Below are 71268 nucleotides of genomic sequence, written 5' to 3'. Positions count from 1 at the left end.
CCATGCAGCAGATGTAACATGACCAGGGGGTAAAAAGCAACACGGGGCTGTGTCAGGGGTTATAGTGAGGGTAGAATGGATGTCACACGGGGCTGCGTCAGGGGTTACAGTGAGGGTAGAATGGATGTCACACGGGGCTGTGTCAGGGGTTATAGTGAGGGTAGAATGGATGTCACATGGGGCTGTGTCAGGGGGTTATAGTGAGGGTAGAATGGATGTCACACGGGGCTGTGTCAGGGGTTATAGTGAGGGTAGAATGGATGTCACACGGGGCTGTGTCAGGGGTTACAGTGAGGGTAGAATGGATGTCACACGGGGCTGTGTCAGGGGGTTATAGTGAGGGTAGAATGGATGTCACATGGGGCTGTGTCAGGGGGTTATAGTGAGGGTAGAATGGATGTCACACGGGGCTGTGTCAGGGGTTACAGTGAGGGTAGAATGGATGTCACACGGGGCTGTGTCAGGGGTTATAGTGAGGGTAGAATGGATGTCACACGGGGCTGTGTCAGGGGTTATAGTGAGGGTAGAATGGATGTCACACGGGGCTGTGTCAGGGGTTATAGTGAGGGTAGAATGGATGTCACACGGGGCTGTGTCAGGGGGTTACAGTGAGGGTAGAATGGATGTCACACGGGGCTGTGTCAGGGGGTTACAGTGAGGGTAGAATGGATGTCACACGGGGCTGTGTCGGGGGTTATAGTGAGGGTAGAATGGATGTCACACGGGGCTGAGTCAGGGGTTATAGTGAGGGTAGAATAGATGTCACACGGGGCTGTGTCAGGGGGTTATAGTGAGGGTGGAATGGATGTCACACGGGGCTGTGTCAGGGGTTATAGTGAGGGTGGAATGGATGTCACACGGGGCTGTGTCAGGGGTTATAGTGAGGGTAGAATGGATGTCACACGGGCTGTGTCAGGGGTTATAGTGAGGGTAGAATGGATGTCACACGGGGCTGTGTCGGGGGTTATAGTGAGGGTAGAATGGATGTCACACGGGGCTGAGTCAGGGGTTATAGTGAGGGTAGAATAGATGTCACACGGGGCTGTGTCAGGGGGTTATAGTGAGGGTGGAATGGATGTCACACGGGCTGTGTCAGGGGTTATAGTGAGGGTGGAATGGATGTCACACGGGGCTGTGTCAGGGGTTATAGTGAGGGTAGAATGGATGTCACACGGGGCTGTGTCAGGGGTTATAGTGAGGGTAGAATGGATGTCACATGGGGCTGTGTCAGGGGTTATAGTGAGGGTAGAATGGATGTCACACGAGGCTGTGTCAGGGGTTACAGTGAGGGTAGAATGGATGTCACACGGGGCTGTGTCAGGGGGTTATAGTGAGGGTAGAATGGATGTCACACGGGGCTGTGTCAGGGGTTATAGTGAGGGTAGAATGGATGTCACACGGGGCTGTGTCAGGGGTTATAGTGAGGGTAGAATGGATGTCACACGGGGCTGTGTCAGGGGTTATAGTGAGGGTAGAATGGATGTCACACGGGGCTGTGTCAGGGGTTATAGTGAGGGTAGAATGGATGTCACACGGGGCTGTGTCAGGGGTTACAGTGAGGGTAGAATGGATGTCACACGGGGCTGTGTCAGGGGTTACAGTGAGGGTAGAATGGATGTCACACGGGGCTGTGTCAGGGGTTACAGTGAGGGTAGAATGGATGTCACATGGGGCTGTGTCAGGGGGTTATAGTGAGGGTAGAATGGATGTCACACGGGGCTGTGTCAGGGGTTTACAGTGAGGGTAGAATGGATGTCACATGGGGCTGTGTCAGGGGTTATAGTGAGGGTAGAATGGATGTCACACGGGGCTGTGTCAGGGGGTTATAGTGAGGGTAGAATGGATGTCACACGGGGCTGTGTCAGGGTTACAGGTGAGGGTAGAAGGATGTCACACGGGGCGTGTCAGGGGTTACAGTGAGGGTAGAATGGATTGCACACGGGGCTGTGTCAGGGGTTACAGTGAGGGTAGAATGGATGTCACACGGGGCTGTGTCAGGGGTTACAGTGAGGGTAGAATGGATGTCACACGGGGCTGTTTCAGGGTGTTATAGTGAGGGTAGAATGGATGTCACACGGGGCTGTGTCAGGGGTTATAGTGAGGGTAGAATGGATGTCACACGGGGCTGTGTCAGGGGTTATAGTGAGGGTAGTAAATGGATGTCACACGGGGCTGGTCAGGGTTTATAGGAGGGTAGAATGGAATGTCACACGGGGCTGTGTCAGGGGTTATAGTGAGGGTAGAATGGATGTCACACGGGGGCTGTGTCAGGGGGTTATAGTGAGGGTAGAATGGATGTCACACGGGGCTGTGTCAGGGGGTTATAGTGAGGGTAGAATGGATGTCACACGGGGCTGTGTCAGGGGTTACAGTGAGGGTAGAATGGATGTCACACGGGGCTGTGTCAGGGGTTACAGTGAGGGTAGAATGGATGTCACACGGGGCTGTGTCAGGGGTTACAGTGAGGGTAGAATGGATGTCACACGGGGCTGTGTCAGGGGTTACAGTGAGGGTAGAATGGATGTCACACGGGGCTGTGTCAGGGGTTACAGTGAGGGTAGAATGGATGTCACACGGGGCTGTGTCAGGGGTTACAGTGAGGGTAGAATGGATGTCACACGGGGCTGTGTCAGGGGTTACAGTGAGGGTAGAATGGATGTCACACGGGGCTGTGTCAGGGGTTACAGTGAGGGTAGAATGGATGTCACACGGGGCTGTGTCAGGGGTTATCAGTGAGGGTAGAATGGATGTCACACGGGGCTGTGTCAGGGGTTATAGTGAGGGTAGAATGGATGTCACACGGGGCTGTGTCAGGGGGTTATAGTGAGGGTAGAATGGATGTCACACGGGGCTGTGTCAGGGGTTATAGTGAGGGTAGAATGGATGTCACACGGGGCTGTGTCAGGGGTTATAGTGAGGGTAGAATGGATGTCACACGGGGCTGTGTCAGGGGTTATAGTGAGGGTAGAATGGATGTCACACGGGGCTGTGTCAGGGGGTTATAGTGAGGGTAGAATGGATGTCACACGGGGCTGTGTCAGTGGTTATAGTGAGGGTAGAATGGATGTCACACGGGGCTGTGTCAGGGGGTTATAGTGAGGGTAGAATGGATGTCACATGGGGCTGTGTCAGGGGTTATAGTGAGGGTAGAATGGATGTCACACGGGGCTGTGTCAGGGGGTTATAGTGAGGGTAGAATGGATGTCACACGGGGCTGTGTCAGGGGTTACAGTGAGGGTAGAATGGATGTCACACGGGCTGTGTCAGGGGTTATAGTGAGGGTAGAATGGATGTCACACGGGGCTGTGTCGGGTTATAATGAGGGTAGAATGGATGTCACACGGGGCTGTGTCAGGGGGTTATAGTGAGGGTAGAATGGATGTCACACGGGGCTGTGTCAGGGGTTACAGTGAGGGTAGAATGGATGTCACACGGGGCTGTGTCAGGGGTTATAGTGAGGGTAGAATGGATGTCACACGGGGCTGTGTCGGGTTATAATGAGGGTAGAATGGATGTCACACGGGGCTGTGTCAGGGGTTATAGTGAGGGTAGAATGGATGTCACACGGGGCTGTGTCAGGGGGTTATAGTGAGGGTAGAATGGATGTCACACGGGGCTGTGTCAGGGGGTTATAGTGAGGGTAGAATGGATGTCGCACGGGGCTGTGTCAGGGGGTTATAGTGAGGGTAGAATGGATGTCGCACGGGGCTGTGTCAGGGGTTATAGTGAGGGTAGAATGGATGTCACACGGGGCTGTGTCAGGGGTTATAGTGAGGGTAGAATGGATGTCACACGGGGCTGTGTCAGGGGTTATAGTGAGGGTAGAATGGATGTCACACGGGGCTGTGTCAGGGGGTTATAGTGAGGGTAGAATGGATGTCGCACGGGGCTGTGTCAGGGGGTTATAGTGAGGGTAGAATGGATGTCGCACGGGGCTGTGTCAGGGGTTATAGTGAGGGTAGAATGGATGTCACACGGGGCTGTGTCAGGGGTTATAGTGAGGGTAGAATGGATGTCACACGGGGCTGTGTCAGGGGTTATAGTGAGGGTAGAATGGATGTCACACGGGGCTGTGTCAGGGGTTATAGTGAGGGTAGAATGGATGTCACACGGGGCTGTGTCAGGGGTTATAGTGAGGGTAGAATGGATGTCACACGGGGCTGTGTCAGGGGTTATAGTGAGGGTAGAATGGATGTCACACGGGGCTGTGTCAGGGGTTATACTGAGGGTAGAATGGATGTCACATGGGGCTGTGTCAGGGGGTTATAGTGAGGGTAGAATGGATGTCACAAGGGGCTGTGTCAGGGGTTATAGTGAGGGTAGAATGGATGTCACATGGGGCTGTGTCAGGGGTTATACTGAGGGTAGAATGGATGTCACACGGGGCTGTGTCAGGGGTTATACTGAGGGTAGAATGGATGTCACATGGGGCTGTGTCAGGGATTATAGTGAGGGTAGAATGGATGTCACACGGGGCTGTGTCAGGGGTTACAGTGAGGGTAGAATGGATGTCACACGGGGCTGTGTCAGGGGTTTATAGTGAGGGTAGAATGGATGTCACACGGGGCTGTGTCAGGGGTTATAGTGAGGGTAGAATGGATGTCACACGGAGCTGTGTCAGGGGTTTATAGTGAGGGTAGAATGGATGTCACACGGGGCTGTGTCAGGGGTTACAGTGAGGGTAGAATGGATGTCACACGGGGCTGTGTCAGGGGTTATAGTGAGGGTAGAATGGATGTCACACGGGGCTGTGTCAGGGGTTATAGTGAGGGTAGAATGGATGTCACACGGGGCTGTGTCAGGGGTTATAGTGAGGGTAGAATGGATGTCACACGGGGCTGTGTCAGGGGTTATAGTGAGGGTAGAATGGATGTCACACGGGGCTGTGTCAGGGGTTATAGTGAGGGTAGAATGGATGTCACACGGGGTATAAATATGGTTTACATGATTTCTGCCAGTGTTGGAATAATATTGTCATTCAGATCAGTGAATATTTCTGTACTGCAGATGTTTCTAAGTCTGAATCTGTGCTAATCACAGCCAGGGTAATAATGCACTTATCTCATCCCTGGAACAGGCTCTGTGACTGTCACCCCGGATATTATATCCCACATTGAGCGAGGGGAGGAGCCGTACATCAGGAAGGAGTCGGGATCAGAGGAAGGAGAAGGAGGAGAAAGCAGCTGCTCAGGTGAGTCCAGGAATAAGAGGGACGGGAGCTGCAGAGACCCCTTCACAAGCCCCTCTGGGGATCTCTTTAATCACTGAGCTGGTTCTGATCTCCCTGCGTATCTTGTACAAGCCTCACTGCTTACACTGCTCTCGCTGTGGCCTTCACCCTTCCTTACACTCCCCTCACTCCCAGCTGTCAGCCTTACAAGCTGTGACCCCCTGTGAGCTATTACTTCTCTTTTACCCCAACCCCCCCGACCCGTTATATCACAACCTTCCCTTCCTATTATTTTTCCCGTCGATAGCAGGGCTGAATTATCCATGCTGTCATGGGAACTGTCCATCAGGCCCGGGAGGCGGAGCTTCACTAGTGATGTCAGAGCTTTGCCCTGAGGCTGCGCGTGGTGTCCCGCGCTGGAAAACGACGCTCCTCAGTCTGTTTTTCCGCGCGCGGGATCGCACGCGGAGCTTCAGACCTCCTCAGCATCACAGCTTAAAAAAGAAGCAAAAAAACCCGGAGATTTCGTCCCTAATGTTGGACCGCGGCAGGAAGGAAGGTCCCCCCGACCATCGGGCTTCCAGCCCTGCAAATGTGGAAAGGTAATGTTGATTACCGACGGGCCCGACTGCTGCTATCGGTGTCTGGGCCCAGACCACCCGATGCAGTCCTGTCACCATTGCGGACGGATGTCCCCGAGAGCCCGGAGGCAACGCGCTGAGAAGATGGAGGCTCTAAAAGCAGCCCGAGGAGGTTCGTACACACCCCTCTCCGAGGCCCGCTCTTCCCTGGGACCTGCCGCTCCTACACCTCCACCAAAGCATCGAACGTCCTCAGTCGAACCCACGACTGCGAGGTCGAGCCTGGAGAAGAAGAAGAAAAGTAAGGCCGACTTGCTTCGAGGCCGCGATCCGGTCCGTTCCAGGCATCGAGCCCACGCTGCGTCGGAAGTGTCGGAGTCCCGATCCCATCCGCGCCCGAAAGCACCGAGAGGAACAAAGGGCAGCGTCGCCATGGCACCTGGCGCCCCACTTGATCGAGGCGACTCGACGCAGATGGCGCCGGTCTTGACGCACTCACGGTGGCCACAAGATTCGGCGCCGAATAAGAAGAAAGCGCCGAGCGAGCCGGCCGGGAAGCATCACTCGACGCATGGGTCGACGGTGGCGCAAGCATTGATGCAATTGGTGCAAGCGTCGACAGCGCACTCGACACAGTCGAACAAAGGAGAAGACCGGCCACATAAGGGTCTTTCCTCCCAAAAGTCTTCGCATACGTCCCATCGATCAATGATGGAGCCAACCTCAGGCCTCCTAGTGCCGCACTCGTGGCCTCCTCAGGCACCGGAGAAGCGGACTGCTGAACGAACACAGTCCCATCCACAGAAGCGGAGACACGCCTCTGGAGCTTCGGAAGGAGAGGGAGCTCCAACACTCTCCTCCCACTCGCCATCATCCTCTTCCTCTTCAGTCAGAGTGTATTCCGACTTATCCTTGGCCTCTCATCGCCGCTCGGAAGTTAGTCCCTTGCAGGAACTGCTCTTGAAAAAACAGCGGTTACCAGACAAAACCCGTACTCCTTGTTCTCCCGGTAGGAGCCCAGATGCCGACATTCTCTTAGCGGTGGTTCCTGTCAAATCTCCACCCACAGGTCAGAAACCCGTTATGCCTCCGCAGGCGAAGGATGCATTTGTTAACCTTTCCCTGGCACTGTCCGGCTTTTTTGAGGTTATGCAGGTGTCCTTCCAATTGCCTGCCTCCAACCCTCCCAGTGGGGCGGCGTCCCCTCAGCCATTGGTACACTCATCACCGATGCAGCACCGATCTCCTTCACCTCCGGCTCTGCTACCAGATCCCATCCCGGTGTCGCAACCAAAGGAGGCCCCGCCTCGACTGGTTTCGCCGGAGTTTCACGATACCTCTCCGGACTCCTCCATGGGGTATCCATCCAACCCTGCATAACCTCAACCCGGCGGAGGAACCAGCAGAGCCTTATTCCCCGCCGGAGGACCTCACATATCCAAAATTTTTGGAAAAGATTGGAAAAGTCCTAAACCTTCCCATTCAAAAGGTTCCGGACCCCAGATCCGACACTCTGGATTTATTAAAAATCTTCGACCTCCCAGCCGAACCCACTGCTCTGCCATTGCACGCCATCTTGGATTCAGTCCTCGAAAAATCTTGGGACACCCCCTTCACACTCCCAGCAGTGTCTTGGAAGATTGATTTAAAATATAAAATGCAAAAATCTCCAAACTACACAACCCTTCAACTGCCACATGCGTCCTTGGTTGTGGAGTCCGCAATGGGGAAAGCGAAGAAAGCTAAACTACATTCCGCTTCACCCCCCGGGGAAAGACCTTCGTGCTCTGGATGAGTTTGCTAAGCGAGCCTATCAGGCGTCCATGCTTGGCGCCCGGATTAACCATCACCAGTTCTATATGGTGCAATACATGTTTGAGTGCGTGCAACGCCTCAAGGACAATCCCCATTCTCTTCACGACTCCCATCCACTACAAGACATCGAAGAGGCCATCAGACACTTACTACATACCATCTACGAAGGATTTGGAACTTCTTCCAGAGTCTCAGCGAACGCAATTGCGGCACACAGACTAGCATGTCTCAGAGCTAGTTCCATAAGGGATGATGTCCATGATAAATTGGCCAACCTGCTCTGCCGGGGAGACAATTCTTTCGGCTCTAAGTTACAGGAAACAGTGGCTAAGCTCAAGGAACAATCGGTGGTGGTGCAGTCACTCACCACGCCCACTCTTATGCTTCTTCGCGTAGGTTCTATGCTCCATATAAACGACAACCTTTCCAACGTAGGTCATTCTGTCCTTATGCGTCCTACTGTCCGCCACTGTACCAACCTTCAGCACGGCAACAAACAACGCAAAACCAAAACCGGCATGGCCGGCCGCGCCCACAGCGTCCTCACAACCAACAACCACAATCCTCTAACAAACAGAGTCAGTCTTTTTAGGGATGCCTATGCCACCATTACCACAGGTATTTGCGGGGGAATCACATCCCACCTCCACCAATGGGAGTCCATCACATCAGACCAATGGGTCTTGGAAATGGTTCGCCGGGGATACCGAATTCCGTTCCGGAGCCCCCCACCCCTCCCTCACTTACCAGTCAGGGGAACCCGATCCAACCCTGCCCGATTGGTCGAGGAAGTGACCGCCTTATTACAACAACAAGCGGTCCGCCACCTCCCCTCGTCCTCTCAGAACACAGGCTTTTTCTCCCCATATTTCCTAATTCCCAAGAACTCTGGGGACCTCCGCTTAATCTTGGACCTCCGGGACCTCAACAAATTTATAATCAAGGAAAAATTTAAGATGGTATCCCTCAAATCCATATTGCCTCTAATCCAACACAAAGCCTGGATGTGCTCCATAGATCTCAAGGATGCATACACTCATATTCCAATGCATCCTTCCTCCTGGCAATACCTCTCTTTTCAAGTCAACGGCCGGCACTTTCAGTACAAAGTACTTCCCTTTGGACTCTCGACAGCACCCAGAGTGTTCACCAAGTGCATGGCAGTGGTGGTGGCATTCCTCCGTCAACGGGGGATCATCCTATTTCCCTATCTGGACGATTGGCTACTGGTAGCGTCCAATCCCACGACCCTATGGCAACATCTCAACGACACAATCAATTGTCTCAATCACTTGGGTCTGATAGTCAACTACCAAAAATCCCAACTGCAACCCACGCAAGTAATTCAATTCATAGGGGCCTTACTGGACACTACAAAACACAGTCTTCCTTCCATAGGACAGATGTTACGGTCCCAGAGCATGGCCCGGGACCTGCACCTACCGGGCGGCCCGGCCGCAGGAACGCTGTCGCTTTGGCCTCCTCGGCCCGAGGAGCGGCCCTCCGCGGCATTCTCCCTCACAGGGAGATGCCAACGTCGATCCGCGGCTGGCCCTGCCCCTAGGCGCGCACGCACCAGGGCTGCAGATTTAAAGGGGCCAGTGCGGGAATCCTGGACAGATCTCCTGCTGACGTCAGACGCTGCCGGGCTATTTAAACTCGGCAGCTGCAGCAATACCTCGCCTTGCAACGAGGTTCCTCAGCTTGTCTGAGTGCTAGTTGCCGCTGTATCCTTGGCTTGCTTTTGTCTTCGACCCGGCTTGCTTCCTGACTTGTCTCCTGCTTCCACCCCTTGGTTTTGGTATCGAAGCCTGGCTTCTGACCTGGCTCCGTTCCACGACTTCGTCTTCTGTTCCTGGCTTGGTATTGACTTCTGACCTTTTGGCTTCCGACCCGGCTCCGTCCACGACTCCTTCTTCTGCTTCGTCCCTGGCTTTGGTGTGGATCTCTGACTCCTGGCTTCTGACCCGGCTTTGCTCCTGGACTCCAACTTCGGCTTCTTCCTCATCTCAGGTATCCGGTACTTGCTGGCCCAGCGGATTCTCCTAAGTCCCAGCGGCTCGGGCTCACGGGCTCCTCCCGGGGGAGCCGCGGGCTTCCGAGGGTGAAGACTCTTCATCTACCTGGGTCCAGTCCTCGTCCATCTCTTCAGCCGCTGCCTGGGTCCTTGGTCACATAGGACTCCACCTAAGTCCAAGAGGTCTGGGTCCCTACAGGCTCCTCCTGGGGGGACATAGAAACAGAAATGATGGCAGAAGAAGACCAAACGGCCCATCCAGTCTGCCCAGCAAGCTTCGCACTTTTTTTTTCTTCTCATACTTATCTGTTACTCTTGGCTCTTAGTAACTTTTTGGTTCTATTTCCCTTCCACCCCCACCATTAATGCAGAGAGCAGTGTTGGAGCTGCATCTAAGTGAACTATCTAGCTTAATTGGTATGGGGTAGTAACTGCCACAATAAGCAAGCTACACACATGCTTATTTGTTTACCCAGACTTTGTAATTCAGTCCTTGTTGGTTGTTGTCTGTATAAGATTCACTTTTCCTCATTCCCCCTGCCGTTGAAGCAGAGAGTTATGCTGGATATGCATTGAAAGTGAAGTATCAGTCTTTCTCCCCTGCCGTTGAAGCAGACAGCTATGCTGGACATGCATTGAAATTGAAGTATCAGGCTTATATGGTTTGGGGTAGTAACCGCCGTAACAAGCAAGCTACTCCCTGCTTTTTTGTGAATGCAAATCCTTTTTTCCATATTCATTCATGTCCTCTAGACTTTATGGATCCACAGTGTTTATCCCACGCCCCTTTGAAGTCCTTCACAGTTCTGGTCTTCACCACTTCCTCCGGAAGGGCATTCCAGGCATCCACCACCCTCTCCGTGAAGAAATACTTCCTGACATTGCTTCTGAGTCTTCCTTCCTGGAGCTTCAAATCGTGACCCCTGGTTCTGCTGATTTTTTTCAGACGTAAAAGGTTTGTCGCTGTCTTTGGATCATTAAAACCTTTCAAGTATCTGAAAGTCTGTATCATATCACCTCTGCTCCTCCTTTCCTCCAGGGTGTACATATTTAGATTCTTCAATCTCTCCTCATAAGGCATTTGATGAAGACCTTATGAGGAGAGATTGAAGAACCTCAGACTACCAGTGGTGAAGCCCCCTCTGAGTCTCTTCCGAGCTGCCTCCCAGCTGGGATGCTTGCTGTGGTCTTCCATAGCATACCATCCACTGTCCCAACCGGCTCAAGGGTCCACAATTGTAACAACAGAAGACAAACCATGCGCCAAATCTTCCGCCACTTACAGGCGACCCGAGCTCCCTCCGCCCGCCAAGTCTTGAAGGCTCTGGGTCACATGGCGGCCTCCATCCATGCAGTCTCACACACGCGCCTACACATGCGGACCCTGCAGTGGAACCTGAAATGCCAGTGGAAACAACATACACAACCACTCACCTGGAAGGTCTCGCTAACAAAAGCCATGACCTCAGAACTCGACTAGTGGTTAAGAGGACGCACCCTGACAAAAGGGGCACCTTTCACACTCCTACCGCACAATGCAGTCCTCACCATGGACACCTCCCGCAAAGGATGGGGGGCTCACCTTGATCACTTTCAGACCCAAGGTCTATGGACTCAACAGGAGCAATCCTTCCAAATCAATCTCCTAGAGTTACGGGCGATACGTTATGCGCTACGCACCTTTCTACCCCATCTTCAAGGTCACAGGATGATGGTTTACACCGACCACCAAGTGGACATGTTTTACATCAACAAACAAGGGGGGTCGGGATCCTGGGCCCTGTGCCAAGAAGCCCTCACCATCTGGACGTGGGCATGCAGTCACTCCATTCACTTGCAAGCCACATACGTTCCAGGGATTGCCAACACTCGAGCAGACAGGTTGAGTCGCGTGTTTCATCCACACGAGTGAGCTCTTCAGCCAGAAGTGGCGGAAACCATATTCCTCAAATGGGGGCGACCGACAATCGACCTTTTTGCCACCGAATACAACAGGAAGGTGACTCGTTTTTGCTCAGTGTGGCCCAGCCCACTGCGCTAAGCCCAGGGATGCATTCCTCATACCATGGACGGAGCCATTAATGTACGCCTTCCCTCCCATTCCACTGATCACACGCACGCTGCAAAAATGCATGCTGGACGCGACACAGCTTATACTGATAGCACCGGCATGGCCCCGTCAACCGTGGTACACATATCTCCTCCAGTTGTCCACGGAACCGCCCTTTTCGATTGCCGCCTCGTGCAGATCTTCTTTCACAAGAACACGGCACCCTACTTCATCCGCTGCACTCCTCCCTACATCTAACAGCTTGGAGGTTGAACGGCTTCTTCTCTCAGAGCAGGGACTCTCCCTCACAGTTCAGGAAGTGATCCTTGCATCACGGAAACCATCTACACGCCGTAACTATCAATTCAAATGGAAACGCTACGCGTCCTGGTGTGCATCCATAGGTGTTGACCCATTGTCGTGTCCCCCGACACGTCTCCTTGATTATCTTCATACCTTATACCAGGCGGGGCTGGCCACGGCTTCTGTTCGCGTCCATCTGAGTGCGATTGCTGCCTTCCACAGGCTACAGGACGGACAGCCCATTTCCCTCCACCCGATGGTTTCCTCCAGGGCCTCTCACATCTTCGCCCTCCGATTTCTAATCCTCCGGTTCCTTGGAACCTAAATTTGGTTTTGGAGCAACTGATGAAGTCACCGTTTGAACCTCTAGATTCGGCTCACGCTAAGTACCTTACATGGAAGGTAGTCTTCCTGACTGCCATCACGTCAGCTCGTCGAGTCAGTGAACTACAGGCGCTGGTACACTACAGCCCGTACCTCCAATTTTACCATCACAAAGTGCTGTTGCAAACGCATCCTTCCTTTTTTCCAAAGGTGGTCTCTCCATTCCACCTGAATCAATCCATCGAATTACCGACGTTCTGCCCAAAACCTCATGCCACGGAAAGAGAAAAACTCCTTCACACGTTGGACTGCAAACGAGCATTAGCGTATTACAAGCAGCGAACCCAGTCACCTACAAGACCGTTTCAACTCTTTGTTTCTTTCAACTCGAATGCTCCGGGTCTTCCAGTGGCGAAAAGGACTATATCTAGTTGGATCACTCAATGCATACAATTTTGCTATGAAAAGCAACAAGAAAAGTTGCCTACACACCCCACGGTGCATCAAACAAGATCGGTGGCTGCCTCTCTAGCTCACCTCCAGCAGGTTCCACCTTTGGACATTTGTAAAGCGGCTACATGGGACTCTCTTCATACATTTACAGCCCATTATTGCTTAAATCAGCAAACAACGAACGATGCCAAATTGGGACGTTCCCTTTTACAGGCATTCACTACAGATGCTTCTAAGTTGACTGGCACTTAAGGTCATCACGCTTCACTCACTCCAGAGACATACTTACTACTCCAGCCTGATGGGGAGCTTAGGACTCCCATGACAGCATGGCTAATTCAGCCCTGCTATCGATGGGAAAAAACAAGTTTGCTTACCGTAAACGGTGTTTCTGTAGATAGCAGGATGAATTAGCCATGCTGACCCACCCACCTCCCTGTCCAGTTGACCTTATGTCTTCACGACCACGCTTGCTTTATTACAGACTGAGAAGAGTTGTTTTCCAGCGCGGGAAACCACGCGCAGTCTCAGAGCAAAGCTCTGACATCACTATTGAAGCTCCGCCTCCCGGGCCTGATGGACAGTTCCCATGACAGCATGCCTAATTCATCCTGCTATCTACGGAAACACCGTTTACGGTAAGCAAACTTACTTTTACCTAAGGAACCACCTCCTGCTTTTACCACTGCCTTCTCTTTAGAGTCAGCTTGATGCAGTCCTGGTTTTATCCCATTGCATGCCTGCTCAGTATAAAGCTCCATGTGTTACTATTTTACTCTGCACAGGAACAGGAAGTGCTTTAGCTGCCTCTCCTGGTCACTGTTTTAGGTCATGTCCCAGGATCAGAGGTTCTGTGCTGGAGTCAGGAATCTCCCAGTGGGGAATTCTCTCCATCATTAATTGAAAATCCTTTCTTCCCTGCTCACCCTGACCTCCCCTTACATCAGAACCCTTCACGTCTCTGGAGAGTCTCCAGTATACAGAATAATGACTTTGTGTTTTCTTTTTTTTAAAATTTATTTATTTATTGAATGTTTAACAACGTTTACAAAGCAATCATAAAATCTTTGTACAGAAATACTTAGAGATCTTTTCCAAATAATGAGATATTGAAAATATCCAGAGTAAAGAAAAATATTAAAACAAACCAAAATTCCATCTTTCAATATGGACACACAATTATAATATATCAAGGGGTTTCTTAGAATAAGAGGAGAATAAGAAATGTCCCCTATCATTTTAAAAAAAATATAGGTTAAACTACTCTTCTATTAAGGATTTATCTAAAGTTGTTAATGAAACAAACGAAACAGTTAAGAGTAATTCAACAGCCCTGATTAATTTGCAAAAGCAGAATAATATTTTTGATCAACGCCTATTGAAGGTGGAAAAAATACAAGTTCAACAAATTAAGGCTGAACTTGAAATGCAGAGGAAAATTGAAAATATTGAGAATTATGCACGTGTTCTAAATCTGAGAATTGTCAATTTTCCTTTTATAAACAAGATCTCTCCTATAGAATTGTTTAGGATGTATATTGGGAAAATTTTGAATATATCAGGTCAGAGTATGCCCACTATTGTTAGGGTCATTTGACACAAGATGGTAATGCAGTAAAAGATCGTAGAGAAAATATTGAATCCACTATAGATTTGTCTGATTTCTTAGAAAAATCCCACGATGAAGTTGTGGTTGAAAAAACAGGTACTATGCTGGTAACGTTTGCATTTATTTCGGATAGGGATACTATCTTAAAAAAATGTTTCTGCAATAGGTTAAAAACCTTTTACGGGAATAAAGTATGGATCTATCCTGATTTAGTAAAGGTCACGCAAGCTAGAAGGAAGCAGTTTCTCGAATTAAGAGCTAAAGTAATTGGGAAGGGCAGTCATTTTATTCTCCGTTACCCGTGTAAATGTGCAATAAAACTGAATGGAAAGAATTATCAATTCACTGGCCCTGAGCATCTCAGAACCCTCCTGGGAGATTGAAGGAATGTTAGTATAAACAAAGGGGCTTAGGAACCTACATTTCCTGTACGTATTACTTAAATAACTGGTCATAAGTTTAAATGCTTCTCTAAACTTTTCTTTAAAATCTCAGATGGATGTATGAAATATGTTTCTTTTGAATTAAGTAGTATGGATTTGAAAATATGTATAAAGTATTCCATCTGTAAAAGTCATCATAGCAAGAAATGTTTTGTATTACATGTTAAAACCATAAATAAAGAATTAAAAAAAAAAGTTTTAATATACCTAAGATATCCAGGGATTACCATTAACCTTGAGGACCTTTGTGACTTTCCAAGAAGCGACTCAGTTGGTCCGGATTGAAGAACAACACACCGGCACGGATAGCTTCTTTTTGCATATTTAAGAAGGCCTTCCGGCGATCTTGTGTCATTTTTGCAAAATCGTGGCACATTCTAACTTGACCACCATAAAAAGAAATTTTATAGTTTTGAAAATAGTGCCGCATTACTAGCTTTAGGTCTTGAAGAAAACTAAACATCAAGAGAAGAGTTGCTCTCTCGAGAACTTCCTCTGTTGACGTTTCTAGGAAAACTGTCACATTTTCTAACTCTGTGGAGTTAGTGGAAATTGGCTTGAGACCTTGTTTCTTTTGAAATGGAAGGAATGTACTTTTACTTAAAACAGGGATTTTATCTTCTGGAATTTTTAGACTTTCTAGAAAATATTTCCGCACTATGACAGAAATAGGTAATCCTAAAATTTTGGAAAATTCGTAACCCTTAAATTTAGTCGACGAGAATAGTTCTCCAGGGATTCTATTCGAGGCAATTCTATTGCAATTCTTTTATATCAGACCCTAATGTTTCCATAGTAGTGGAATGTTCAACAAGAATTTTCTGATGATCTCTAGCAACTAGATCTACCTTAGTTGATACAACCTCTAACCGCTGAGAGTGTTTTCTTTTTATGCAGGAAATGAGGATCCCAGAAACAGTAATCCAGAGAGACATCACTGGGAGCTCACAGAAGATTTGAAAGCAAAGAAAAGCCTCTCACTACAACAAAGAGAAGATGTTTCTTCACGTGCTGACTGGGGAAAAAATTGCATCTCAGAAAAGAAGCAAAAGAATTCAACAGGAGACTCGGTGACAAATTGTAATGTGTGTGAGGAAAGTGCCTGTAATATCACAGGTACACGGGAAGAGCAGAGAAGCCAGAGAACAGAACAAAGATGTGCCTGTGATGCATGTGAGATTCACCTCAGGGATCCTGTAACTCTGGAATCACAACAGAGACCACGCACTGAGGAGAGACCGTCTACATCTACAGACTATGGGAAGACCTTCAGTCAGAAGGGTGAACTACAGGAACAAGAGAAAATACACACTGGAGAGGAACTTTTTTCATCTGCTGAATGCAGGAATGTTTTCAGCAAGAAAGGAGCTCTTGTCCAACATTATGAAATCCATATAGGAGACAGAGCATTTCCATGTACTGAATGTGATAAAAGTTTCATTACAAAACCAACACCTCACCAGAAAATCCACACAGGGGAGAGACCATTTGGATGTACGGAGTGTAGTAAAAGCTTTATTCGAAAGACAGACCTCATAAAGCATCAGAAAATTCACACGGGAGAGAGACCATTTTCATGTACAGAGTGTAGGAAAAGCTTTAATCGGAAGACACATCTCAAATGTCATCAGAAAATCCATACCGGGGAGAGACCATACTCATGTACGGAGTGTAGTAAATCCTTGAAGTGGAACACAGCCCTCAGAGACCACCAGAAAATTCACACAGGGGAGAGACCATTTAAATGCATTGACTGTAGTAAAACCTTCACTTGGAAGACAAACCTGCGAACCCACCAGAAAATCCACACAGGTGAGAGACCATTTTCATGTATTGAGTGTAATAAAACCTTCAAGTGGAAGGCAAACCTCATAAACCATCAGAAAATTCACAACGAGGAGAGACCCTTTTCATGTCCTGAGTGTATTAAAACCTTCAAGTGGAAGACAGCCCTCAGAAACCACCAGAAAATCCACACAGGGGAGAGACATTTTTCATGTACTGAGTGTAGTAAAAGGTTTCTTTCTAAGGCAGAGCTCATAAACCATCAGAAAATCCACACTGGGGAGAGATCTTTTACATGTATTGAGTGTAGTAAAACCTTCAAGTGGAAGTCAGCCCTCACAAACCATCAGAAAATCCACAAGGAGGAGAGACCCTTTTCATGTCCTGAGTGTAGTAAAACCTTCAAGTGGAAGACAGCCCTCAGAAACCATCAGAAAATCCACAAAGAGGAGAGACCCTTTTCATGTCATGAGTGTAGTAAAACCTTCAAGTGGAAGACAGAACTCATAAACCATCAAAGAATCCATACAGGTGAGAGACCTTTTTCATGTACTGAGTGTAGTAAATCCTTCAAGTGGAACACAGCCCTCAGAGACCACCAGAAAATTCACACAGGAGAGAGACCATTTAAATGCACTGAGTGTAGTAAAACCTTCACTTGGAAGAGAAACCTCCAAACCCACCAGAAGATCCACACAGGAGAGAGACCGTTTTTATGCATGGAATGTGGTAGAAGCTTCATAAAGAATCAGAGTCTTAAAAATCACCAGAAAATCCACACTGGGGATAGACAATTTAAATGCACTAAATGTAGTAAATCCTTTAAGTGCAAGACAGACCTCCAAGAGCACAAGAAAATGCACACTGGAGAGAGAACATCTTCATTTATAGAATGTGGTAGAAGCTTCACACTGAAAAGAAGTCTTACAAAACACCAGAAAATCCACACTGCGGAGAAACCATTTTCATGTATAGACTGTGGTAGAAGCTTCATAAAGAAGCAGAGTCTTAAAAATCACCAGAAAATCCACACTGGGGAATGAAGAACATAGTTTTTTACTGCATATAGTAAGCTTTAATCGAAAAACAAACCTCAGAAAACAAGGAAGAGTCAAATAATGGCCTCAAAATCTATCAACCAATGACCTGCTTGCCTACAATTCATAAGCTGCTCACTGCAATTGATGGAGACCGAATACATCACATCGATTCTAATAACATTTTGACAATAGAACAGAAAGGGAACAAAAGAGGAGTCTATGGAAGCAAAGATCAGCTGATGCCAAATAAAGCCATTATGACCAGGTGGATGCTAGTCAAACCCCAGTATAGCATGGATTGACTATAAGAAGGTGTAGATAAGATCTAAAATAGTATATATAAATAAATTAAATACAGAAGTTTGCCTGTGTCTGAAAATGGAGCAGAGCTTCAGAGGTGTTAAGTTTTCTTCTAGGGAAAAGAATAGAGCTGTGTCTTACAGTGGCTGCTGCACTTGTTAATAAAAAAAAAAAAAAGAAACAAAACTAAACAAGAGAGCAGTGCTGGTCTCAGTTTAAACTGAGACATGTTTGGATTGTTTGTTTGGTTTTTTTTCAGCAGGGTGGCATCTGCATTAGTGCAGGCAACAGAGATTTTCTTTTCTTGTTTGTTTGTTTATGTTTGTCACTGCCTCAGGCCTGATGAGAGTGGGGGGGCAGGGAGCAGAGTCCAGCCCAGAGCAGGAGGCTGCCAGGACAGGACATGGGAGGAGTGACCAGAGAGAGAGAGAGATGGTGGGCAGTTCAGAAGAGGCTGCTGCTGCTGACAGAGGAGGAGAAGAGCCTTCAAGATAGCTCCAGAAACCAACCGGCATAGGAGGGATCCAGCTGAGCAAAATCACTGTCTCTGCCCATGGCCTTCCCCTTCTGTGTGAGAGGCATCAGAGCTGACAGGAGGGAGCGGCTGCTGGTGTCAGGAGGATCAGGGGGCTTGTAGGTGAGTTTTTGTTTTTTATGAAGGGAGGAATTCTGTCCAGCTTAGGTGGGCTGAGGCTCTGATGCAGGCCCAGGAGAAGACACTTTATGTGATGTCATCAATGATGTCATCAGGGACCCCATCTTAAGTGGGGGGAGCATATTAATTTTAAGTATAAGAAAGAAAATTAAGAATTTATTAAAATAAATGATACTGATAGCCTGAAATAGAGGTTTAAGCCACTTGAAGGAGATAAGTCCAGGATAACAGAAACGTGTTTAATTTTCTAAATAGACTCAATGAACATCCTGATGTGTTAAAAACTAAAGTAGCCTTTAAAACTTAAAGGAAAATTTAGGAAGGAATTGAAACAGTTTAAGTAAACTGTAGTTACGTTAGTTAAATATTAGGAACGAGTCTAAGTTGTAGTTTAAAAGAAATATGTGTACTTATAATGTTTGGGTGAAGGGTGAAAGTGAAGAAAGGAATTAAAATACTAGGGAGGTAAAGAGAAAATATGTAAAATATTTTTATTGCAGTTAGGAAAGTTATAATAGTCTGATAAGATAAAATGAATACATTAATAGTCTAATTGGAATAGTCTGAACACCCCTATGTAGGATAGTATCACCTAAAACAACTTTGAAAAATAAGGGGGTAACTAAGTAGTGATGTCAGTAGCTTCCTTGCTTACAAGTAACAAGGTGTGCACTAGTCTGAGCCTTAGCACTGAATTAAAGTAGCAAATAAGGGATTTTATTAATAAACAATCTATTAAAATTTTTCTGATATTGAAATTAATAAACCCAAGTAGAAATGAACATGAGGGGAAAGACAGAACATGTATAGTGAGCAGTGCTGTGCACTATTTAGGGCAATGACATCAGCAGGAGAATGAATCTTAGGATCAAAGAAAAGAAAGAGACAGAGAAACAGTGAGATGAGAGGTAGAAGTGAAATAGTACAGAGGTGCTGTCACAATTCTCTGTACTGTAGGCCTAGTTTGCAGTATAAAACATCGTGAAATAATGAAAGAACTTGCACTATAAATAGAATGAATGAAAGTATGGATGTGTTTGTATGAGGGTTCCTGTTAAGATAAGGTAGGCAAAAGAAAATATTACTAAGTAATTAAAAATTGCTGTATCGCTTTCTAAAACAGCATTTAATAGACTAAATATACTGTTTGAGTGAATAGAATTTTTTAAATTTTTTTGAAGAGATGGAATGGCAATAAAATTGAGCATTATAAAGTGTATTATTACATTTTAGTGACAAAAACTGCAACAACAGTCACTATAAAGAAGATATCACTATAATAGCTCGATTACCATACATGTTATTAAGCAGAGGATACAAATTACATATGGAAATATTGTATGGCGAAGTAAAATTGTATCCAAAGTAGTTTTGTCTCTATCCAATGAATAATTTAAGAAGGAACTCATAAGTGTGGAAGAATATCAAAAAGAGAGTTGTATGAAAGTATTTATAGTGAAGTGTTCTTTTAATTATAAAAGAGAAAGAAGAAGAAAAGATAGGGAATACAAATTATCTTTTGATTTAATTTAGCTAGTTAAACAGTAATAAGTAGCTCTGTCAAAGACAGAATACACAGGTTGACATATACATATATATATATTTAGTTACGGAAGATCCCAGAGCAGTATCAGGGAGTTAGTATTTGTTATTAGTTTATTTAAAGTATAAGTTAGTAGGTACAAGAAAGAAGAAACAGCATACGGAGAAAAAGAAGAAGACTAAAGGACGAGAGAACGACAAGATTATCATCTGGCCAGCAACGAAAAGAAGAAGAAAAAACAGATAAGTTTAATAATAGAACTTAAAACTTCTATTGCCAGGCCTGAGCATATTGTTTTACATGTGCACTTGAGAACAATTACAAATAATAAGTAAGAAAAGACACTAAATACAAAAGGAAAGTAAAAGACTATAACAAAAAAAAAAAAAAGTTTACTTATCTGAATACAACAAGGAGAAGATATACTGGACTTAAGAGAGAGAAAAGAAAAGAGAATACAAAGAATACATTTTCTTTTATTTAAAAGAAATGATATAAGAAACATTAAAGTTAATATTCAAGAAAGAATAAGGACTGAAATATTTAACTGATAAATAGATGAGTTGGCAGTAGCTGGAATATATTATTTTATGATTGCTTGTTTGTTTACAGTTATTAATCTGTGATAGGGAAAAGAAAAAGAAATATATTTTAAGGTTTGTTAAGAGAATTGTTATTTGAATATTCACAATAGTATTAAGAAGAAATAGTACGATTTCATTAAAAGAGTATTTTTAAATAAAATTATTAAAAAAAATATATACAATATCTTATTTATCCTTGCCTCCCCTCTCAACCGGCAAGAGACTGCACTTGGTGGGTGGTAGCAATTAGAATCCCTACTGAACCCCCTTCTGAAAAGAGACCCAGTAGGGAGGAAGGCTTAAACAGCAACACCTGAGAGCTCGCTGCCTTGTACAAATTTCACGACTACATTACTGATACCATCATCCTCGGTCACGACAGCAATCTTCAACCCTGCAGGGGTGGCGGTTTATAAAGGCCTTTGTTCCCTGTACGTACCCAGATCAGTCCAGACAGTGGGTTATGTCCCCCTTCCAGCCGATGGAGTCAGAGAAAACTTCAAAGTTGTTACGGCTATGGCTGCTAAGCATCCGCCTCACCACCAGGGGTCCTTCTAGAGCAGGCTCTCCTGGCTGGCCCAATCCACCTGCTCTATGTCCTGGAGGTTCCCTTATAGCCCTGCCTACCCTAAACTCGAGTGCTTCGGCATCAAGCTCTCTTGAGCTCCCTGCCCTAGCCTTGCTGTGCGTGTGGCCTTCTGCCTTGCCTTGCTGTGCGTGTGGCCTTTGGGCCTTCTGCCCTGCCTTGCCTTGCTGTGCGTGTGGCCTTCGGGCCTTCTGCCCTGCCCTGCCTTGCCTTGCTGTGCGTGTGGCCTTCGGCCCTTCTGCCCTGCCTTGCCTTGCTGTGCGTGTGGCCTTCTGCCTTGCCTTGCTGTGCTTGTGGCCTTCTGCCCTGCCTTGCCTTGCTGTGCGTGTGGCCTTCTGCCCTGCCTTGCCTTGCTGTGCGTGTGGCCTTCGGGCCTTTCGGCCTTGTCTCTGCCTTGCCGTGAGTGTGTGGCCTTCGGGCCCTCTGCCCTGCCGTGTGTGTGTGTGTGGCCTTCGGGCCCTCTGCCCTGCGGTGTGTGTGTGTGTGGCCTTCGGGCCCTCTGCCCTGCCGTGTGTGTGTGTGTGGCCTTCGGGCCTTCTGCCCTGCCATGTGTGTGTGTGTGGCCTTCGGGCCCTCTGCCCTGCCGTGTGTGTATGTGTGTGTGGCCTTCGGACCCTCTGCCCTGCCGTGTGTGTGTGTGTGGCCTTCGGGCCCTCTGCCCTGCCGTGTGTGTGTGTGTGTGTGGCCTTTGGGCTCTCTGCCTTGCTATTAGGTGCCTTGACCCTGCCTGGACTCTGACTCTGCTTGCCTGCCACCTGCCCTGACCCAGCCTGGACCTTGACGCTGTTTGCCTGCCTAGACCCAGCCTGGACTTGGACTTTGTCCCAGCCAGTACTCTGCTCCATTTACCAGCCATCACCCAGCTCCATACACTCCTGCTGCAACACTTCTCTCTCCCAGCCATCATCAGAGACCTTCCAGTTATCCCCGTCTCTCTCCACCTGGAGTCACTCTTGAAGGTGGTGTTCACTACACCGGATCACTGCCCAAGCGTAACAGTATGCCGAAGCCACCCTCCAGAGAGAGAGAGAGAGAGAGAGAACCCTGAGCCAACCCGGTGAGTCAATTTTGTTTTCTACAGACCACAGCATGCCTCAGTCTCAAACGTTTTATACCTGCAACTCCTGTCAGACCTTGAATTATCCCAGTTATCAGAACCGTTTAGCTTGTCAGCTCACAGATCAAGAACTCTGGTCTTGCAGCAAATGTCATAAAAAGAATGTGTCCGCTTATCAGGAATGTTTAAATTGTCTGACTCCAAAACCAGGATGGTGGAAATGCTCCTGTATTCCTTGTCTGCTACCACCAGGCAAACCTTGCCACTGTTGCTCAGCTCCAGGACCAGCTGTTTCATTAGAAAAGACAGTCAGCTCTACTAACCGGTATTCTGCTTCTGGCTCAACTAAGACAGACATTTCTATTGGTGGTTTGTGGATAGAGAATTCTAAGACATTACTTCATGAAACCCTGCAGAAAACTTTTCATAAAAGAACAAGTTTTTTCCCTGAAAATTCTAGGACTTACCCGGTTAGGAAGGCTTCTGTGACACCCATGCTAGAGCCTCAGGAACAGGTTTCTGTAAAACAGAGAAAGCTGATTAAGCCTAGCAGAGCTCTGCTTCCCTCAGCTACAGCTCTGAGACAACTAACGAACTGTGTTTTAAGACGCTCCAGAGCTGCCTGTTCCTTTAACAAGCTGCATGTCCACACTTCTGAACCAGAGAATCGTGAGCTCGGCTTTAAGAATCCAGCTCTGTTCACCAAGTCCTTTGCTGTTCAGCCGTTATCCTCCATTTGTTCCATCACAAGTACATCCACCACCGGTGAACAAGCTGTAACAGACTCCATTACCCTGCAGGCTGAACCGGCTCTGCTGCCGCCCCTGGAGCGGTCCGAACCGGTCCTGCTGCCGTCCCCAGAGGGGTCCGAACCGGTCCTGCTGACAGACTTTGTAACTCAGTCCGTCTGAGCCTGCTGAACCATCTCTGCTGCCGCCCCGGGAGGGGTCCGAACCGGTCCTGCTGCCGCCCCGGGAGGGGTCCGAACCAGTCCTGCTGCCGTCCCCGGAGGAGTCCGAACCTGTCCTGCTGACAGACTTTGTTACTCAGCCGTCCGAGCCTGCCGCCCCAGGAGGGGTCCGAACCGGTCCTGCTGCCGCCCCGGGAGGGGTCCGAACCGGTCCTGCTGCCGCCCCGGGAGGGGTCCGAACCAGTCCTGCTGCCGTCCCCGGAGGAGTCCGAACCTGTCCTGCTGACAGACTTTGTTACTCAGCCGTCCGAGCCTGCCGCCCTGCTGCCGCCCCAGGAGGGGTCTGAACCGGTCCTGCTGCCGCCCCGGGAGGGGTCCGAACCGGTCCTGCTGACAGACTTTGTTACTCAGCCGTCCGAGCCCGCCGCCCTGCTGTTGCCCCGGGAGGGGTTTGAGACCGCTTCGCCGCCCCAGGAAGGGATAGAATTCATCATTTCACCCCGGGAGGGGTTTAAGACTGCTTTGCCGCCCCAGGAAGGGGTAGAGTTCATCACTTCTCCTCAGGAGGGGAGTGAACCTGCCATTGTACCCCAGGAGGGGTTGGACTTTTTCGTGCTGTACCCCCTGCAGAGTTGGAACCCAGGAGGAGGGGGAGACCTTTAGGGGGGGGTGGGTACTGTTATAGCTATGGCTGCTATGCATCCTCCTCACCACCAGGGGTCCTTCTAGAGCAAGCTCTCCTGGCTGGCCCAATCCACCTGCTCTATGTCCTGCAGGTTCCCTTATAGCCCTGCCTACCCTAAACTCGAGTGCTTCGGCATCGAGCTCTCTTGGGCTCCCTGCCCTAGCCTTGCTGCGTGTGGCCTTCTGCCCTGCCGTGCTTTGCTGTGCGTGTGGCCTTCGGGCCTTCTGCCCTGCCTTGCCTTGCTGTGCGTGTGGCCTTCGGGCCTTTCAGCCTTGTCTCTGCCTTGCCGTGTGTGTATAGCCTTTGGGCCCTCTGCCCTGCCGTGTGTGTGTGGCCTTCGGGCCCCCTGCCGTGTGTGTGTGTGTGTGTGTGTGTGGCCTTCGGGCCCCCTGCCGTGTGTGTGTGTGTGTATAGCCTTTGGGCCCTCTGCCCTGCTGTGTGTGTGTGTGTGTGGCCTTCGGGCTGTCTGCCCTGCCGTGTGTGTGTGTGTGTGTGGCCTTCGGGCCCTCTGCCCTGCCGTGTGTGTGTGTGTGTGTGTGTGTATAGCCTTTGGGCCCTCTGCCCTGCTGTGTGTGTGTGTGTGTGGCCTTCGGGCTGTCTGCCCTGCCGTGTGTGTGTGTGGCCTTCGGGCTGTCTGCCCTGCCGTGTGTGTGTGTGTGTGTGTGTGTGTGTGGCCTTCGGGCTGTCTGCCCTGCCGTGTGTGTGTGTGTGTGTGTGTGTGTGTGTGTGTGTGTGTGTGTGTGTGTGTGGGGCCTTCGGGCCCTCTGCCCTGCCGTGTGTGTGTGTGTGTGTGTGTGTGTGTGTGGCCTTCGGGCCCTCTGCCCTGCCGTGTGTGTGTGTGTGTGGCCTTCGGGCTCTCTGCCTTGCCATGTGTGTGTGTTTGTGTGTGTGTGTGTGGCCTTCGGGCCCTCTGCCCTGCCGTGTGTGTGTGTGTGTGGCCTTCGGGCTCTCTGCCTTGCCGTATGTGTGTGTTTGTGGCCTTCGGGCCGTCTGCCTTGCCGTGTGTGTGTGTTTGTGGCCTTCGGGCTCTCTGCCTTGCTACTAGGTGCCTTGACCCTGCCTGGACTCTGACTCTGCTTGCCTGCCGCCTGCCCTGACCCAGCCTGGACCTTGACGCTGTCTCTCTCCACCTGGAGTCACTCTTGAAGGTGGTGTTCACTACACCGGATCACTGCCCAAGCGTAACAGAAGGATGCTCCCATATAAACTAGAAAAAAAGAAATCCAAAATAAATAAACGTTTCGAATTGCACTGCAAAAAATAATGCACATGAAGAATAAAAGGAAGACAGTCATTTTTATTTATTTTATTTATTTGTATTTTTCTATACCGGCATTCACGGAGTTCGTATCATGTCGGTTTACATAAAACAAGGGGTGAGAAATACATTATAACGTAAATAACTAATAACATAAGAGTATACATTAAAAAGTAAAACAAGTGCATGGAAGAAAAAAGTTACAATAAAACGGGGGTCATTCTAACTGGGATTAGAGTTAGAGGAAAGATAAACAGTTTAACGAGAAGTAAAACATTGTAATGATTGGTAGATAGAGACTACTTTTTTTTTATTGGTAGATAGATAGAGGCTTTAGCACTCGCTTGCGCGACGTTGAAAAAAACCAATCTGCAGCCCCGCTGTGAACAGTCTCTCAGCAACGGCGCGGTGACCAAACCCCTGACATGTAAAGCACAAAGGCCCGCCAAGCGTTGGGAAAGTCCGTATATGGTTATCTGCGTCATCGAGTTGCCATCTTGGTTTATGCGCCTAAGTATTCGGGCTACGGGGAGTCCAAATACGGGCACTTACGTCATGGACTTTCCCCAAACGATCGGTCCGAGGTTTCGGCGGTCCTTTGTGCTTTACATGTCAGCGGTTTGGTCACCGCGCCGTTGCTGAGGGACTGTTCACAGCGGGGCTGCAGATTGGTTTTTACAACGTCGCGCAAGCGAGTGCTAGAGCCTTTCAGGTGCATAATAACTCGCCAGTGCCGATATGACGGTCTTCCTTTTATTCTTCATGTGCATTATTTTTTGCAGCACAATTCGAAACGTCTGTCACAGTGACATAAGTGCACCACATAAATGTAAGTTTTTTTTTCTCCAACACTGGCGCCACTTTTCAGAAACTGTATGTGGGTTATTTTGTACACTTTTTTTCTGTTTTGAACCCATAGTCCCTGTCCCGGCAAGAACCACATCCGACTCCCCGAAGAAGGAGAGGTTTCTCCGAAACGCCGAGTGTCGGACATTGTCGGATATCTCTACCCAGCCGGTCTTCCATCCGGTGCGTGGGCTTTACCAGCAAAAATTGAACTGGAAGGTTCGCAACTTACTGCACACGATAAGTGCACCGCTCCAGACATGGGAGCAGCCTATAAAATACCTCTGAGTGAGCAATGATTAAAAAGATTCCCGCTGCTGAAAGCTCTTCATTTGAGCCTGTAGCCTCCGTAGCCTGAGGTCACGCAGAGAAACATCATATAATCTTTAATCCACTATATATCTATACTCAGGATCTTTATATTGCCCATATAAACCAGTGCACCCTCGGTTATCCTCCAGTATTCTTCTGTCTCCAGCAGATGAGAGTGGCTGAACTCTAGTTCCCCACTAAGACCTCTGAAAAGCTAAATTTTAGTGCTCTCTTCTCTATTTCCTATCGTTTCATGGATCAAGGTTAACAGAGGATAGTAAAAAATAAATAAATAAACACAGGGAAAGTTCAGAGCCTTGTCTAGGGCCCAGCAATCTGACTTGCAGGAAGAGCTGTTTTTTCAGTCTCCATTGCTGTATTTGCAGGTCAGATTTGTTAGCTCCGGGGTGCAAGTTGGTGGTCCAACCTCTCCCCCGTTGCCCTGAGAAGTCGCTTTGCCTCGGGGGCAGCCTCCACAGAGACGAGACATTCCTCTGTGTGGTGTTAATAGCAATTCAGGCAGGTCGGGGAGAAGGAGCAGTGCTGCAGTGCAGAGTGGGTTTTCCCTGCTCCTTGCAGCCACTCACCAGCGATTCATCATCGGCTCAGCCCACAGCTCCATACCACGGTCCTCGAGGTGCTGCGTGTGCGGAGAGCCCGGTTCCTGGCTCTCCCGCGAGGGGATCTGCGTGAGATGCCTCCCTGGTGGGGTGGGTTCCGCGCGATGCAGCGCCTCAGTGCACGGAGGCCGGCCCCAATCCCGCCCAGCACGGGAACGGCAGCCATCTTTGATTCTGAGCCGACTGCTCCAGAGCAGCCAGGGGACAATTCGGACGCTGGTTCTTCAGTGCTGCCGCCGAGCCTGACTCCTGTCAACCCTCTGGACCTTTGTACACTCGCAGGAGATCTCCCCTCTGTGCCTCCTTCCGGTCCACCTCCATTTTCGGTGGATTTTGTGCTTTTAATGCACAGTGCCTACCTGGCCAGAATGGGACAGCAGCAGAAATAGGTATATCAGGTTCAGCCCTCAGTTGGTTCACGTCTTTCCTTAGTAATAGAAGTTTCAAAGTTAAAATAAATAATAAAGAATCTCCTTCGACAAGGTCCTCACTCGGAGTACCCCAAGGATCATCATTATCACCCACTCTCTTCAATATATACCTCCTCCCACTCTGTCAGCTTCTAACAGACCTTAACCTTATTCATTATCTGTATGCAGATGACGTGCAGATTTTGATTCCGATAACAGAATCCATCGCAAAAGCACTCTCGCACTGGAACAACTGCCTAAATCGGATCACCAACCTTCTTAACAGCCTTAATCTGGTCCTTAACGCATCCAAGACCGAACTCCTCCTCATCTCCGCTAACCAAGACAACCCTCTCCCACAGACCAACCTTAACACCCAGCTCATGCATACCCACGTACGAGATCTCGGGGTATTACTAGACAACCGCTTAAACCACAAGAAAATGATCAACACCACAACCAAAGATTGTTTCTACAGGCTTCAAGTCCTAAAAAGACTCAAACCCCTACTCTTTTTCCACGATTTCAGAACAGTTCTGCAAGCCTTGATATTTGCTAAAATCGACTACTGCAGCGCACTCCTCCTGGGACTCCCCAGCTCTACCACTAAGCCGCTACAGCTGATACAGAACGCTGCGGCAAGAATCCTGACTAACACCAACCGGGGAGAACACATATCCCCCATCCTACGTAACCTACACTGGCTCCCAGTGAAGTACAGAATCCTCCACAAATCACTCACTTTAATCCACAAAGCCATCTACAATCACTTGCATCTGGACCTCGAATTCCCCCTCAATCTCCACCTCACCAACAGACCGACTAGAGAAATATATAAAGGAACCCTACAGACCCCACCTACAAAAGCCACACGTCTCACCTCAACTAAAGACCGATCCTTCTCAACAGCAGGCCCAACTATCTGGAACAACATCCCAGCTGACCTCAGAATGGAACCCTGCCTACTAACATTTAAGAAAAAACTTAAGACCTGGCTTTTCCACCAAGCCTTCTCAGATACCCATGACACACAATAGTCGACAGAACTTCCTTCAGGAGCAATGGATCTCCATATTACCCATGTCCAGAATAAGAGCCCCCTGACTCTGCTTTGTTTATACTAATAATTCCTCCGCTATCTCAAGCCTTTCCTTCCTTCCAGCAGCCTATGCTTCCAAGTTTAATTTCCCTGTTAAATGTAACTTTGTTTTTTCATGCTCAACCTATTGTTTTTGGTTACTGTTCTTGGTTCAGTTCCCCAATTCGATGTAAACCGATCTGATATGGTCTCTACCATGAAGGTCGGTATAGAAAAGTGTTAAATAAATAAAATAAATAAATAAGATCTAACAGGGCCTCCTCCTCCTAAGGTGAGCAGGATGGCTGATCCCTGGGGGTCTCTGGGATGCCCGCAGGGAGTGGGGGCCTCAGGACCTGGGGTTCACCAAGGTGCCTCCAGGGTCTGTGTGGTCCATCATCCTCCGGGGGGCTTGGCTCCTCAAGGCCCTCCCCCAGACCTGGATGAATCCTCTCCGATGGCTCAGATGGAAGAGGATGATCCCCGGGTACTACGTCTCTTCCAGAGGGATGAGGTGGACCCGCTCATCCCATTTATCGTGCAGGAATTGGATATTGAGGATCCACAAGACCCTCCAGGGCCTTCACCAGCTAAGAAGGGGGACCCTGTGCTCTTAGGTCTGCAACTATCATCAAGGTCATTTCCTTCCCATCCTACGCTACTGCAATTGCTATCCCAGGAATGGGATTCCCCTGAAGCCTCCCTTAAGGTGGGTACAGCTATGGATAAGCTATACCCCCTCCCAGACTACTTTCTGGAGCTCCTCAAGGTTCCCAAAGTGGATGCAGCGGTATCTGCAGTGATGAAACGCACTACCATTCCGGTAATGGGAGGTGTTGCCCTACGGGATATGCAGGATAGAAAGCTGGAGGTGTATCTCAAGAGAGTATTCAAGGTGTCGACTCTGGGTGTCAGAACTGTGATCTGTAGTTCCCTCACACAACAGGCAGGACTCCGATGGGTCTAACAGCTCCTCAGTACTCGAGCTTTCTCCTGCCAAAGCACAGTAGGCTGACCACCTGGAGGCCGTGATAGCGTATGGGGCAGATGCGCTATATGACCTGCTCCAAGTTCTGGCCAAGTCTATGGTTTCAGCAGTCTCAGCCAGACGCCTCCTGTGGCTCCGCAACTGGTCGGCGGATTCCTCCTCCAAGACCCAGTTGGGCTCCCTACCCTTCAAAGAGAAATTGCTCTTTGGAGATGATCTGGACCAGATTATCAATTCACTCGGCGAGAATAAGGTCCACAAGCTGCCGGAGGATCGGCCATGGGTTACTAGGACCTTCAGTTCCACTAGAAGCCGTTTCCGGAGCCAAAGACATGTCCGTCAACCAAGAACAGGTGCCTCTCGTCCGCCCTCTTAGCTTTCCCAGTCCTAGTCTCATTCCTTTCGTGGCCAAAGACCGGCCCAGTATAGTCTTCCCCAGGGGCCGGCTCCCAAGTCTTCATAATGAGGCCGTGCCGGCCCACTCCTCAGGCCCCAGGATAGAGGGACGTCTCTCCCTCTTCCACGGGGAGTGGGTCAAGATTACCTCTGATCAGTGGGTCCTGGATATTCTAAAGCAAGGTTACGCTTTAGATTTTGCTCGTCTTCTAAGAGACAGGTTCCTCTTCTCTCCCTGCGGACCACCACATAAACAACGTATAGTACGCCAGACATTCGATAGGCTCCTGGCCCTCGGAACAATTCGTCCGGTTCTTCCAACTGAAGTGGGAACCCGCCATTACTCCGTCTACTTTGTAGTCCCCAAGAAGGAGGGCTTATAGAAACATAGAAATGACGGCATAAGAAGACCAAACGGCCCATCCAATCTGCCCAGCAAGCTTTCACAGTTATTTTTCTCATACTTATCTGTTACTCTGACCGATGAGGTCAGGGCCCTTATTGATAATTTTTTGATTCTAATTTCCTTCCACCCCTGCCATTGATGTAGATAGCAATGCTGGAGCTGCATAAAAGTGAAGTATCAAGCCTAATTGGTTAGGGGTAGTAACCACCGCAATAAGCAAGCTACTCCCATGCTTATTTGTTTACCCAGCCTGTGCAATTTAGTCCCTTTTGATTGTCTTAATATAAATCCTCTTTTCTTCATTCCCCCATGCCGTTGAAGCAGTGAGCTGCGCTGTATATGTATTCAAAGTGAAGTATCAGGCTTAATTGGGTCGGGGTAGTAACTGCCGCAACAAGTTAGCTACTCCCACGCTTATTTGTGAATGCAAATCCTTTGTCCCACATTTCCTCTTGTCATTGAAGCATAGAACAATGTTGGAGTCTCATTAACCGTGTGTATGTTTATTGAATAAAGGTATTAATCACCAGGTAGTAGCCGTCATTCCCGCAAGCCACCCCCATGCCTCTTCTCTTCATTCACATCCTCAAGACTTTATGGATCCACAGTGACCCCTGGTTCTGCTGATTTTTTTTTGCAACGGAAAAGGATTGTCGTTGACTTTGGATCATTAAAACCTTTCAAGTATCTAAAGGTCTGTATAATATCACCCATGCTCCTCCTTTCCTCCAGGGTATACATATTTAGATTCTTCAATCTCTTCTCATAAGGCATTCGATGAAGACCATACACCTTTTTGGTCGCCCTTCTCTGGACCACCTCCATCCTGTCTCTGTCCCTTCGGAGATATGGTCTCAGAACAGAGCACAGTACTCCAGGTGAGGCCTCCCCTAATCCGGAGTCAGGCGGTTCGGATTCTGGCAGACAACACAACGACAGTAGCGTACATCAATCGTCAAGGGGGAACAAAGAGTCGTCACATTTCTTGGGAGACAGACAAGTTGCTGGCCTGGGCGGAGGTCCTAGTGGCCTCTCACGTCGCAAGAATGGACAATGTTCAAGTGGACTTCTTGAGTCGTCAACGCATAGATCTCGGAGAGTGAGACCACTCTGAGGAAGCAGTGGCACTTCTATTCAGTCGGTGGGGGTCTCCCCACCTGGACCTGATGGCCAGTTTAACGGAACACCAAAGCTGCACGATTCTTAAGCCGTAGAAGAGAGCACGGCGCAGAGGGAGTGGATGCCTTAGTCCTTTCCTGGCTGCAACACATTCTCCTCTACGTGTTCCTGCCATGGCCCCTGGTAGGAAAGGTGATCCGAAGAGTAGAGAGTCACCACGGTCCAGTAATTCTGGTGGCTCCAGAATGGCCACGTTGGCCATGGTCCACGGACTTCGCCTGGGACATCTACCACGCTTACTGCACCAGGGTCCGGTATTTTTTGACCAGGCAGAACACTTCTGTCTTGCGGCCTGGCTTTTGAGAGGTGCTGGCTGAGAAGACGAGGATACCCGGAGGCTGTGATTTCGACCCTCCTCAAGGCTAGGAAGACCTCTACGTCCATTTCCTATGTCCAAGTTTGGAAGCTCTTCGAGACCTGGTGTGGTTCCTTACCGGTCTCGCTGCAGAGCACCTCAGTGGCTCAGATACCATCGTTCCTGCAACAAGGCCTGGAAAAGGGATTGGCCTACAATTCCTTGAGGGCCGGATTTTAATAGGTATGCGCGGGCGTAGACTTGTGCGCGCAACCCAACACATGCAAAATTGAGCGTTGGCTGTCAAACCCGCTGACAGCCGCCGCTCCTGTCAAAAAAGAGGCGCTAGGGACGCGTTAGTGTCCCTAGCGCCTCTTTTTACCGCAGACCCTCATTTGCATGCGGGCCGATACTAAATCGCATGCACAGGAGAGTGGCCTGTGCGCGCGCCGGTTCTCCCACACTTTTTTCTGTATTGGCCCGAAAGCGAGTTAGGGGTGAAGCCCCGATAATGTACACATCCAGCCAATGGAGTCAAAGAAACGCTTTTTGATGTTGGCAGGCAGTTATCACTTTCACTCTTTTAGGTGTTCCCTTAACATCCACGCACCCTCAGTCAAGGGATCCCTTGCCCTAGGCAGCCATTCCTTGGAGTCTAGAGCGGAGAACGCCCCCTTGTACAACATAATAATACTCACCATCAGTCTGCTGTACGTTTCCTGCAGGAGAAACAGGAACACCTGAGGAGGGAGATGTTAAACGAAGAATTCGATTCCATAAAACATAACCTCATCAGCACATTAACCTCATCTTACATCTGTTATAAACCTTGAGAATGTGTTACAGGACACTAAGCTGATAACAGAGCAGCAATGGCTTTCTAATCTAAAGAAGAAAATTGCTAATTCTGATTGATTGATTTATTTATTTATTTATTTTTGGTTTTTATATACCGGAAGTTCCTGTATACAATACATATCACTCCGGTTCACATTTAACAGAAATAACTATCGCCGGGGAGGCGGTTTACATGGAACATATCGAATATAATGAACGGATAATAATCAAGGTAAAATCTATTATGAAACAACTAAGATCAACTTAGAAAACAACTTGAAACATATAACTGACGCAATATAAACATTACAATAATGCTGTAAGACAAGGCTGAAAGTTTGTTCTTCTTGCTTTTAGCTCTCTGGGAAAGCTTGATGGAAAAGCCAAGTCTTGAGTTTCACTTTGAAAGTAGTATGGCACGGTTCAAGGCGGAGGTCAGGTGGTAGTGAGTTCCAGAGAGACGGGCCTGCTGTGGATAGAGCACGTTTCCTCAGGGTAGATTTAGCAGGTTGGGTGATCATTCTATTCTGGTATGCCCTTCTGGTTGGTTTGTTAGAAGAGTGTAGTTGAAGCTGGAAAGTTAAGTTGAGTGGGGAGATGTTATGTAATGCCTTGTGAATCATCGTGCAAGTCTTGAACTGAATCCTATATTTGATGGGAAGCCAGTGGAGATGCTGGAGGATTGGGGTGATATGGTCCCTTTTTTTGGCATTGGTAAGGATCCTTGCAGTAGCATTCAGAACCATCTGGAGTGGTTTGGTAGTGTATGCTGGAAGGCCTTGCAGGAGTGAATTACAGTAGTCTAATTTGGTAAGGATGATGGCTTGGAGTACTGTGCGGAAATCCCTGTAGAGTAGAAGGGGCTTTAGTTTCTTTAGCACATGTAATTTAAAGAAGCATTCTTTTGTAGTGTTATTTATGAATTTATTGAGGCTGAGTCTGTTGTCTAGTAGAACTCCCAGATCTCTGACTTGAGGTGCGGTGGAATATCCTGAGGTGTCTGGAGAGTTGCTGAATGTTGGCGGGGTAGAATGCTCCGGTGCTATTATGAGAATTTCCGTTTTTTTGGTGTTTAGCACCAGATTGAGGCTGGTTAGAAGATCGTTGATGGATGATAGGCATTTTTTCCAGTAGGCCATGGTTTTTTGTATGGTCTCCATGATAGGGATGAGAATTTGAATGTCATCCGCGTATAAGAAATGGGTGAGCTTGAGGTTAGTAAGTAGATGACAGAGTGGTAGAAGGTAAATGTTGAAGAGGGTAGGGGAGAGTGATGATCCTTGTGGTACCCCCATCTTGACTTGGATGGGGTGAGATTCCTTGTTGTTTATCTTAACTTTGTATGTTCTGTTCTCTAGGAAGGACTTAAACCAGTTGAGAGCTGCTCCAGTGATGCCGATGTCTGTTAGTCGTTGTAGTAGGCTAGGGTGGTTCACGGTGTCGAACGCTGAGGAAAGATCCAGCAGCGCGAGGAGACAAGGATGGCCTTTTTCGAGATTAAAGATAATGGTGTCCGTTAGTGTGGCTAATAAGGATTCGGTGCTCTTTTTCTTTCGGAATCCATATTGGTTATTGGTGAGGATATTGTTGTCTTCGAGGAATTCAGAAAGTTGTCTGTTGACGATTTTCTCCATAATTTTAGCTAGCATAGGGAGGTTAGCTATGGGTCTATAGTTAGCCAGATCTGTAGTAGGAAGGTTGGGTTTTTTGAGTAGAGGTTTGAGCAGTGATAACTTGAGTTGGTCAGGAACTTGGCCTTGGGCAAGAGAGCAATTAATGATATCGGCAACTGGCTTGGCAATGATGTCATGGATAGAACTCAGCAAGTTTGATGGTATATGGTCTAAGGGGTGAGAGGACGGTTTTATCTTCTTAATGATATTTGCTATTTCTAAGGTGGATGTGGGTTCAAGAGATTCGAGCAATGCTGTGTGTGTGTTGGGTTGAGAAGCGGTTGCTGTATCTGATTGTTGGCTGTGGTTGCTTGCGAAGCTTGCTTGCGGTGTTGGCCCTTTGAGGGGGGTTACGAGGGCTGTGATTTTGTTGTCGAAAAAGTCGGCAAGTTCTCTGGCTTTTTTTAGAGCTTGGTCATCTGGGATGTTTGATATTTAATTAAGAAAGTTTCATTGCTAGAATAAATGTTTGAAAACTTCTCTTAAATTCGTATTCTAAATCATTTCTGATTCCATCTGATATCTCTCCTTGGGTTCTGCCTTCCCTCCTTACGCTGGGCAGGTGTGGGTTCGGACCCCTACTCTGTTAGGAGAGGCAGAAGGAAGGGGAATTCCCTATTCTAGCTCCCCTTTCTTGTCCTTAACATCGGAAACCCTACCGTTTTATAGTCACCTTTGCCACCATAGCGGGAGGGTCACTGTCACAGGAGGGGTGGGGGTAGAATCAGCTCCCATCTGGCCTCATCTTGGGACGAGGACCCACCGGCTGCCTCCCTCATCAGAGGGGGATCTCACTGGGCTTCCTGCATCATCAGAGGGGATCTCACTGGGCTTCCTGTATCATCAGAGGGGGATCTTACTGGGCTGCCTGCATCATCAGAGGGGATCTTACTGGGCTTCCTGCATCATCAGAGGGGATCTCACTGGGCTGCCTGCATCATCAGAGGGGATCTCACTGGGCTTCCTGCATCATCAGAGGGGATCTCACTGGGCTACCTCCCTCATCAGAGGGGATCTCACTGGGCTTCCTGCATCATCAGAGGGGATCTCACTGGGCTTCCTGCATCATCAGAGGGGGATCTCACTGGGCTTCCTGTATCATCACAGGGGGATCTCACTGGGCTTCCTGCATCATCAGAGGGGATCTCACTGGGCTGCCTGCATCATCAGAGGGGATCTCACAGGACTGCCTCCCTCATCAGAGGGGGATCTCACTGGGCTGCCTCCCTCATCAGAGGGGATCTCACTGGGCTTCCTGCATCATCAGAGGGGATCTCACTGGGCTTCCTGCATCATCAGAGGGGGATCTCACTGGGCTTCCTGCATCATCAGAGGGGATCTCACTGGGCTGCCTCCCTCATCAGAGGGGATCTCACTGGGCTGCCTCCCTCATCAGAGCGGGATCTCACTGGGCTGCCTCCCTCATCAGAGGGGATCTCACTGGGCTGCCTCCATCATCAGAGGGGGATCTCACTGGGCTTCCTGCATCATCAGAGGGGGATCTCACTGGGCTGCCTCCATCATCAGAGGGGGATCTCACTGGGCTTCCTGTATCATCAGAGGGGGATCTCACTGGGCTGCCTCCCTCATCAGAGGGGATCTCACTGGGCTTCCTGTATCATCAGAGGGGATCTCACTGGGCTTCCTGCATCATCAGAGGGGATCTCACTGGGCTGCCTCCCTCATCAGAGGGGGATCTCACTGGGCTTCCTGTATCATCAGAGGGGATCTCACTGGGCTTCCTGCATCATCAGAGGGGATCTCACTGGGCTGCCTCCCTCATCAGAGGGGATCTCACTGGGCTTCCTGTATCATCAGAGGGGATCTCACTGGGCTTCCTGCATCATCAGAGGGGATCTCACTGGGCTTCCTGCATCATCAGAGGGGGATCTCACTGGGCTGCCTCCCTCATCAGAGGGGATCTCACTGGGCTTCCTGTATCATCAGAGGGGATCTCACTGGGCTCCCTCCATCATCAGAGGGGATCTCACTGGGCTTCCTCCATCATCAGAGGGGGATCTCACTGGGCTGCCTCCATCATCAGAGGGGGATCTCACTGGGCTGCCTCCCTCATCAGAGGGGATCTCACTGGGCTTCCTGTATCATCAGAGGGGATCTCACTGGGCTACCTCCATCATCAGAGGGGATCTCACTGGGCTTCCTGTATCATCAGAGGGGATCTCACTGGGCTGCCTGCATCATCAGAGGGGATCTCACTGGGCTGCCTGCATCATCAGAGGGGATCTCACTGGGCTTCCTGTATCATCAGAGGGGGATCTCAGTTAATTTCAGAAGTTACTTGAGTGCGGCTCCACTTTGAGGGGCTCCATGTGGGTCTCCGGCCACCTTCCCTTTGTTTCACAGTTTGGAAGAGAGACCGGTGGAGGCTTTCACTGTTTCCCCAGCTCTTCTTCTGTGCCTAGGAGTCCTCTCTGGGTTGGCATTGCCTGCTCTGTGGATGCTGGGGAGCCTCACAACCTTTCTGTTAATAATGTGGGAGCCTTGGGTTTGAAAGGATTAGGAATCGCCAGGCTCCCCTGTAGTTTGCATTTGGGGCTGAGGTGAGGTCTCTGCTCCCTATAGTTTCTGTGGGAGGATCTGTAGCAGCCCAGCTTGTTCTGCTTCCCAGTCTGCCCCTCCCTCCCCACTCCCCTCCCCCTCTGTCATCAGTGAGCACCTCCCTCCCCACTCTCCTCCCCCTCTGTCATCAGTGAGCCCCTCCCTCCCCACTCTCCTCCCCCTCTGTCATCAGTGAGCACCTCCCTCCCCACTCTCCTCCCCCTCTGTCATCAGTGAGCACCTCCCTCCCCACTCTCCTCCCCCTCTGTCATCAGTGAGCGCCTCCCTCCCCACTCTCCTCCCCCTCTGTCATCAGTGAGCGCCTCCCTCCCCACTCTCCTCCCCCTCTGTCATCAGTGACCGCCTTCCTCCCCACTCTCCTCCCCCTCTGTCATCAGTGAGCACCTCCCTCCCCACTCTCCTCCCCCTCTGTCATCAGTGAGCGCTGGCAGGAGGAGGGGGAGGGTTGTAGGGAAAGAGCCCGGCAAGGAAGGGAGGAAAGAGACTTTCTCTCCTGCAAGAGAGGAGCCCCCAAGGCGTTTCTAATCTGCTTCAGGGACCCCCAGAGAGAGGAGAATGCCTGCAGGAGCTGCTGCTCAGGTAGGAGATTGCAGGCAGTGCAGAGGCAGACCGGGCTTTAATAGCACCAGACCAGAGCTGGGCTTTGGGCTCCCTGTGAGAGAAATTGTTACTCAGGGATCCAGCACTTGAGATTGCAGGCACTGCAGAGGCAGACCGGGCTTTAATAGCACCAGACCAGAGCTGGGCTTTGGGCTCCCTGTGAGAGAAATTGTTACTCAGGGATCCAGCACTTGAGATTGCAGGCAGTGCAGAGGCAGACCGGGCTTTAATAGCACCAGACCAGAGCTGGGCTTTGGGCTCCCTGGGTGAGAAATTGTTACTCAGGATCCAGCACTTGAGATTGCAGGCACTGCAGAGGCAGACCGGGCTTTAATAGCACAGACCAGAGCTGGGCTTTGGGCTCCCTGTGTGAGAAATTGATACTCAGGGATCCAGCACTTGAGATTGCAGGTACTGCAGAGGCAGACCGGGCTTTAATAGCACCAGACCAGAGCTGGGCTTTGGGCTCCCTGGGTGAGAAATTGTTACTCAGGGATCCAGCACTTGAGATTGCAGGCACTGCAGAGGCAGACCGGGCTTTAATAGCACCAGACCAGAGCTGGGCTTTGGGCTCCCTGTGAGAGAAATTGTTACTCAGGATCCAGCACTTGAGATTGCAGGCACTGCAGAGGCAGACCGGGCTTTAATAGCACCAGACCAGAGCTGGGCTTTGGGCTCCCTGGGTGAGAAATTGTTACTCAGGGATCCCGCACTTGAGATTGCAGGCACTGCAGAGGCAGACCGGGCTTTAATAGCACCAGACCAGAGCTGGGCTTTGGGCTCCCTGTGTGAGAAATTGTTACTCAGGATCCAGCACTTGAGACTGCAGGCACTGCAGAGGCAGACCGGGCTTTAATAGCACCAGACCAGAGCTGGGCTTTGGGCTCCCTGTGTGAGAAATTGTTACTCAGGATCCAGCACTTGAGACTGCAGGCACTGCAGAGGCAGACCGGGCTTTAATAGCACCAGACCAGAGCTGGGCTTTGGGCTCCCTGTGTGAGAAATTGTTACTCAGGGATCCAGCACTTGAGATTGCAGGCACTGCAGAGGCAGACCGGGCTTTAATAGCACCAGACCAGAGCTGGGCTTTGGGCTCCCTGTGTGAGAAATTGTTACTCAGGATCCAGCACTTGAGATTGCAGGCAGTGCAGAGGCAGACCGGGCTTTAATAGCACCAGACCAGAGCTGGGCTTTGGGCTCCCTGTGTGAGAAATTGTTCCATAGGGATCCAGCACTTGAGATTGCAGGCAGTGCAGAGGCAGACCGGGCTTTAATAGCACCAGAGCAGAGCTGGGCTTTGGGCTCCCTGTGTGAGAAATTGTTACTCAGGGATCCAGCACTTGAGATTGCAGGCACTGCAGAGGCAGACCAGGCTTTAATAGCACCAGACCAGAGCTGGGCTTTGGGCTCCCTGTGAGAGAAATTGTTACTCAGGATCCAGCACTTGAGATTGCAGGCACTGCAGAGGCAGACCGGGCTTTAATACCACCCGACCAGAGCTGGGCTTTGGGCTCCCTGTGTGAGAAATTGTTACTCAGGATCCAGCACTTGAGATTGCAGGCACTGCAGAGGCAGACCGGGCTTTAATAGCACCAGAGCAGAGCTGGGCTTTGGGCTCCCTGTGTGAGAAATTGTTACTCAGGGATCCAGCACTTGAGATTACAGGCACTGCAGAGGCAGACCGGGCTTTAATAGCACCAGACCAGAGCTGGGCTTTGGGCTCCCTGTGTGAGAAATTGTTACTAAGGATCCAGCACTTGAGATTGCAGGCAGTGCAGAGGCAGACCGGGCTTTAATACCACCCGACCAGAGCTGGGCTTTGGGCTCCCTGGGTGAGAAATTGTTACTCAGGATCCAGCGCTTGTTTCCTTGCTGCTCCTGTGGGTGCAGGCTCAGGATCACCGTGGGCTGATCTTTCTCTGCTCCGTGTTGGCAGCAGCGCTGAATGTCAGCAGGGCAGCTTTAAACTTTGCCCCCTCGGGCAGTTATCAGTACCTGTGAGACCTGTGCCAGAATCTGAACCTGTGCCCTGCCCCTGGAAGGAGAGACCTGGGGACCAGAAACTGCCCTCTGACATCATGTGGGGGAGAATCCAGACAGACGTTTATGCAAATGTATCCATTTGGATTTGTTTACGTGACATCCAGGGGTCTTAGAACATAAGAACCTGCCATGCTGGGTCAGACCAAGGGTCCATCAAGCCCAGCATCCTGTTTCCAACAGAGGCCAAACCAGGCTACAAGTATCTGGCAGGTACCCAAACACTAAGATGCAATTAATAGCAGTGGCTATTTCCCAAGACAACTTGATTAATAACAGTTAATGGACTTTTTCTCCAACAACTTATTCAAACTCTTTTTAAAACCCAGCTACACTAACTGCACTAACCACATCCTCTGGCAACAAATTCCAGAACTTTATTGTGCGTTGAGTGAAAAAGAATTTTCTCCGATTAGTCGTAAATGTGCTACTTGCTAACTTCATGGAATGCCCCCTAGTCCTTCTATTATTCAAAAGTGTAAATAACCGATTCACATCTACCCATTCTAGACCTCTCATGATTTTAAACACCTCTTTCATATCCCCCCTCAACCATCTCTTCTCCAAGCTGAACAGCCCTAACCTCTTCAGCCTTTCCTCATAGGGGAGCTGTTCCATTCCCCTTCTTATTTTGGTTGCCCTTCTCTGTACCTTCTCCACCCAATTATATCTTTTTTGAGATGCAGAGAGCAGAATTGTTCACTGTATTCAATGTGCGGTCTCACCATGGAGCGATACAGAGGCATTATGACATTTTCCGTTCTATTCACCATTCCCTTTCTAATAATTCCCAACATTCTGTTTGCTTTTTTGACTGCCGCAGCACACTGAGCCCAGGCTCCTCCCTGTGGGCATAATCATCTCCACAGCACCCAAGAATCCACTCAAACACCCATAACCACAACAAGGAGGACCATGCAAGACTGGAATATTGGGCATCCAAATGGCAGATGAAATTTAATGTGGACAAGTGCAAGGTGCTGCATATAGGGAAAAATAACCCTTGCTGTAGTTACACAATCAGGCCGAAACAGTAAAAGTTGCGGGAGAGCAGGAGAGGGCCCTCTCTCCTGTGCGCGCGATTCAGTAAAAAAAAATATTCAAATTAGGGCCTGCAGTAAAAAGAGGCGCTAGGGACACTAGCGCGTCCCTATCGCCTCTTTTTTGACAGGAGCGGCGGCTGTCAACGAGTTTGACAGCCAACGCTAAGTTTTGCCGGCATTGGTTCTCAAATCCGCTGACAGCCAAGGGTTCGGAAACCAGACGCCGGCAAAATTGAGCGTCTGGTTTTCAACCCGCGAGCCGCGGGCCGATTTAAAAATTATTTTTAACTTTTGGGACCTCTGACTTAATATCGCCATTTGTAGGCGCTAATTTCTGAAAGTAAAATGTGCGGCTTGGCTGCACATTTTACTTACTGAATCACGCGGGAATAACTAATAGGGCCATCAACATGCATTTGCATGTTTATTTAGGATTTGTTCTATACCGGCATTCATGATACAATCACATCATGCTGGTTTTTACAATTAACAGAGGGCGAAAACAGTAAAAGAACTGGAACAAGTGAGAGGAAACATTGAAGTTACAATAAACAAAGGATGATCAAAACTGGGAAGAGAAGGAAAGACTACAGGAACTTAACATAAGAGAGGAGAATTACTTACAATGTTCTGAAATGGCTGACTGTGGATGTTGATGAATTGAGATTCAGTTGGAGTCGGGAAAGGCTTGGTTAAACAGCCAAGTCTTGAGCCTTTTTCTAAAAGTTGGCAGGCAGGGCTCCTGTCGGAGATCAGGTGGAATGGAGTTCCAGAACGATGGTCCAGCTGTTGAGAAGGTCCGATCTCGCAATGTTAGATGGATGCATGTTCTTATTGTACATCGCCTACAGTCTTGCACAACTGGCGATTTAAGAAATTTCAATAAATTGTAAACTGTACTGAGAAAGCACTGCGTACGTCTAGCACTGCTGTGCCCATGAGAAAAAAAGCCCGAAACTAATAGCGCCCATGTTGCTGTGCCCGAAACTAATAGCGCCCATGTTGCTGTGCCTGAAACTAATAGCGCCCATGTTGCTGTGCCCGAAACTAATAGCGCCCATGTTGCTGGCGCTATTAGTTTCGGGGAGGGGGGGTTGGACGCGCGATTCAGTAAGTAAAATGTGCAGCCAAGCCGCACATTTAACTTTCAGAAATTAGCGCCTACCCAAAGGTAGGCGTCAATTTCTGCCGGCATCGGGAAAGTGCACAGAAAAGCAGTTTTTACTGCTTTTCTGTGCACCCTCTGATTTAATATCATGGCGCTATTAAGTCGGAGGTCCCGAAAGTTAAAAATAATTAAAAATTAAAAATTTTTTTTTAATTTGGCCTGCGGCTCGCGGGTTGAAAACCAGACGCCCAATTTTGCCGGCGTCCGGTTTCTGAGCACTTGGCTGTCAGAAGGTTTGATAACCGACGCCGGCAAAATTGAGTTGGTAGCTGTATAGGTGGCAATTCCAGCAGGTAGAACTGGTTGAGTCCAGGCACCGAGGCAGGGAGAGCAGGCCCTCGAGGAGCGAGTACCTGATCCAGTAAGGCACCTGAAAGAAAGCAAAGGGCCCCCGAGGAGCGGGTTCCCAGGTTAGAGAATAACCCCGAAGGGAAGAGAGGGCTTCCAGCGGCAGCACGGAAGCGGCAGAGCAGCTCAGAGCGGAGCGAATCCAATCCTTGCTAACTCGATGAGCTAGCAAACAAGGGCAGGCTAAATACCCGGATGGCGTGACGTCACCCCCGAGGTTCCCTCCGTGACATGGATAAAGACGTGGGTGGTGTGCGCGTGCACGCGTACCTTAGGAGGCCCTTAGGAGAAACATGGCGTGAGGCTTTGCCATAGCGGTTCCGGGGACGCCCGGGAGCGCGGCTTGCAGACGCGGCGGTAGCCATCTTCCCAAGGCTAGCGGGGAGAGCAGAGAAAAAGGTGAGGCACAAAGGTCGAAGCCATCTGAGACCGACAGACGCAGCACTCCTGTAATGTATCACAATCCATTTGTGATTTAACTACTCTGAATAATTTTGTATCATCCGCAAATTTGATAACCTCACTCGTGATCCCTGAGGCACTCCACTGTTTACCCCTTTCCACTGAGAAAATTGACCATTTAATCCTACTCTCTGTTTCCTGACTTTTAACCAGTTTGCAATCCAGGAAAGGACATCGCCTCCTATCCCATGACTTTTTAGTTTTCTTAGAAACCTCTCATGAGGAACTTTGTCAAACGTCTTCTGAAAATCCAAATACACTACATCTACCGGTTCACCTTTATCCACATGTTTATTAACCCCTTCAAAAAAATGAAGCAGATTTGTTTGGCAAGACTTGCCTTAGGTAAATCAACGCTGACTGTGTTACATTAAACCATGTCTTTCTATATGCTCTACGATTTTGATCTTTAGAATAGTTTCCACTATTTTTCCCGGCACTGAAGTCAGGCTCACTGGTCTATAGTTACCTGGATCACCCCTGGAGCCCTTTTTTACATTGGCCACCCTCCAGTCTTCAGGTACAATGGATGATTTTAATGATAGGTTACAAATTTTAACTAATAGATCAGAAATTTCATTTTTTAGTTCCTTCAGAACCCTAGGATGCATACCATCCGGTCCAGGTGATTTGCTACTCTTTAGTTTGTCAATCTGACCTACTACATCTTCCTGGTTCACAGTGATTTGGTTCAGTTCGTCTGACTCATCAGCCTTGAAAACCATCTCTGGAACTGGTATCTCCCCAACTTCCTCATTAGTAAACAGGGAAGCAAAGAATTCATTTAGTCTTTCTGCAATGGCCTTTTTCCTAGCGTGTAGCAGATGGACTCAGGACCAATGGGTATAGTGTACTCCTGATAGCAGTTGGAGGCGGATCAGATTTGAATCTGACGTCAGCCCCTAGTACATATTCCCCTGCAGGAAGTGCAGCTCTTCAGTATTTTCCGTCTCCATAGCAGTTAGGGACTATCTGCACACTCTCACAGCGTTAGAACCAACTCAAAGAAGAAAACCCAAAATTTGAAGAAAACCTACCTCTGAAGGCGAGCCCCGCTCTCCTGCGGTGATACCCTCGGGTCCCTCCCCCAGTTGAGATTTCCTGAGGTGATTTCCGTGGCCCTTCGGAGGTAAGCCTCGGTCTGACAGCCGAATTGCGGCGGGGACCAAGCTCCCGATCCCGGGCGCAGCTGAGAGGCAGCGGGTGCACCCTCGAGCACGGCGGTGAAGGTATTTGCCCTCTCCCTCCACAGCCGGAGACCGCCCGGAACGAAACCGGGAAGCGCTGAAGACAAGGTAAGGTAGAGATCTTCAGCGTCGACTTCGGTCTCCGAGGTTCGAGGAGTCACACAGGTCACCGGCCGGGACCAGTGCCGCCAGGTTGATCCGCCCTAGCAGGGCCAGGCCCCGGTTAGTTTCAAGTGTCTACCCACGTGGAGACCCTCCGAGGTGATCGCCATATTGCCCGCGTGGTCGCCGTCGCCATCTTGGCCCTAATCACCGCTCCGTTCGCCCGAGCGCATAAGTCTAGCTAGGCGCACAAATTACATGTGCACATAAAGTTACATGCACAAGGGCCGGGCACATAAGTTATACGCGCGCCGCACGCCTACCGGGCTGAGCGCATAACCACGACTTGGGCGCACAACCCACACACATACCTTAGATGCGCCGGAGCACATAAGGGGTTTACGCGCCGATAAACATGGCACCACCGGAAACACAGATAAAGGCTCAAGGCCTCTGCCCAACATGCCATATCAGAGCCGCACAAAGCGAGGAGGCCAACGCCCTGTGTGCTCAGTGCGAGGAGGCCCTGGGAGATCCAGCCCAGTCCCACCCAGGGCCGAGTAATAGCTCCTTGGTGGGTACCCCGGACCTAGCAAATCCCAGTGGGACACCCCCGCAGGCGGGGACCCCCAGGGACCCAGCGCCGCTTGGCTTGGATCCAGCGTCTATCTCATGGGTGGAGTTCTTCAAAGGGCTACATACCTTTGTTCAAATGCAAACGGAACCTCTGACTGATCAGCCACACTTGCTGCCAGAAGACCTGCAGGCCCCAGGCTCCTCGAGGCCTAGACATAGGTTTCCATCACCCAGAAGCCCCACCTATGGGGACACGGACTACTCTGAAGAGGAAGCAGAGCCCCTAGAAGAGGGGGAACCTCCCCCGGGGACAGAGCCTCACCGAACCATGAGACGCTTTTTCACCAAGGATGAGCTTCCCTGATCTGGTCACTCACAGCCTGAAGGAGCTTGCCATCCCGGGCTCAGGTGCTTCGGGGGAGCCTAAGCCGAATTCCCTGCTAGAGGGCCTCCGCCAGACCTCTCGCCATTTCCCTCTGTTAGAAGCCGTCCAGCAGCTAATTGACCTGGAATTTAGTGCTCCAGAGTCCTCTTTCAAAGTGGGACAGGCTATGGGAGCCATGTACCCTCTGGACCCTGCGGCCAAAGACCTCCTGACATGCCCAAAAGTTGATGCAATGGTCTGCGCGGGCTCGACGCGCACTACTATCCCAGTGGAGGGAGGAGCAGCGCTCAAAGACGCACATGACCGGCATCTGGAATCCATCCTTAAACAGTCTTTCGACGTAGCCGCTATGTCCCTACAAATAGCGGCCTGCTGCACCCTAGTGACATGTGCCTGCCTATCTCAGACCAAGAGCAACACTCCTGGGGAAGCCATGGAACCAGCAGTATCATTCCTTGTGGATGCTGCTTCCGACCTGGTGCATACTGCGGCCAGAAGAGTGTCATCTGCGGTGGCTGCCAGGAGACAACTCTGGCTCCGAAGCTGGTCAGCCGACGCATCTTCCAAAACTCGCCTCACAAGGGTGCCCTTCAAAGGATCCCTCCTGTTCGGCAGCGACCTAGAGAAACTGGCCAACAAATGAGGCGAGTCCCCATTGCTGCGCCTACCAGAGGACAGGACTAAGAGAAACCAACGACCCTTTCCCCAATCATCCAGGGGCAAAAGCTCTCAGCGCTTCAATCCATACAGAAACAACTATCAAGCGCCCCGACCTTCAGGCAGGAACCAGCCCTTTCGGAACAAGCACAACAAGAGGGGAGCCAGCTCGGGTGCAGGCCCCAGCCGTACCCCACAATGAGATTCAGCTGACCCTTGCAAGGGACGAAGCCATAGGGGCAGACTAGCCCTATTCTACCACAGATGGGTCGAGATAACTTCGGACAAGTGGGTCCTAGCCATCATTCGGGAGGGGTACTACCTGGATTTCCTGCAAACCCCTCCGGACAAGTTTGTGAAATCCCCCTGCCACGACCTCTTCAAGAGGGTGGCAGTGGAAGCTACACGGACCAGGCTACTGGCCCTCAAGGTCATCACCCGAGTGCCTCCACAAGAAATAAATACTGGGCATTATTCAATTTATTTTATCATCCCCAAGAAAGAGGAGGATGTTCAGGCCCATCCTGGACCTCAAGTCAGTCATCCACCACCTAAGGATTCCCTGCTTCCGCAGGGAAACCCTACGCTCCGTAATAAGGGCGATACAACCGGAAGAGTTTCTCACATTCCTGGACCTTTCGGAAGCCTACCTACACATCCCAATTCATCAGGAACACCAGCGCTATCTACGCTTCAAAATCCTGGACCGTCACTACCAGTTTCAAGCACTACCCTTCGGGTTAGCCACAGCACCTTGGACGTTCACCAAGATCATAGTGGTGGTGGCGGCAACACTGAGGAAGGAAGGAGTCCTCGTACACTCTTACCTAGACAAATGGCTAATCAGGGCAAAATCCCCAGAGGAAAGCCGCCAAGCAACCAACAGAGTCAAAACTGTACTGGAGAGCCTAGGTTGGGTGGTAAACACAAACAAAAGTTGTCTACAGCCCTCACAGTCTCTAGAATACCTAGGAGTCCGATTCGACACCAAAGAAGACAAGGTCAGCCTGACTCCCACAGGGAGATCAAAACTGTGGAACCGGTTACAAATCCTACTGAGCGAACCTCGTCCCACAGCATGGGACCACCTGCAAGTACTCGGTCTGATGGCATCCACCCTGGAAGTAGTGCCATGGGCGCGAGCTCACATGAGACCCCTGCAGCACTCACTTCTATCACGATGGAGTCCACGGTCTCAGAATTACCTGTACGTCGATCACTCCCGGGCAGAGTCCGGACCCAGCTATGGTGGTGGCTGCAAGCCAACCACCTGAGCCGGGGTACAAGGCTATCCTCCCCAACATGGACCCTACTCACCACAGATGCCAGCCTACGAGGATGGGGAGCACACTGCGAGGAGTTAACCGCCCTAGGGCAGTGGAACGCAGAAGAAGCGGGATGGAACATCAACCGCCTAGAAGCACGGGCAGTCAGACTAGCCTGTCTACGATTCACTCACAGACTCCAAGACAAAGCGGTCAGACTAATGTCTGACAACACCACAACAGTGGCCTCCATCAACCGGCATTGGGGAACCAGAAGCCAGCTGGTGTCTCTGGAAATAGACCCCCTAATGGCCTGGGTGGGAGTGAACCTCCAGGAGATCTCGGCCGTCCACATCGCCGGGAAAGACAACATCACGGCGGACTACCTCAGCAGGGAAAGTCTAGACCCAGGAGAATGGAAGCTGTCGTCCACAGCGTTCCAACTGATAGTGAACCAGTGGGGGACACCGGACATGGACCTTCTGGCAAACCGATCCAACGCCTAAGTACCCAGGTACTTCAGCCGCAGGCGGGAACCTCAGTCCCAGGGTATTGATGCCCTGGTACAGACCTGGCCACAGGGGACCCTATTATATGCATTCCTGCCGTGGCCCCTATTGGGCGCAATCATTCACAAGATACAACTACACAGGGGACTAGTCCTTCTAGTGGCTCCGGACTGGCCAAGAAGACCGTGGTACGCAGACATGAGAACACTACTGGCAGGGAACCCCCCTACCACTGCCTCCACACAGAGACCTGCTACAGCAAGGACTGATCCTCCACAAGGATCCAGCTCAATTCTCTCTTACGGCCTGGCCCTTGAGAGGGCTCGCCTGAGAAAGAGTGGATACTCGGGGGCCGTAATCAACACCTACTCCGAGCACGCAAGTTCTCCACATCCCTAACGTATATAAGGATTTGGAGAGTATTTGAAGCCTGGTGTGAAGGCCATGACATCCAGCCACGCTCAAGTAAAATTCCCATAATCCTAGAATTCTTACAGAACGGCCTACAGAAAGGGCTGTCCCTCAACTCCATCAAGGTACAGGTTGCCGCATTGTCATGCTACGGCTCCAAGAGCGAGGGCAACAGCATAGCTTCTCACCCGGACGTGTCACGCTTCCTGAAAGGAGTCAAGCACATCCGCCCACCACTAAAGTGGCCGGTACCTCTTTGGAATCTCAACCTGGTCCTGGATTTTCTAGCAGGAACCTCCTTCAGGCCCTTCCGAGGGCTGTCCCTCTGCCTGCTAACGTTAAACATGGGTTAATATTGTTGATGAAGTTGAAAATTAGAGTTAATACTTTATAATGGATTCTGAATTGTACAGGAAGCCCGTGTAGTGCTATCAGTGAAGGGGTAATGTGTTCGAATTTCCTTGTCCCTAGTAAAAGCCTAACAGATACATTTTGAAGTAACTGCAGTGGGTTTAGAAGACCTGAGGGTAGGTCTAGTAATAGTGAGTTGCAATAGTCCAAGTTTAAGAATATTAGTGTTTGTAAGACAGTGCGGAAGTCCTGTATTGTTAGCAGTGGTTTCAACCAATGTAATATTCTCAGCTTGGCGTATCCTATTTTGATTAATTAGTTTATATGCTTTTTCATGGTGAAGTTCTCATAGATCTGAATTCCTAGGTCTCATACTTGATCTGATGGAGTCATTTTATTAATTCCTAGGTCCAGAGTTGGCGGTTTTATTATCATGTTATCTCTCCTTAACCACACAATTTTGTTTTTTTGGGGGTTTAGAGTTGGTTTTAGTTGAGAACGTTTTTGTTGTATGGCCTTCATGTATGTTGACAGAGACAACGCGGTTTTTTCAAATGTTTTGTAAAAGGGCTGTAGAATTGTATGTCATCTGCATATAGGAAGAAGTTGATTCTTAGATTTGCTAGCAATGTGCATACAGGCAGCAAGTAGATGTTGAAAAGTGTGGCCGAGAGTGCTGAGCCCTGGGGGACACCTGTATCGATTGAGAAGGTGTCAGAAATATGATTACTCAGTTTGACTTGGAATGTCCTCTCTTTTAGGAAGGAAGAGAACCATTTGTTGTCATTTCCGTCTATTCCAATTTCTCTTAGCTGGTGGTATAACAGGGTATGGTCACCTGTGTCGAATGCTGCTGTTAGATCAGTTAGTACCAGGATAAAACCCTTGGCTAAGGAAATGAGAAGGGTTTCTGTTAAGTGATTTTTTTCTGAATCTGACTTAGCTTGGGTATAGTATATTGTTGTCTTCTAGGTGGTTCTCTAAATGTGATGGCACTGCTTTTTCTAGGACTTTAGCAATGAATGGCAGGTTGGATATTGGTTGGTAATTGTGCCATTTTTATTTTTTAGGATTGGTTTAATCCCTGCTTGTTTTGCCTTATCAGGGACTAATCCCTCAGCAAGCGAGCTGTTTATTATGCTTTTGAATATCGGAGTTATTATGCTGTTTACTGTTTTCAGGGCATTTGCAGGCATGGGGTCTAGTGGGTGGGTTGCAGGCTTCATTTTTGTGATGATTTGGTTTATTTCAAATTTAGGTACTGGGTCAGATGAGTTCCATTTCACTTGGTCACATTTGTCTTCAGGCTCTTTTGTTGGTAAGCAGGTGGAGAATTGGGATTTTAGTGTTTTTAGTTTGTTTAATAGCGGGGTAGCATATTTGTTGCATGAGTTTTTTGAAAAGTCGTGGTTATTAGAGATGGAGGAGGATGGGTCCTTGGTTAGGTTTTTGACTGTTTCGAATGGCAACTTGGAATTAAATATTGCACCATGAATGTGTTTTGCGAGGTATTCTTTTTTTGCTTTATTGATTTGTATCTGGTATTTTGTTGTTAAAGATTTGTATTTTTCTAGGGATATCATCGATTGGCATTTTCCGCCATTGCGTTTCAGATTTTCTCAGGGCATGCTGAGTGTGTCTTAGCTCCTCGCTATACCAAGGTTTCCTTTGTTTAGTTGTGTAGCCTTCATTTTGGAATTGGGTTATATATCAGACCGATATGTAGAATTGGTGATTTTAGAATTGCCACTTCATTTGGGGGGCTTATCTCAACTTTGTAGGGTATAAGTTTTTTTTACAGGTTATTAGTAGACCCCCACCTTTTCGTTTGTGTCTGTGGAAGTGAAAGATATCATAGTTGGGGTTTAGGAGCACATTATCACTTTCTTTCAGCCATGTCTCAGTAATGCAGAAGATAGAGGGGTTTATTTCCTCTAGTAGGTCATTTATCAGTGGGATTTTTATTTTTTTATGGCGATTGCACATTTAGAAGTAGAAGAGTAATCATCAGGCAGGGAGAAACTTTACAAGAGTGGCTTCTTATCTTAGGATAAATCAGGTTTTCGCCCTCTTTGCCTGTGTGTTGAAGTTCTCTGATGGTTTCTATATATTTCTCGTCCTCTTACGGTTTCTATTAGGTGGACGGGTTCCTTTTTAGGATATGCTTTTTTTGTGGCCGAGGTTTAAGTTAATTTGAGTTTATTTACTTCAAGCCCGCACAAAGGGGCGCAGCGTTGCTGTGGTGGTTCTGAGACGGCAGTGGGTGGGCTGGTCTCAGCGGCGCTGGGTTCGCTCCTCACCTCCTCATTTCACGGGGGGAGGGGCATCCTCGGTAACACCCTCCCTCCACCTCCCAATGTTCCCGGTGCCGGTAGTGGTGCTTACAGTGCGGCCAGGTAGGCCCTTCACTGCATTGGAAAATGAAGAAGCTGTAGCAATGGAGAATGAAGTGGTATCTAAAAGGAAAGAAAAAACCCAATGTGCACAGCAATTCCATAATACAACCAAAAATCATAAGAAAAAGCTCATTGTACTGGGTGACATAGTCATCAGAGACAGTAATTTGGGAATTCTTTTTGAGGGGAACACTATATTTAAAAGTCTTCCGGGATCATAGGCTGATAGAAATGCTAATCAGATAGTCAAAGCAATCAATGAAGAAAGTAAGTTGACATTATCAACCATCTGGGAACCAACGGCCTTGCTAGAAACAACTTCCAAGCAGTACAGAGAGATTTCCAGACTCTGGCGAAGCAGATCAGTCACATGGCGACAACCATTGCCTTTTCAGAAGTGTGACCTGCTCATGGAAAGGGGAAGGAGAGGCTAAGCCATATAGATAAATTCAATTCATGGCTCAAATCCTGGTGTAAGGAAGAAAGTTTTGGATCTATTGGGGGCTGGGACCATGTATGGAACAGTAAAAGGCTCTTTGTCAAAGATGGCTTACATCTGTTTGGCAGGAAAAGGATCCTAAGAGATAAATTCAAATCATATACCATGAGACATTTAAACTAGAGATGGGGGTAGCAGAAGGAAATTCAAAAGTCATGCCCAACATTAACAAAAATCAGCTGAATAGGGCAGAAAAGGTGTCCAAGAAGAGAAGCTGGAAAGCTATGAACACAAATGCTCGTAGTCTGGGTAATAAAATCCCAGACCTGCAGGCTCTAATGGTGAAAGCGGACCTGGACTTCGTTGCTGTTACGGAGACGTGGTTCACAGAGTCACGTGACTGGGATACGGCCATCCCTGGCTATAACTTATTAAGGAAGGACAGAGAGGACAAGAGAGGGGGAGGAGTAGCGCTTTATGTCAGAAACAATATCCAAGCAATTGAAAGGCAAGGGACGTGGGGTAGGAAAGAGCCTAAAAAAAGAAGATGGTGCTTCCATGTTTACTGGGTGTGATCTATAGGCCTCCAATTTAGACAGAAGAGCTGGATAGAGATCTGGTTGAAGACATCCAAAAGGTGGGAATGAAGAGAGAAGTGTTGCTCTCTGCTGGATGTAGACTGGGGTATCCCTTCTATGGAATCTGCAAAAGGTAGAGAGATAGTTGATGACCTTCAAGGGGCTTTGTTCAAACAAATGGTACTGGAACCCATGAGGGAGTGTGTGATACTCAACCCTAGTGCTCAAAAATGGGAATAATGTCTGCATAAATGCCCACCTGAGCACAAGTGATCATCAGACTATGGTTTAATATAGCAAATAAGGTACAGATAAGATGCAGAGAAGCCCCGAGTTTTGAATTTCAAAAATACAGACTTTGACAAAATGGGGATGTACCACGAGGAAGAAGTAGAAGCCTGGGTGAAAATGGGCGAGGTGGAACAACAATGGGCCAAATTAAAAGGCGCTTTTACAAAGGCAGCAAATCTCTGTTAGAAAAGTAAACAAAAGTAAGAGGAAAAGGAAACCGATCTGGTTCTCAAAGGAGATGGGTGAAAAAATAAAAGCAAAAAGAACAGCGTTCAAGAAGTATAAAAGATCCCAAAAAGAGGAACACAGGGAAGAAGATCTGGTGAAACTGAGGGAGACGAAGAAATCAGGAAAGCAAAAGGTCAAGTAGAAGAAAGGATGGCCAAAGAAGTAAAGAGTGGTGACAAAACATTTTCCAGATGTATCAGAGAAAGAAGGAAAGCCCGATAGTGAACTTGAAAGGTGACAAGGAACAATGGCAGAAATATTAAACAAATACTTCAGTTCTGTGTTCACTAAAGAAGACCCTGGAGAAGGACCATTGCTGGTTGACAAGACCATAAAAGGGAATGGGTAGACACAACTCTTTTTACAGAAGAGAATATATGGGACGAGCTAGGAAAACTGAAACTTGATAAGGCCATGGGGCCTGATGAGGTTCATCCCAGGATACCGAGGGAGCTCAGAGATGTGCTGGCGGCTCCGCTGAGTGACCTGCTCAATAGATCCCTGGAGTGGTGCTGCAAAATTGGAGAAGAACAGTGTGATCCCGCTTCATAAGAGTAGTAGCAGAGAGGAGGCTGGAACCTACAGGCCGGTTAGCCTCACTTTGGTGGTAGGAAAATTAATGGAGATGCTGCCGCTGAATGACCTCCTGCAGTCGATCTCCTGCCGGCGCCATTTTCCGTACGGAAAACTATTCGCGGCAGGAAATCGCTCCTTGACCCCCGCTGGACCCCCAGGAACTTTTGGCCAGCTTGGGGGGGCCTCCTGACCCCCACAAGACTTGCCAAAAGTCCAGCGGGGGTCCGGAACGACCTCCTTCGTTGAATCGTTTTGGTCTATGGCCGCCGCCATTTTGTGGCGGCCATTTTGCAAAATGGCGCCGGCTGAAGACTACACGATTTAGTGTGCCGGTTTTCCTGCTCTCCCCCTTCCCCCGATTTAGCTACGGACCGCCGCTACGGAGGTAATTTAAGCTATGGACCGCCGCTACGGACCCCAGGTAATTTAAGGCATTTGGGGGGGGGGATTTAATTTAAAGGGTCGGGGTGGGTTTTAGGGGGTTTTAGTTGCCGTGTTTTAGTGTGCCACTGGACCCCCAGGTAATTTAAGGCATTTGGGGGGGGTTCGGGAGGGTGGGGGATTTAATTTAAAGGGTCGGGGGTGGGTTTTAGGGGGTTTTAGTGTGCCGGCTCACGATTTTAACGATTTTCAAGATACTTTACACACCCAAACGGCAACAATACGATTCCTTCCCCCTCCCAGCCGAAATCGATCGTTAAGACGATCGAGGACACGATTCACATCTCTAGTGAATACCTTGAATGCTCTTTTGGAGAAAGGTGGTCAAGACAAAAACAGAGAGAGAATTCAAAGGGGCATGGGATGAAAGCTGTGGATCCCTAAAGGCTGGAGGATGGAAGTGAAGAAAAGAGTGAATGGGGGTAACTTTTGATGCAACTCCAACATTGCTCTCTGCTTCAATGGCAGGGAGAAAAGGGGAATTGAATTCAGACAACAACCAACAACGGGGTAACCTGCATGGAGCAGCAGTTACTACTCTTAGCAGATAGCATGGGATTACTACCCTTAAGAAATAAGTCTTGATGCTTTTGATGCAATTGCAATATCCTTCTCTGCTTTGATGAGGAGGGGGCATGAAAGAGGAATTGGATTCTGAGACAACCAACATGAGCCCTGCCTTTTTTACAGTCTGGGGTACTGATGTGCAGACTCAAGGGAAAAAAAACACAGGACTGCTTTTACGGCCAAGAGCTTCACGACCTATAGTTAAAGACGTATCACCTTCTGGATCGATTATCCTAAAGCTTCAAGGTGCAAGCAGATAAACAAACATCACCTTGCACCTCTCTTGCACCCAGGAAGTCTGGTTTGGCTAAATACCAAAAACTCCAGTTAAAGATGCCCTTCTGCTTGATTGAGCCTGTCCCGGTGATGTCACAACTGGGCTTGGTAGCCTACAAAATCTGGTTACCAGTGTCTCTCAGAGTGCACAATGTATTCCATGTTTCAGTACTCAAACCAGTGTCTTTCTCTTGGCTGAATAGACCACCACCCCAGACTCTGGAGATAAAAGCAGAAAAAGATGCCCAGTATGAGGTACAGGAAATTCTGGATGACCACAGAGTTCAAAATCAGCTACAGTATCTCTTAGCCTGGAAAGGCTATGATCCAAAGGAGAACCCATGGGAGCTGGCCACCAACCTCCAAGCCCCATAGCTAATACAGAACATTCACCAGTGATTTCCCAGGAAACCCAGACCCAGAAGTCTGGGGACAAGGCTTTGGAAGGAGCGTACGGTCACGTCTGGTAGCTCGTGAACCATCTCTGATCCGACCTGCTGATTTCAACACCACCGTTCTTGCATTATGGCGGGGAACCTGCTGCATTCTTCTGAGGCTGCTCAGCTTGGCCATGCCACTCTCCTCCCGGCCTTTCCTTAGGTACACATACACCAGATGCTGACTGCCTTAAAGGGCCTGTGACGGGAAGACGGCCACAGTGCCTGCTGATGACATCACTAGTCTTCCCCTATATAAGGCCACTTCACTATAACTCTGACACCCTGTTGTGCCTTGTATCCCAGTGCATGTTGCTAGTTCTCGTGTCTAGTTCCTTGCTTTTTCTGTCTTTCCCGTGCCTCGTCCTTGCCTTATTCATGACCTAGCCTTGTCTTCTTTATCCTGTTTGTCCTGTTGCCCTCAATTCTTGTCTCCCTGGATCTTGGGCTTGGCTCAAACCCCGATCTTGCTTTGTCTATAGCCTGTCCCAACTTCTGGCCTGCTACCTGCCCCGACCTTCCCCTGGATTTGGACTCGCTCTCTTGGAAAACCCTAGACCTAATACCTGCTGACCGCCAGAAACCAAGGGCTCAACTTGTGGTGGAGGCAGCTGGTATAAGCAAAGCTCCAGCCAGTCCTGCCCAGGGACTCTTCCAGCTGTTGGTGTGGGCCTAGTGAGAACTCTCTCTAGGCGGCGCCAAACAAACCGCAGCTTCCAGGGTCCGCTTTTCCCACCATCATTACAGGAGCCTTCAGCTAGAACAAAATATGCAGTGTAAGCTTCCCATTCTGATCATCTGCTCCTCCCAGTCCTCTGCCTCCTGGTGAAGGGTTTCTTACCACACAGTGAATGAAATAATGAATGTAAATGTCTCCAGTTTTAGGAATTATTAGTCGTACAGTGTAAGAGAGGTGCAATTATATTACAAGTAGGATAATTGTTAAACATCTAGCAATACTGGTACAGAGCCAGCAGGAGGCAGTGATGGGATGAAGGAGGCGGGGCCTTCAGTCCTCTCCCTCAGGGACAGGCCAAAGTGAGGTTACACGCTGGGGTTCTTATGGCCACACCTTCTAGATAAGTGATTGGCTTGTCTGACTCCAGGGCATCTCTGGCTATGTCAGAATGCGTTTCAAGCTTTTATTGGCCTAATCAATGTGTTTCAGGTGCCAGTGACCTTTGAGGACATCGCCGTCTATTTCTCCCAGGAGGAGTGGCAGCGTTTAGAAGAAGGGCAGAAGGAGCTGTACAAGGAGGTGATGAAGGAGAATTATGAGACCCTGAGCTCGCTGGGTAAGGGATCATTTTACAGGTTTATTAGCAGTGAATTCTGAGTGTGAGGGCTCCTGGTGTCACCTGGTGAGAACGTGAGAAAGTGAGCGAGGGCTGCAGGGATCACTTTGCTTCCTGTCAGCTGTAACCATGCAGCAGATGCAACATGACCAGGGGGTAAAAAGCAACACGGGGCTGTGTCAGGGGGTTATAGTGAGGGTAGAATGGATGTCACACGGGGCTGTGTCAGGGGGTTATAGTGAGGGTAGAATGGATGTCACACGGGGCTGTGTCAGGGAGTTACAGTGAGGGTAGAATGGATGTCACACGGGGCTGTGTCAGGGGTTATAGTGAGGGTAGAATGGATGTCACACGGGGCTGTGTCAGGGGGTTATAGTGAGGGTAGAATGGATGTCACACGGGGCTGTGTCAGGGGTTATAGTGAGGGTAGAATGGATGTCACACAGGGCTGTGTCAGGGGTTATAGTGAGGGTAGAATGGATGTCACACGGGGCTGTGTCAGGGGTTATAGTGAGGGTAGAATGGATGTCACACGGGGCTGTGTCAGGGGTTATAGTGAGGGTAGAATGGATGTCACACGGGGCTGTGTCAGGGGTTATAGTGAGGGTAGAATGGATGTCACACGGGGCTGTGTCAGGGGGTTATAGTGAGGGTAGAATGGATGTCACACGGGGCTGTGTCAGGGGTTATAGTGAGGGTAGAATGGATGTCACACGGGGCTGTGTCAGGGGTTACAGTGAGGGTAGAATGGATGTCACACGGGGCTGTGTCTGGGGTTACAGTGAGGGTAGAATGGATGTCACACGGGGTTGTGTAAGGGGTTATAGTGAGGGTAGAATGGATGTCACACGGGGCTGTCTCAGGGGTTATAGTGAGGGTAGAATGGATGTCACATGGGGCTGTGTCAGGGGTTATAGTGAGGGTAGAATGGATGTCACACGGGGCTGTGTCGGGGGTTATAGTGAGGGTAGAATGGATGTCACACGGGGCTGTGACAGGGGTTATAGTGAGGGTAGAATGGATGTCACACGGGGCTGTGACAGGGGTTATAGTGAACATAAGAACATAAGAAATTGCCATGCTGGGTCAGACCAAGGGTCCATCAAGCCCAGCATCCTGTTTCCAACAGAGGCCAAACCAGGCCATAAGAACCTGGCAATTACCCAAACACTAAGAAGATCCCTTGCTACTGATGCAATTAATAGCAGTGGCTATTCCCTAAGTAAACTTGATTAATAACCATTAATGGACTTCTCCTCCAAGAACTTATCCAATCCTTTTTTAAACACAGCTACACTAACTGCAGTAACCACATCCTCTGGCAACAAATTCCAGAGCTTAATTGTGCGGCCTCTTCGTTTTACACTCCCTCATCCGCGGCCATTTTGCAGCTCCTCGTGGGCTGCTGCGGCGCTTAGGGAAAGACGTCTGGGGCGGGTTGTGTGGCCGGGAAGGCCCCCCCGCGGCACGATGCCTTCCCGGGGGGGAATGTACCTCACAGTCCCTTAATGATTTTTCTTTTTTGCCCGGGCGGCACGGGCCGGCCACTCCGCCATTTTTGGCGGGAACGGCAGCCATTTTACATTCTGAGCGCCCTGAGGCGCAGGCCACGAGGGAGAACGGCTCTCTGGAGGATTCTACAAGCGGGGGCAGGAACCAAGCACCCAGAGCCAGGGAGCAGGAACCACGCCGCCCCTCGAAGCGCACCCGAGCAGGCCGGGGTTCTCTCCGGAGTTTATCCTGCTCATGCACACCGCTTATCTGCAGGGGCTGGAAGCACCTGTGGGACCCCCCCCCCCCCTCCTAAGATCCCTCGGATGTCGCCCTCGACGCCGGCCCCCCCCGACCCTTCGGGAGCGGGGGCCTCCCGCCCTCCTACCCGGGTCCGATCTGCGCCTGCGCCAGTGGGGGCGGTGCCAGACCCAGCGGGACAGGGACCTGACCTCCCGGACGGGGGTCAAGGGGACGGCACGCAAGAAGGGGATGATCCGCGTACCCTACGCCTCTTCCAGAGGGAAGAGCTGGACGACCTCATCCCACAGATCATCCAAGAATTAGATTTGGATCCGCCACCAGACCCGCCTGCCCCAGTAGCTCCCGCTGTCATCACTTCTTCAAGGAAGGGAGATCCTGTCCTGGCGGCACTCCGGCCGAGGGCTCGGGCTTTTCCCATTCATGACTCGTTTTTACAACTTCTCACCAGGGAATGGGACACCCTGGAGGCCTCCCTGAAGAGCAGCCGGGCCATGGAAAAGCTGTACCCGCTCCCCGAAGATTTTCTGGACCTTATCAAGGTCCCAAAGGTGGACTCCGCAGTGTCGGCGGTCACGAAGAGGACGACTATCCCAGTAACGGGAGGTGCGGCATTGCGGGACACACAGGATCGTAAGTTGGAAGTTTTCCTTAAGCGGGTTTTCGAGGTCTCCGTGCTGGGCATGCGGGCGGTGATGTGCAGTTCGCTTGCCCAGCGGGCTAGCCTCCTTTGGGTGCAACAACTCCTCACATCTCAGAACCTGCCGGCCGATGAGGCTGCCCAGGCGGATCGGCTGGAAGCCGCAGTGGCGTATGGGGCGGACGCCTCGTACGACCTTTTTCAGGTCCTCGCAAGATCCATGGTATCGGTAGTGGCGGCACGACGACTACTGTGGCTCCACAACTGGGCGGCAGATACGTCCTCCAAGTCCAGTCTGGGCTCTCTTCCCTTCAGGGGCAAGTTCCTCTTCGGGGAGGATTTGGATCAGATCATCAAGTCCCTGGGGGAGAACGCTGTTCATCGGCTGCCGGAGGATAGGTTTCGACCATCCAGAGCATTTTCTTCTTCTCGGACCAGAGCCAGAGCACAGCGGCGCTACAGGGGATACAGACAGGCGGGCTCCCGGCCATCCGCCCCCAGGTCTCAGCCCTGGTCGCGCTCCTTTCGCGGGCGTCGGCCCACACGCACTACTCCCGGACCCGGGAACTCCTCTACCAAGTCTTCACAATGATGCCAGTCTCGCCCACTCCCCGGTCCCCAGGATTGGGGGCCGGCTAACGTATTTCTACGCGGAGTGGGCGCGGATCACCTCGGACCAGTGGGTCCTGGATACCATAAAACACGGCTACGCATTGGAATTTGTCCGCCCCCCGCAGGGAAGGTTCATCTTTTCTCCCTGTGGCTCGGACCTCAAGAGAAGAGCGGTGCAGCTGACTCTGGACAGACTCCGGGAGATAGGCGCTATTGCGCCCGTGCCCTTCGGAGAGGTGGGCTCGGGCCACTATTCCATCTATTTCGTCGTGCCAAAGAAGGATGGTGCCTTCCGGCCTATCCTAGACCTCAAGGAAGTCAACAAATCCCTTCGAGTTGTTCGGTTCCGTATGGAAACGCTCCGGTCAGTGATTGCGGCGGTGCATCGGGGGGAGTTCCTCGCCTCCCTGAACTTAACGGAGGCCTACCTGCACATTCCCATCCGCCCGGACCACCACCGTTTCCTTCGTTTCAAAATTCTGGACCAGCATTTTCAGTTCACGGCTCTCCTGTTCGGATTGGCGACGGCGCCGCGCACCTTCACCAAGATCATGATAGTCGTGGCTGCAGCCCTCCGGAAGGAAGGCATCCTGGTTCATCCTTATCTGGATGACTGGCTCATCCGGGCGAAGTCATTCGATCAGGGACGCTCAGCTGTGACTCGAGTAGTACGGTTTCTACATTCCCTGGGATGGGTAGTGAACTTCTCCAAGAGCTCCCTCAGGCCCTCGCAACGCTTGGATTTTTTGGGGGCGACCTTCGACACCCGGCTGGGCAAAGTTTTTCTGCGCCAGGACAAGGCTCAATCCTTGCGAGATCACACACGACGGTTCTCTGCGTTACCAGAGCCCACCTCCTGGGACTACCTGCAACTCCTGGGAGTGATGGGGTCCACCATCGACCTTGTACCTTGGGCTTTCGCGCACCTCAGGACCTTACAGGGGGCGCTCCTCTCCCGCTGGAAACCAGTATCGCAGGACTACCAGATGATTCTCCCGCTCCCGCGGAATGCCAGGGACAGTCTGGGCTGGTGGTTGGATCCGTCGAACCTGGCCCGTGGCGTGTCCCTCGATCTGCCAAATTGGGTGGTGGTGACCACCGACGCCAGTCTAGCAGGCTGGGGTGCAGTCTGCGATCGAAGCGCCACGCAGGGGACGTGGTCCACGGTGGAGGCGAAGTGGTCAATCAACCGTCTGGAAACCAGAGCGGTCCGGCTAGCTCTGCGACATTTCCTCCCGCTTCTTCGGAACCGGGAGGTCAGAATCCTATCGGACAACTCTACCACCGTGGCCTACATCAACCGACAAGGAGGCACGCGCAGCCCGCAGGTCGCGCTCGAGACGGTGCTGCTGATGCAATGGGCGGAGCGTCATCTCATCCGGCTAGCGGCCTCGCACATCGCCGGGGTGGACAACGTCCAGGCGGACTTCCTCAGTTGTCAACTGCTGGACCCAGGAGAGTGGTCTCTCTCCGACAAAGCGATGCAACTTCTCGTCCATCGGTGGGGGGCCCCCCACTTAGATCTGATGGCGTCCGCTCTCAACGCCAAGGCTCCACGCTTCTTCAGTCGCCGGAGAGAGCGCGGCGCGGAGGGAGTGGATGCCCTGGTCCTCCCGTGGCCGCCACATCTTCTGCTCTACGCCTTTCCTCCGTGGCCCCTGGTGGGCAGGATGCTCCGCAGAATAGAAAGCCATCAGGGGACCGTGGTTTTTGTCACCCCAGAATGGCCCAGCCGACCCTGGTTTGCGGACCTGCTACAGCTGGTGATCGACGGGCCAATCAGGCTGGGGCACCTCCCCCAGCTCCTACATCAGGGCCCGGTATTTTTCGAGCAGGCAGAACTCTTCTGTCTTGCGGCCTGGCTTTTGTGAGGCGCCGCCTCCGGCGTCGGGGCTACCCGGAGGCGGTAGTATCCACGCTATTGCGGGCACGAAAGACATCGACGTCGGCGGCCTATGTTTGAGCTGTGGTGTACCAGCCAGGCCACGAGACCCGCTAAGGCTTCTGTACCTCAGATCCTTCAGTTTCTACAGGCGGGGGTGGAAAAAGGGCTCACCTATAATTCACTACGGGTTCAGGTGGCCGCCCTTGGTTCGCTGTTGAGCGATGGGGGCTCTCTTCTACAGTATCCTGACATTGCTCGTTTTCTCAAGGGTGTCAAGCATATGCGTCCTCCATTTACGGGACCCTTGTCCCTCCTGGAGTCTTAACCTTGTGCTTCGCTCCCTGTCGGGACCACCGTTCGAGCCGCTGCGCAGCGCAACGATAAAGGATCTCACTCTCAAGACTGTTTTTCTTGTGGCCATCTGTTCCGCTCGACGCATCTCGGAGCTGCAGGCTCTGTCGTGTAGAGAGCCCTATCTCCGTTTCTCCGTCTCTGGAGTTTCGCTTCGCACCGTTCCCTCCTTCCTTCCGAAGGTGGTTTCTGCATTCCATGTGAACCAGACGGTGGAGTTGCCGTCCTTCTCTTCCTCAGAGCCGAAGTCTCTCCGTCTCCTGGATGTAAAGCGCACTTTGCGTCTCTATCTGGAGGCTACAAATGAGTTCCGGATCTCTGACCATCTCTTCGTACTCTGGTCCGGACCTAAGAAGGGGTCTCAGGCCTCGAAGGCTACCATTGCCAGATGGCTGAAGGCTGGCATTGCTGCTTCCTACATTGGGGCAGGGTGGACTCCCCCGCCCGGCATCGTAGCGCATTCTACACGTTCTCAGGCGGCTTCCTGGGCGGAGTCTCGCTCTGTCTCCTCTCAAGAAATTTGTAGAGCAGCCACCTGGAAATCGTTACACACGTTCTCGAGGCACTATCGTCTGCACCTCGCCTCTTCGGTCTCTGGACACTTTGGCGAGCAGGTTCTCCGAGCAGGCCTCACAGGACCCCACCCGATTTAGGGAAGCTTGGGTACATCCCACTGTCTGGACTGATCCAGGTACGTACAGGGAAAAGAAAATTATTACTTACCTGCTAATTTTCGTTCCTGTAGTACCATGGATCAGTCCAGACGCCCACCGCGTTTGGGTTCTTGATCCTGCTCAGCTCTGCGCTGCTTCTTGCTCGCAGTGTTCTGTGTCTTCACAGTCGTTTCTTTTCGCTGTTTTTCACAACTCCCTACAAGTTGGTAGGATGTTTGCGGTTTACTTGTTGCGGTTACAATTGTTTTCATTATCTGTTTCCACAAACTTGATCCTTCGGGGGTTTCTACTCGGGCTTTGATATACTCGATACTGAACTCCTGCAGAGGGGGTAGTAGTACTTATGGTGACGCCCCCTCAAAGCTTGTGCTGACTCCCATCTGCTGGATTGGGGACATAACCCACTGTCTGGACTGATCCATGGTACTACAGGAACGAAAATTAGCAGGTAAGTAATAATTTTCTTTTATGACATTTTCTGTTTTATTCACCATTCCCTTCCTAATAATTCCCAACATTCTGCTTACTTTTTTGACTGCTTTAGCACACTGAACTGACGATTTTAAAGTATTATCCACTTTGATGCCTAGATCTTTTTCCTGGGTGGTAGCTCCTAATATGGAACCTAATATCGTGTAATTACAGCAAGGGTTATTTTTCCCTATATGCAACACCTTGCACTTATCCACATTAAATTTCATCTGCCATTTGGATGCCCAATCTTCCAGTCTTGCAAGGCCCTTGTGATTTAACTACTCTGAATAATTTTGTATCATCTGCAAATTTGATAACCTCACTCGTCGTATTCCTTTCCAGATCATTTATATATATATTGAAAAGCACCGGTCCAAGTACAGATCCCTGAGGCACTCCACTGTTTACCCTTTTCCACTGAGAAAATTGACCATTTAATCCTACTCTCTGTTTCCTGTCTTTTAACCAGTTTGTAATCCATGAATTTATTTTAATATCTAACTTTAAAAATGTAAGTGTAAAGATTTTACCTGCATAATTTACAGGTATTTACCCCCTGTAAATTGGATTTTACTCCCATGCAAGTTGTCAGATTTTCTGACATGGGCATGGCAATGAAATTACCAGTTCTACCAATTTGTCTACCAGTTCTTTCAATCCATCTGTAGGTCATTGAGACCAACCTGGCTGTTCAGTCTTAACTCCCCCCTCTTCCCACAGAAACCCCGCCCAGTTTCTATTTTACTCTGTACAGGAACAGGAAGTGCTTTAGCTGCCTCTCCTGGTCACTGTTTTAGGTCGTGTCCCAGGGTCAGAGGTTCTGTGCTGGAGTCAGGAATCTCCCAGTGGGGAATTCTCTCCATCATTAATTGAAAATCCTTTCTTCCCTGCTCACCCTGACCTCCCCTTACATCAGAGCCCTTCACGTCTCTGGAGCATCTCAAGCAAACAGAATAATAACTTTGTGTTTTCTTTTTATATAGGAAATGTGGATCCCAGAAACAGTAATCCAGAGAGACATCACTGGGAGCTCACTGATAACGAGGAAGTAAAGAAGATTTTATCAGATAGAGAGAGAGAGGAGACTTCTCCATGTGCTGACTGTGGGAAATACTCGGAAAAGAAGCAAAAGAATTCAACAGGAGACTCGGCCACCAATTGTATTGTGTGTGAGGAAAGTGCCTGTAATATCACAGGTACAAGGGAAGAACAGAGAAACCAGAGAACAGAACAAAAATGTGCCTGTGATGCATGTGAGATTCACCTCAGGGATCCTGTAACTCTGGAATCACAAAAGAGACCACGCACTGAGGAGAGACCGTCTACATCTATAGACCATAAGAAAACCTTCAGTCTGAAGGGAGAACTACAGCAACAAGAGAAAACACACACTGGAGAGTGCAGGAATGGTTTCAGTAAGAAAGACGCTCTTGTACATTATAAAATCCATATAGGAGACAGAGCATTGCCATGCACTGAATGTGATAAAAGTTTCATTAAAAAATCAAGTCTAAAATCTCACCAGAAAATCCACACAGGGGAGAAAGTATTTCCATGTACAGAGTGTAGTAAATGCTTTAATTGGAAAACAAGCCTCACAAATCACCAGAAAATCCACAGAGGGGAGAGATCATTTTCATGTATTAAGTGTAATAAAAGCTTCAGTCGAAAGACAAACCTCACCAATCACCAGAAAATCCATACAGGGGAGAGAGCATTTAAATGCACTGAGTGTAGTAAAACCTTCAAGTGGCAGATTGTCCTCCAAAACCACCAGAAAATCCACACAGGGGAGAGACCATTTTCATGTACTGAGTGTAGTAAAAGCTTCAATCAGAAGGTAACTCTCATAAACCACAAGAAAATCCACACAGGGGAGAGACCATTTTCATGTACTGAGTGTAATAAAAGTTTCAATCGGAAGACAAGCCTTGTAAACCATCAGAAAATCCATACTGGAGAGAAACCTTTTAAATGCATGGAATGTGGTAAACGTTTCACACAGAAGGCACATCTTACAAATCACCAGACAATGCACACAGGGGAGAGACAGTTTTCATGTAGTGAGTGTAGTAAAAGCTTTAATCAGAAGCGAAGCCTCATAAACCACCAGAAAATCCATACTGGAGAGAGACCATTTAAATGCACTGAGTGTAGTAAAAACTTTAAGTGCAAGACAGACCTCCAAAACCATCAGAAAATCCACACTGGGGAGAGATCATTTTCATGTATTGAGTGTAGTAAAAGCTTCAATCAGAAGACATACCTCAGAAAGCATCAGAAAATCCACACAGGGGAGCGTCCATTTTTATGTATGGAGTGTGGTAAAAGCTTCAAGTGGAAGATATGCCTAACAAACCACCAGAAAATCCATACTGGGGAAAGACCGTTTTCATGCATAGAATGTGGTAAAGGTTTCATACAGAAGACAAGTCTTTCAAATCACCAGAAAATTCACACAGGGGACATGCAAGGAGGCAGAATGAAGAAAGGAAACAGGAGATCGAAGAACTGGTAATCGAACTCCTAGTGTACATGGAGAAGTATGCCATGGTCTTTGGTAAAAAAAAAAAGATTATTGAAAGTAAATTTAACACTCAAAATTAGAAGCATGATAAGTGACATAAATAGAGCCATAATTTGTAATAAGAATCCATCTATCGATATTATGGATATAAATTGGATACAGTACTGTGCAGCAAAATTGATTACTGAGAGAATCTTGACATTAAGGACACAAGGCCAGAAGAACAGGAGAAAGAAGACAACTCTCCCTAGAAAAAAAAGCATATAAAAGAGAAAATGAAATCACTGCATGCAGAAGTATCGTTAGTAGATGCATATTTCAAAGGATCAATGATGTTAAAAGTCCTGAGAAAAATCCAAAACATAAAGCTAAGATATGCTGCAGTAACTGGAAGATCTTAAATTTATATTATTTAAAAGTACATTGAATATAACAGCGGAAGTGCAGAAGCTGTGAAGGTATGAAGAAAACAGAAAGGAGAAGCATCAAAATAAATCATTTAAAGAGAAGCAGAAGCAATACTATAGGGAACTGGGAAAGGACATTAGTGCAGTTCAAGCACCACCAACAGAAGAAGAAAAAGAATAGTATTGAAGAGATTTATTTAGTTAGGTTTTTATATTCTGCTTTTTCGCACTTTTTTCAGCATTTCAAAGTGGATTACATTCAGGTACGGTAGGTATTTCCCTATCCCCAGAGGGCTTACAATCTAAGGGGCAGATTTTCAATAGTTCCGGGGCTTTCAAAAAGGGGCAGGGAGGGGGCGAGGTGGGGCAGGGCGTTCCAGGGAGAGCGGGGTCAGAGGCTCCCGGCACAGCGGCCATGTGCCACTGTGCTGGGGGATCGCACACTGGCAGTGGGCCAGCACGCGCAACAGGGTAGGACAGTTTTTTTGGGGGGGTTTAGCTTAGGACTGGGGGTGGGGGATATAGGGGAAGGGAAGGTGGGGTGGAGGGGGGTAGGGAATGGGGCAAGGCAGAGCGGCTCAGCGCGGGCTCAGCGCATGCAAGGTGCACAATTGTGCACCCCTTGCACACGCCGACCCCCGATTTTATAACATGCACGCGCCGGGTATAGATTCACATATTTAGTTTTAGAAATGTAGATTTACATATTTAATTCTTAGTGGAGAGCAGGATTTGGTGAGACAGGTAATGATGGTGGGACCACTTGGCAATAGTGATCATAACATGATCAAATTTGAACTAATGTTTGGAAGGGGGACAATATGTAAATCTACAGCTCGGCGCGTGCAAGGTGCACAAGTGTGCACCTCCTTGCACATGCCAACTCTGGATTTTATAACATGCGCGCAGTAGCACGCGCATATTATAAAATTGGGTGTACATTTGTGTGCGCCAGTTTAAAATCGGCCTCTTAAGCATTGTCAAGTTAAGTGTAAAACATTGATATGCCAGGCTAAAAGAGAATTTGAATGAAGTTGGCCATAGAGGAAAAAACTCATAATAAAAACTTTTTTAAATAAGCAAGAAACCTGTGAGAGAGTCAGCTGGACCGTTAGATGATCGAGGGGTTAAAAGGGCTCTTAGGGAAGATAAGGCTTTTGCAGAATGACTAAATGAATTCTTTCCTTCTGTGTTTACTAATAAGAAAGTTCGAAAAAGAACAGTTCTGGAGATGGTTTTCAAGGGTGATGAGTCAGATGACCTGAACCAAATCACTGTGAACCTGGAAGATGTAGTAGGCTAGATTGACAAACTAAAGAGTAGCAAATCACCTGGACCAGATGGTATGCATCCTAGGGTACTGAAATAATTAAAAAATGAAATTTCTGATCTATTAGTTAAAATTTTACCTATCATTTTAATCATCCATTGTACTTGAAGACTGGAAGGTGGCCAATGTAACCTCAATATTTAGAAAGGGCTCCAGGAGTGATCCGGGAAACTATAGACTAGTGAGCTTGACTTCAGTGCTGGGAAAAATAATGGAAACTATTCTAAAGATCAAAATTACAGAGCATATAGAAAGACATGATTTAATGGAACACAGTCAACATGGATTTACCCAAGGGAAGTCTTCCCTCACAGATCTGCTTCATTTTTTTGAAGGGGTTAATAAACATGTGGATAAAGGTGAATCAGTAGATGTAGTGTATTTGGATTTTCAGAAGGCGTTTGACAAAGTCTCCCATGAGAGGCTACTAAGAAAACTAAAAGGTCATGGGATAGGAGGCGATGTCCTTTCATGGATTACAAACTCATTAAAAGGAAACAGAGAGTAGGATTAAATGGTCAATTTTCTCAGTGGAAAAGAGTAAACAGTGGAGTGCCTCAGGGATCTGTACTTGGACTGGTGCTTTTCAATATATATATAAATGATCTGGAAAGGAATATGATGAGTGAGGTTATCAAATTTGCAGATGATACAAAATTATTCAGAGTAGTTAAATCACAAGCGAATTGTGATACATTACAGGAGGACCTTGCAAGACTGGAAGATTGGGCATCCAAATGGCAGATGAAATTTAATGTGGATAAGTGCAAGGGGTTGCATATAGGGAAAAATAACCCTTGCTGTAGTTACACAATGTTAGGTTCCATATTAGGAGCTACCGCCCAGGAAAAAGATCTAGGTGTCATAGTGGATAATACTTTGAAATCGTCGGTTCAGTGTGCTGCAGCAGTTAAAAAAGCAATGACATTTTCCGTTTTATTAACCATTCCCTTCCTAATAATTCCCAACATTCTGTTTGTTCTGTTTTTATCTGGTCATTCATGTATGCAGTTGGTGATATTTTTCTGTTCAAAAGAATTATTTCTGTTTTTCAGAGTTTAATACTAATTTCACTTGTCGAAGTAGTTGTTTGATGTTGGAATAATACATTTCCAATAACTTTGACAATGGATGTGTCAATTGGAATTAGAAACTGAATATCGTCAGCATAGATGAAATACTTGATGGCCATACCTGAGAATAAGTGACAAAGTAGCGGCGTATAAATGTTGACTAACATGGCGGATAGTGCTGACCCTTGCGGTAATCCAGTTTCTAATTGAAATGTATCTGATGCACACCCTTCACTTCTAACTTTGAATGAACGGTCAGTTAAGAAAGAGGAAAAGCATTGTTAAGACGTTGCCTTTTATACCTCGTTCCTTTAGCCTGACAATCATGATGTTGTGATCTGTTATGTCAAAGGCAGCTGACAGATCCAGCAGAACCCAAAGGTCCGCACATCCTGAATCAAATCCTCGAAGGACCGTGTCTTGCAGTGCCAATAACAGGGTTTCTGTGCTGTCATTGTTTCTGAAACCATGTTGTGATGGAAATAATAGGTTATGAGAATCTAGATAATCCGAAAGTTGGAGGAGCGCAATTTTTTCTATCATTTTGGCCAATGCTGGTAAATTTGATACGGTCTGTAGTTGTTTAGATCTTTTTGTTGGGTTTTAACTCTGGTCTGAGAGCGGCACATTTTAGGATATCTGGCATATAGCCCACATTGAGAGATAAGTTTGTAATTGTGGTTATGCTTGGAACTCTTATCTCATCTATTGATTTCAAACTTTCAGTCGAAAGCAAATCTGTAGGCTGTATTGCCAGATTTAGTTTACTTAATTCTGATTTTCTTTCTAGAGTGGATGTCAAGGTAAATTCCAACCATGTATTATCATTTATTTGATTAATCTTTAATCAAATTTTCCACTTTTGTGTTGAAGAATTTAGCAAAATTACTGCACGTTTCATTTGAAGGCATTGATGTCATGTCAGTTTTCAAAGTTATATTGGACGTTAATGATTGTATCAAAGAAAATAATGCTTTAGAATTGTATTTAATATCATGCATTTTGGAAGCGTAATAATCTAATTGAAGAATGCAGTAAAAAGGAACCGGAGCAGAAAGGCGTATATATAAATATTTAGAAGTAGAGGAAAGTGGAAAAATTCATCATAAAATACAGAGAGAAAGGTCAGTAAAGATTACTATAGGAGAGTGAAGCTAATATTGAATATTGCCTTAACAGCACAAAGTAAGATACAAGCTATTAGCAAACTTTCAATTCCCACATTTTCATACAGTTTTGGAATGGTAGACTGGCCTTATAAATATCTTAAAGAATTGGATATAAAAGCTAGAAAGCTCCTCCACGCCCAGCAGGTAATTTATAAGAACCAGAGCATGCCGAGATTGTCCATCCCTAGAGCTGAAGGTGCTCTGGGTTGTTTTGAAATTGGTTACACTTACAGATATGGTCTTTTAACCATGAAGGTCGGTATAGAAAAGTGTTAAATAAATAAAAAATAAAATAGTTACCATAATAGGCCTTCAGGCATACTCAGTGGCATCGATGGACACAAATGCTAAAATAGTGCAGAAGTACGAAAGTGAACAACCATTCTCACTGTCAAACCTTACGCTAGGGCAATTGTTCCAGCAAATAGAGGGAATGACTGAAGATCCACCAGTGCCCAAAGGTAAAGAAGCTACAGAATGTACAAAACAAGAGAAGAAACTCTTTAAAAAATCAGATCTGCAAACAAGGAAGGATAATTTACAGAAGCATAAGTACAGGGGGGACTACAGAATGCTTCTTCAGCAATCCCATGTGGATCAAAATTTGGCACAGCAATAATTAAGAGAAGGTGAATTGAAACCTAGAGATGAGAAATTGGTAATTGCAGCACTCAACAGTAGACCGCGGACGGGATGGTTCATAGCATAGAAAAGACTTTTAAAACTGACACATGCAGGGACTCCAAGATGGCCGCTGACTGAGGAATGCCGCTGGAAGCGCTAGGTTCGCTTACCTTAGAAAATGTTTCCCCATGGATTCAAGATGCCTCATACAAAGAGGAAGGCAAAATTTAGAGGAAGTTCGTCAAGCTCCCCCTCCGTAGAACCTTCCCAGCCACGAATCGAGGGCTATTTTCTGGTGAATCCAACAACGATGCCGGGTGCCTCGGTCACTGGGGGGGGACCTGTAGAGGAGCGAACACCATCCCCCCTGACCCCGGATGTAACTTTGAGCCCCGGCGCGCCAAGCAAGCCTGCACCACCATACCAGGGCTTAATGGGCACTTCCGCTCCTGCGACGGTCTTCCCGGAGCTTCGGTGGGGAGATACGAAAGCAGCACAGGCTGTAGACACAACCTCCACAGAGATCATAGGGGTACAAACCAGTGACGAGGTTTCTCCTGGGAGGAAAGGATCCCCCGAGGATTATGGCCTCGTTGACGTGGTAGACCCAATGATCAGACCATCATCAGGAAAAGGTATAGAGAGTGGTGCAAGCATGGCTGCAGGAATAGGTGGGGTTTATCCTAAAGCTACAGCTCTCTCTCTCGAAGATATAGGGTCTACTTTGAAATCTATTGCTTCGTTATCTCAACTTACACAGGACACTAAAAATCAGGTATTAATAAATACAAATATGATTTCCTCTTACAATCTTAAAGTTGAAAATATAGAGCAGCACTTAAATGCTTCTGAAAAAATACAACAGAACTTGCTTCAAGCTGAATTAGCCACTAGTGAAAAATTGGAAAATGCCTTGAGATCTCATAACCTGAGAATATTAAATTTTCCTGTGATAAATATAATACCGCCTTTGTAACTCTTTAAAACATATGTTCTGCAGGTGTTGAAGATACCAGATACCGCTATGCCAGTGATTACGAAGGCTTATTATTAACCGCAAACCCCAGGAAGTGCTGAGCACGTAGCAAGACAGCTGCCATCTTTGGATATTTCTGAAATTCTGGAATTGTCTCAAGAGAAGGAGACCGTTCTTAATTTCCTTCGCTTTCCTTATGGATCGGAATAATATTCTGAGACTTTTTCTTCAAGATAGACAATCTCTATTTTATGGTCAAAATATCTGGGTTTACTCTGACCTTACAAAATCTACTCAGTCTCACAGAAAGAATTTTCTTTCTATGCGCCCGGATGCTCTTCAAATAGGGGCTAAATTTGTTCTTCGATATCCATGCAAGTGCTGTATTATGTATCAAAATGTGAGTTATACCTTTTTTGAGCCTGTTTTTGGATATACTCACACCTAATGGCTGTAAGCTGGTTTGGCAATGAGAGATATTTGTTGTGAACCTTGCTCAGCATCCTATAATTTCCTCAGGGATGTTAGATTATATAAAAAATATCACTCCTATTTCTGAGTTCCCCCCTTTTTTCTTTTATTTTTTTTTCAGTGCAGGTTTTTTTGAATACTGGAATTGCATTGTTATTTCCTGTTATATGTAATAATTGCTATGCACTGATATTTCTGTATAAGATTTTCTTCTTGTTTAAATTTAAAAATACTGAAAATTAAAAATAAAAAAATAAAACTGACACATGCAGATTTTGTGGAACAGAGCTGGAAATGGTTACACATCTCATCACAGGATGTGATGTGATGATGTCAGACAGACTGCACAAATGGGCTCAACAAAGTAGGTTGTCTTATTCATTGGAAGCCATATAAACACTATAACTTCGATGCAGCAAACAAACACTGGGAGCACAACCCTACTAGAACAGAAGCGAACGATGAAATTGTGATCACCTGGGACATTTCTATTCCCACCGACAAGAAGATCAATGTGCAAAAACCAGATATTGTAGTGAAGGAGAAGATCAGAAGAGCATTGCTGGTAGAGATGTCAGTACCCAGTGACTGTTCTGTAGATCATATGGAGAATGCAAAGATCCTTAAATACCAAGAGATGCAGTTAGAGACCAAGAAAATGTGACAGAAAGATACAGAAATAGTCTGAATCCTATTGGACGCCACAGATTTGATTAAGAAGAATTTTAAAGCTTATCTTGATAGCTTGCCTGTTAAAATTACACCTTATGATCTCCAGAAGGAGGCTGTCTTTGTACAGTGCAAGTACTTAGAAGGGCATTAGCAGTAAATCCAAGAGATTGAGATCATCCCCAACATGCCATGGTTTATGATTGAGGTTTATTTCT

At 48.4% G+C, this 71268-nt stretch overlaps 2 protein-coding genes across 3 annotated transcripts in view; both read left to right on the top strand.

The window, feature by feature from the left end:
• Positions 1–20478, top strand: part of LOC115091796 (oocyte zinc finger protein XlCOF6-like) — a 20658-nt gene extending 180 nt beyond the window's left edge. The window contains exons 2-3 of the mRNA XM_029602009.1: positions 5078–5191; positions 15663–20478. Coding sequence (XP_029457869.1) covers positions 5078–5191; positions 15663–17593 — 2045 coding nt within the window. The 3' untranslated portion in view covers positions 17594–20478. The remainder of the gene's footprint in view (positions 1–5077; positions 5192–15662) is intronic.
• Positions 20479–37233: 16755 nt separating this feature from the next.
• LOC115091794 (gastrula zinc finger protein XlCGF26.1-like) lies at positions 37234–70630 on the top strand. 2 transcript variants are annotated; one of them, XM_029602006.1, is made up of 4 exons: positions 37234–37367; positions 55290–55416; positions 62788–65001; positions 69935–70630. In XM_029602006.1, the coding sequence occupies exons 1-3, from the start codon at positions 37344–37346 to the stop codon at positions 64320–64322; spliced, it is 1686 nt and encodes a 561-aa protein (XP_029457866.1). In that variant the 5' UTR covers positions 37234–37343; the 3' UTR covers positions 64323–65001; positions 69935–70630. The 2 variants fall into 2 exon arrangements, with proteins under 2 accessions (XP_029457866.1, XP_029457867.1); XM_029602007.1 differs by having other exon boundaries at positions 62788–65006.
• The last annotated feature ends 638 nt before the right edge of the window (positions 70631–71268 follow it).

Source organism: Rhinatrema bivittatum, chromosome 5 (genome assembly GCF_901001135.1).
Source record: "Rhinatrema bivittatum chromosome 5, aRhiBiv1.1, whole genome shotgun sequence".
In the NCBI taxonomy this organism is placed as follows: Eukaryota; Metazoa; Chordata; class Amphibia; order Gymnophiona; family Rhinatrematidae; genus Rhinatrema; species Rhinatrema bivittatum.
Note: the sequence above shows the minus strand (reverse complement) of the source record. Positions and strands in the feature narration are given on the sequence as shown.

Bases quoted from the DNA above. Each gene is read 5' to 3' on its own strand.
- LOC115091794 (XM_029602006.1), top strand. From the start codon at position 37,344: ATGCCTGCAGGAGCTGCTGCTCAG. The intron at 37,368-55,289 runs GTAGGAGATTGC...AATGTGTTTCAG, and splicing joins CTGCAGGAGCTGCTGCTCAG to GTGCCAGTGACCTTTGAGGA. The intron at 55,417-62,787 runs GTAAGGGATCAT...CTTTTTATATAG, and splicing joins TGAGACCCTGAGCTCGCTGG to GAAATGTGGATCCCAGAAAC.